The sequence below is a fragment of the Alligator mississippiensis genome, chromosome 9 (assembly GCF_030867095.1).
Source record: "Alligator mississippiensis isolate rAllMis1 chromosome 9, rAllMis1, whole genome shotgun sequence".
Lineage (NCBI taxonomy): Eukaryota > Metazoa > Chordata > Crocodylia > Alligatoridae > Alligator > Alligator mississippiensis.
In genome coordinates, this window is record NC_081832.1 from 14,059,084 (window position 1) to 14,116,636 (window position 57,553).

General features: G+C 46.7%; 1 protein-coding gene across 1 annotated transcript; it reads right to left on the reverse strand.

Annotated features, from left to right (window-relative positions):
- Positions 1–1,436: 1,436 nt before the first annotated feature.
- On the reverse strand, positions 1,437–24,579 carry LOC102559661 (somatomedin-B and thrombospondin type-1 domain-containing protein). Its single transcript, XM_019484419.2, has 5 exons — positions 24,351–24,579; positions 17,759–17,953; positions 16,761–16,839; positions 13,730–13,906; positions 1,437–6,540 (listed from the first exon to the last, which is right to left on the reverse strand). Exons 1-5 carry the CDS (start codon positions 24,562–24,564, stop codon positions 6,423–6,425), a joined length of 783 nt encoding a protein of 260 aa, XP_019339964.2. The 5' UTR covers positions 24,565–24,579; the 3' UTR covers positions 1,437–6,422.
- Between the last annotated feature and the right edge of the window lie 32,974 nt (positions 24,580–57,553).

Genomic DNA, 57,553 nt, shown 5'->3' on the forward strand with positions numbered 1-57,553 from the left:
TCCAGAAATGGATTGCAAATTCTACTGCAGAGGAAGCTTAAAAAAAATCCATATTGCGCACACAGTTAATTGCCTAATGCTACTTTTACACAGAGGGGGGGAAAAAATCCTTCTCGACTCTTACTGAGTCTTATGTTTTGAAATGTGAGATCTGCTCACCTATATCTTGGTCTCAAGCTTGCAGATGAGTCAATAAAACACAGTGAATATTGCGCACATCACAGAGATGTCACTAGAGCTCCTCAACTACCTTAACACCGAGACCTCGGCTTTCATTTTTAGTTAAGCCTAGTTCTCTCACTACATTGAGACAGAAACAGCAATGACAAATAAAGCTGGGTCCTGCATAAGTTCCGCCTCGGGTTAATGGTGAAAGCGCGGAGTCAAGGAATAAATGGAGATTGGCTTAAAAGCAGAGAAAGCAAGAGTCTATTAGCTTTGGCATCCTCCCACACCCTCCTTCCAGTAATTCAATAACACACCATTATGGTATGAAAGGCCACAAAAAACTCAAGTAAACAAGTATTCGGTACATAAACTAACAGCAAAGCCCAGTGCATGGGAAGAGTGATTTTGACCTCCGCAGGAGGAAGTCCGCATTGTGGAAATAGCTTTTCGAGTCTGTAGACTAAAGTGCACATTCAACGGCATAAAGAATGGTAAAGTTACAATATCTAATCCGTACTACTTCAGCTAAACCATAACTGACCTGTGGAATTCACTGCTTCAGGAACTCATCAGTCAAATACCGAGGCTGTATTTCAGAGAGCAGTTGCATAATACTGGGACTAGTAACAATATGCATAAGATATAGGAAGCATCACGCTTCCAATTTCCTGAGTCTCCTGTATATATTGAACATAGGAAATACTTGTGACAAGCAGCTATGCAAATCCTTCCCTAAATATGCAGATGGCTCCCACTGATGTCACTGAGAGACATGTGCAGATACAGCCGGACAAAAGTTATCCTTACCCACTTGGATTAGCAACTTGAAGCCACTGCATATCATGGTTTTTCATGGATTTAAAGAAAACTCTGAATTCCATTTAGAACAAAATCTCTGTGTAAGTGAAGGTGAAAGAGTTAATTTTCCCTTGTGATTTTTTTTTCCTTTAAATTGTAAGAGCTGTATATTTACAGGCAAGATCATCTTTGCTGGCTAGGAATCTCCTCTGTTCTGGATGCTCATTTTTTACCTTAAGTTATAATCCTTTGTTTGCAATTCCACAGCAAGTCGTTACACAGCAGGGATCGAAGAGCTTAACAACAGTACTCAGAACTGTGTGCGGTGCTTTAACATTTCCAATGCTGGCTCACTCGGAGAGCTCAGAAGATTCACAAGAGCAACCGTCACAGGGTTCGTCACCAAACTGACGGGACTGGACGCAGGAGGGAAAACTAAATCCAACAATTAAAGATCCAAAAATTGCCACTCAAAGGAAAAAAGTCGGGAGCCTTTATTTTTAGTTTTAAAAATAACAACAACAACAATAATAATATTTTTTAAAGACTAGCACTGGCCTTAAATTGTCAGGTTTCAGTTGTTCAAAATGGGAACACTTTCAGCTTTCCATTTTTGGATGAAAAGTTGAGGTTTTCTACAGGGAGGTTCAAACGCATGTTTCAAACTGAGCATGTCCCCCTCGCCCACGGCCCGCAGCCCTCTGAAACGTGGAGATGGGAACAAGGAAAAGCAGAGGAAAAGGGGGAATATGAGGGAAGGGCAGGGCTATCAAACCTCCCTAGGTGGTAGGGATTACTTATTTAACCTACAAATAAAGAATCTGAATACTTGTGGTTTTTATTTACTGGCTTTTCTTTGTACCGAAAGCCCAGCCCATGGCTGCAAAGGGGAACCCAGGGACAGGTGCTGACTGCTGCTGCCCACGGGCTGATTTGTGAGTTATTGGCCTAAGACTCGTGGCTTTATCCACTCGTGGTGGGAGCCGTTCTCTTGTTGATATCTAGTGGGGAAAGGCTCGCCGGGTTGTCATGGAAACGACTGTCATCTCTAATAAACAGCCTGTTCTCGATGCGAGGCTGGCTGGCCGGTTTGCAGGGGGAAGCCATTTTTCAACAGTAGTTAGCATGGGCTTTCCAATAGCTTTGTCTTCTTGTCAATCCAAGCCCTAAGCCATTATGGAGATTGATAAGGGTGAAGGATGACCAAGCCCCTGGGGACAGAAGCCAGGAGCAGGTATTCATTTATATCTTAAGATAGGTTTCATTGATGGGGAAGTTGGCCTGACACTTCTATTTGCCTTTCCTACTCGCCGCACCCACATCTCTCTCTCTCATTTTTAATATTTGCCATCTCCCAAATATAATTACTTCCTACCTGTGGCACATAGCAATCACAGATCCTGAAAACAATGTAACAAAGCCAACAAAGCCCATTCATCAGAGTAATAAATACTCGTCAGGGGGTACTGGGACAACCTGTTTAATGTGTATACTAATGCACCAGCCTAGTACAGTTAATGTATAGGCAATTGGCAAATGGAATCAAGTTGCTATTAAGCTGCCACATCATGTCATTAATTATAATTAAGGTTTTCTAAATGGCACCATGATCTAATGTTTGCAACAGATATACTGATACCCCTGGTTGGCATGGAGATTATACAGAGGGCAGCATTGAAAGACTTTTTTTTTTAAAAAGGAAGTTTATTAAAAGCCCCAAATTTGTATGAGCTTTAAGACTAGTTCTGCACACACTAGAGTCAAGTAGACCTGAGGGCTCCCACCACCTGGTAAAAATAGAGACGTAGTTTCTTATAGGATTGGCTCTGATCATTTGTAAGTGAAAAGTGCTTCTGATTATTGGCTTTAGCTTCCTGTTCCTGATGTTAATGGCAGAACTCCCTTTGGACTCACACTCCGTCCAGGATGGGGCCTCTCTAGGTGTAAATAATGTCTTCCCATGACTAAATGTTTCCGTGATCTCATATCCCTACAGAGAAACTTGCTTCTGGCTTGATAGAAATGCCTCACTGTAAAAAGCACACGCACTGCATTTGGTTTATCTATTCATAAGTCATTCAGGATCGCATTCCTGAGCAGACCACAAAGGCAAGTTAGTTCCAGATTACATCAGACAGCAAAGCACAAGCTATTTCCCTGCCTTGCTACCCTGAGATAATACACAATAAAAAGCAGAGCCCTGCTCTCAAATCCCTCTCAGAGCCCAAGTCCTCTCTGTGCCTTACCATGATGTCGGCTGAGCAAAGAAGTTAATCAGAGGAAGTACCTAAGGAAGGCTTGGGAAAACTTGCTTGCTCACCCAGTCTGTATGAATCTAAACAGGAGTCCTGGGAGCCGGCTGGCCGTGAACACAAGGGACGGCACTAGTTTCAGAAGCATGATGAATGTGAACAATTTCCCTGTAAACTTAAGTGTGCACGTAGATTGCTCGCTTGAGCAGTGACAGTTTTTACCTCCTTGTAGGTCCTTGAAGTAAACCACAGGAGGAAAGTATAAGGTTGACATCAGGGGGAAAAACCCCTGTGCCTTGTCTCCACTAGGGTTGTCCACTGAGAACACAAATCTCATTTGGCCCACATGATGTAAAGACACACCTTGCTCAGCAGTGAAGACAGCCAGAGATCACAGAAATGAGTGGAGCAGCACTGTGACTTTCACAACACAAGAATAGCGGATAATTTAACTGCCCCAAGGATCACTTTATCTGTTACCATTTACTGTGAGAATGGAAGGAAGCTACAAATGCACCTCAGGCTTTTGTGGCTATAGGCACTCCTTCACCCTGAACAGTTCTGCTGTATAGTGTGGCACCAGGGTGTGTAAAATGGACCTTAGCACATACAGGTGACACTAGCTGTCCTAATGAGCCATGCTATCAAGGCCAAGCTAGAAAGCTTAGCACCTCTTTCTTTAAAGTTACATTTAAGACTAGACTCCCAAATGGGAATTAGGTACTGGGTATTTCAGTCCATTATTTTAGGTGCCAGTGGAATTGTCACAGTCCCTCCCCTGTCTCCCCCTGCAACGCTTACTCTACTGTTTGCATTTCCCTTTGGCAGTTTCTGTGCTGCTTCTGCAGCATCCTCAGACAGGGATGCTCTCAAGCACATTTCACCCAATCATATGGACCAGGCCTCAAAATGCAGCAGTGAAGCCCTCAGAAAAACCTCCTTGCTGCAGCTGCCCTTGAGACCTCTGTCTTGGGCGTGCTTGACAGTGGCCATGAGAAATGACCTTGGAAAAGCTTCACCACTGCATTTGCAGCCTTGGCCTGCTTGAACAGGAGCAGAGGGCAAGAGCACCCATCCCCACAAACACTGAGGGAGTAGTATAGACGTACTCCTAGATACCTACCTTTCTACTGCTACACATAGCCACAAAAGTCCTGATAGGCTCCAAGCAGTTCCCCCAAGTCCCATGATGATGGCCAAACTAGGAGGACCTGTGAGGGCTGTTCTTATAGATGCACTGACCACCCAAGACAGACAACCTCTCCTGTCCCATAGCGCTGCGCGGAGAGCACTCCCAGGGCCCGAAGGGATTTGAACCCTAGCTGTTACCATTCAGGACCATGCACTAAGTCCTAAACTCTCAAGCATTTCCAAGCAGGTTGTGCTCAGTTCCTCCTGCTGAAAGCACTCCACTTTAATAACTGAATATGTCTTGGGCCAAAGAGAGCATCCCTCTCTTGCGTACTAGTTAGGGCACTCACCTGGGTGGGGATGGCCTGACTTGGCTTCCAGTCCTTGCTCCAATGACTATTTAAATATTTTATATTAAATGAGCCACACACCTCTCCCCAACGCTGCTTGTTGGCTACTTTAGGCAGTTCTCTACTTAGTGTGCTGGGTGTTGTGAATATTGTTCTTAATCACTTAATTCTCCCTATGCATTGCACAGGGTAGTAAAGGACTAGATCCAAGAAGATGTTTAAGAAATTGGCCCCTTACCTAGGCTCTAAGAGCACTTTTACACATGCTCTGAGGGTTGGGGGGCAGAGGGGAAGACAGCAATTTAATCAGAACAGCTCCAAGGGCTGCTCTAATTAAAGTACCACAGCATCAGTGGATCAGACCAGCCTCCGCACTGATGCACAGGCACCCTAAGATCCCTACACCATGCCTGAGACAGTCAGCTACTAAGAATAGGAATCACAACAGGCGGTACAATGAGTAGAACCAGTGGGAAAGGATGACCAGAAACGTGCATCATAAATCCTACCACTTCCTAGTGCTCCGCTGGGCCTCCAAGGAGGCAGCTCCCTAAACACTGGATGTTGTGATGCTCGGTGTTGCAATGTTCAGGTGCCCTTTGGATTTAAAATGCCTGCGTAGGCCAAAGCACTCATCTGCTTTTGGGCACCATTCATGAAAAGTGCTTAGGATGCTTTTTCAAACTGAATGGTTTGGAAACAGACTAGGTGAGTGATCTACCCTCATTCAACCTCACAGCAAGATCAGTTAGGATGAATTCTTTAGGACCAGCTGCTGAAGAGAGAAAATTAATAAAATGCTATTAGAATGTCTCTAAAGTCTCTTTTATTATAATTTATAGACCATTTTCAAAACAGAAACTCAAGGGATTGTAATGACAACTATTTCAAATAGTTGTCTGATGCAAGAGAAAAGTAGTGAGAGTTTTAGTACCTCACTACTGCACAGGAGATGACTGAACCTCAAGGAATAAGGCACTTCCAAATAAGATAACACAGTCCATGGTCCTTGCAACCTGAGGTCTAAGGACTCTGTTCTTTGCAGGATCATCAATTCTCACTGATTCAACAGCCCTGATCCTGACTGTTACCATTACCTCGATGGGATCAGGGTCCAGCAACCACCACCACCATTCAGGATCAAGCCTTTTGGGCCGATTGTTGAAGGCAATGGGAGCTTTGTCACAGGTTTCAGTGAGACCTTACATTAGACTAAGAACCCAATATAGAGACCAGCATGAGAATAAAAGGGGGAAAGATCTATAAATAAAGGGAAGGGAGAAATGTCCTCAAGGGAAGGGCACTACCACCAAAAGGAGGAACCAGTTTGCACAGATTCCTTTTATCTTTTGTTGGGTACTTAATGTGTGCTCACTTTAGTCATTTGTAAATTCTCCTCCTTGGTGGATTATCACTGGCAGGTCTGGGGGAGGAAAGCTTTGAAAGAAGAGAAGATGTCTGACTGGACAGAAAGATTGCTGAGGCAGCAGGGAGGGAGATGTGGAGACAGACTGCAGTTTCTCTCTGCCTTCTTCAGGGATACAAAAGCACAGAAGTGTATGAAGGAGGCCTTAGCTTAACCCTCTGCAGGTGGCAACCTTCTTGAAGCAGTTCAGCCCAGTCTTCAACACTGATTAATCACCAGATTGATTACGGTCATTACTTAAAAGTTTGTGCCAGAGAAGCCAGCACACGGCTCGGGCACTGGGCTAATTCGGAAGAGTTAAATGAACAAGAAGCTATGAACAGAAGGACAGGAGCAAGTGTCCAGCTGGCGAATTCTCTTCCAAGTTCCTCTGCACTGAGGATTTCCTACAGCCTGCCAGTGCAGCAGCTGGTTCCTGAAACAAAAAGAGCAGAAAAGGAAGGAGAGAGGTTAATGCACTGACTCCTTCCAAGACAACACCTGAACATGTACTGCACCATCACTGGTGGGGATTCAAGCAAGGGCACCATGAAATGAACTGGCTGCTTCAGTCAATCACATCACCAACAGGGTCCAAAACATTTGGAAAATCCTGAATTTTTTCCATCTGACATCAGTTTCAACACACCAATTTTGATCTCATGCTGAGTGACTCCACTGACCCCAGGAGGATGGTACAGAGAGAGATCAACATTTGATCAAAAGTAATCAAAATTATTGCAGAAACATTTGATGTATTGAAAATGTAGACAACATTTCTCTTTTCAACCCACTTGGTCAGTCTCTACTGAACTATGCACTTTCTCCATGCGCAGAGCTCCCATCATCATCACCGGGTATTCCAGACACTGAACAAGCATGTGCTAGGCAATACAAAGGCATGCAGTTGAGATGTATCTATAAAGCAAGGACACACAAGAGCAGGGAAATTCACCATATTTTTCTAACCTAGTTGCTCCCAGGTTCAACAAATTCCCAAAAAGTTCATGAACACATTTGTCCTGCACTGACGAGAGAGGTAGTCTATTAACAGAAGTAATATACAGTATGTACAGTTAATGTAAACCAAAAAGATGCTGGCCTAGCAGCCGCTGGACCCAAAATTTAGTCACAGGAAAGATATAATACAGACAGCAAGAGCACAAGCTTCCTCTCCCATTATACTCACTGCCCTCAATGCATCTCAGCTCTTCCCTACTGCAGAAGGGCAAGCTCCAGGGCTCATTCAGGCCTTGCTCTCTGTGTTGAGAGCTCCCAGCAAAGTCACCTGATGATAAGTCCATTGCTCCTGCTTGATTTATAGTGCTCTATAAGCCAAAATTATCAATGGCAATTGTTCAAAGATAACGTTGCTGTTGATTTAATGAGATGTCACAATCCAGGGCAGAGTTTTAAAATCACACATGGTTGGGGAAAAGCTAAATGTTCTCTCTTCTGGCTCAGGGTCATTTTAAGCCACCAGGTTTTGGAAAGGAACAAGCAAGATCCTGGATAAAGCAGGCTGCCACATGCTGCATGGTGATTTTCCAACCCCAGAGTCATAACTTTACCTTTAAAAGGCTTGAGTCCTAAAACACAAAGCATATTTGCCATTTTTGGTCCTGCTGATGGGAATTCCAAACACTGCTATTGCTATATTTAAAGAAACACCCTTCCCCCCACATGCAGAGACATAAATGTCCAGAATGAAGTTGTTTCTGCACTGTAACTGCCACATCTTGCTCAAGACAATAAAGGACAGCTAATCCTCCCAGGCACAGTTCCCTGTAGAAGCTCTTAGTGCTGGCTGATCGCTGGCATCGCTGCGTGTTACTGGTGCTGTGTGTTCTGGTACATCAAAAAAAACCCCCAAAACCTTTCTTCCAGCCTCACCACTTTGGGTCTCATACCTCTTCCCCTTCTGAAAACATGGAGGCCATGAAGTCCTGTGGAGCTGGCCCCACTTCTGTGATGGTCATTATGTTGACCAACACCTCAAGAGTTGGTCTGCAGACATCCAAAGTAAAAATCACAAGCTGCGATAGCTTGAGCTTTTTTTATAAGCAGGGCTGTAATAGAAGAGCATCCTCTGCAGATCAAGCACTAAGGGGGCCCTCACTGTCCAATGGCTATGCCTATGAGGCTTTCAAGAATCCTCTTTTAGTTTACACTAGCTATTTGAAGGCCTGCTTGACAGAGCCTTGAATTATACCATACAAGGCTGACACACAAAAAGATCATTAGGAAAAATCCTCCTCAAAATATACTCAGTGCTGCTGAGTGTATTTTAAACTCCTGATCTTTGTATATTTTAAACCTGCTCTGATTTTTCTCTTCCTGATTGGCACTTTTGGAACAATAACTCTGGGAGTTGCACGCTGATGCAAGCTACCAACCCAACAGCCTGGGCACACCGACATGCCGAGATGGAGTGGGTGTGACAGAGGCAACAGCTGTGCATGCTTCCCCCATGCTGCTCCATCTCAGCACTGCAGCCAGGAGCTGGAGTGACCTCCCTTTGGGGGTGTTGGGATGTTTCAGTCTGTATAATCATTTGTGTGAGGCTGACAGCAAAGCTATCAAAGCAGCAGCCTACCTGGGAGAGGTACGTAGGTGAGCACATAAGCGAGCACTTCAAGCACTGGGCAAAAGGGTGGGGATTGGTGTATCATTAGGACAAGCAAATCTGGCCAAGCACTCGTGTACTGCAAAACTGTATCTCCCCCTCTACCAACACGTTCTTCCTGTTGTTCCCTTTACCAAGGCAACAGTTACTTTTCCAAGTGCCCTTCACAGGTATTGCATTTGTTTTCAGAAGAACACTTCCATGTCTGGTTGGCAGATCCTGCCCTCAATGTTTCCCAAATTACTTGGCCCTAGATTAACACAATTCCTCTGGTAACAACCCCAGCCTAGGCAGATAATTCAGTGCCTCTCCAAACACAGCAACTGCTGCTCATATGCTAGCAGTTAGCATGGGCAGGACTTTCATGTGCCTTAGCTGATCCCCAATAACTGATAGCCTGGCTTTACCCATAGTGAAAGCTAAATCAGGGCAGTTTGCCACCAAATAAAACAGGGCTAAATTACTTCAATTTAGTTTTTGCCTACCCTGGGATAAGCACAGGCACACAGGCAGTTTGTGTGCTTGCAGTCAGCAGGGGCAGGATCTTCTGCACCTCAGGTACTTTTTGGTAACTGTTCATGTGTGTGCTCCCAGCCAAAACAATTGGGGCAATTGGGCCCCTTTTCATTCAGGAGTGACCTGCCCCAATTTTCACCATCAGACGAGAGTGGACACAGACAATTAACACAGAACAGCCAGGTTGGGATGCTGCATTTCCAAGTACACTGGGGAAGTAGGGGCTCGGGAGCTCACAAATCCACTCAGAGCTGCCACGAGCCCACTGGGGGTCATACCCCCTAGTTTGCAACTGCTGTTATAAGGGTATGGAAAAATGATCAAATTTTAGGAAGATGGAAGGGAGCAAGCAGCAAGGAATCACCACAGAGCAGCTGACACCCAGAACTGCCCATCTGGCTGCAATTACCCTGTGGTAAGTGAAAGCTAAACTGGAGCAGCTTAGCCCTGACCAAAAAAGGCAAAAGTTGCCCTGGTTTAGCTTTCATTTACCACAGGGTAATTGCAGGCAGATGAATCATGACATGGAACAGCTGTTCACAGGAAGAAACCGAGCCCTGTTAACACATTTTAAATTTGATTGATTGTTCATACCCCAACATAAGTCTAGCTAGTCTTTCAGAGGGTGAATGCTCCCTAACCTACATCTTTCTCCCAACCTTCTCAAGGGCACACACAGCAGCTCTCCATGCTTTTCTTTCCTCCAACCCATTTGGCCAGTCCTGAAAAGCCTATGTTTGGAAATGAAAAGAGTGCGTCATGCAGCAAAGCAGTACACAAGACATGGTCATGACAGACGCTCCAAACGTCGCTCAGCTCCCTCAACAACATGCTCAGACTGCACAGAGGACAGAAAATAGAGCAATCAATAAAAATCAGCCCCACAACTTGCAGAACACTTCTTGGTGGCTTAATAGAGAGCTAGCTGTAATCCGGTGTAAATCACAAAATACCTCTCACTATATTGCAGAGATTCATGCCCCGCTGTTTCTCAAAAAGAGATGGGCACAGTTCAAACTGAAGTGAACAAAGCAAAAAGAAAAAAAATCAACCACCCCAAATCTCTTCCTCTTAAGTCTGATCTCCTTCAAAAACCTGTTGAAAACTCTTAGCTTTCAAAAGCCAGAATAAGAGCAGCAGGGAGGATTGTAACTGAAAATGAAAACAGAGGCAGTAGGCAGCAAAGAAAGGCAATGAGTAGGAATAAAATGATTGCTCTAATCCAAGGGCAGACTGAATAAGGCCTGCGGACTGCATCCAGCCCGCCAGGCAATTTCATCCCGCCTGCAGGTTCCCACCAGCTAATTGTACCCTGCCCAGCCCGCGCACCTTGCTCCCACCCTTGTGGGCAGAAGGGCCCAGCCCAGCCAGCATGCAGCTTCCAGGCAGGGCTGCTGCTGCCATTGCTGCAGCTGCTGTGGGACCTGCTTGGCTCCCCCAGCATCCCGCTTGCTCCAGACACCAGATAGGGAAGCGGGGGGGGGGGGGTGAAGGGGAAGGGCAGCTGCAGCTGCAGCTGCAGCTGGGCGGGAGCACAGAGCATGGGGCTGGGGCTGGCAGCAGCATGGAGCCTGCACCCAGGGTGAGACAGGAACATGAAGCTCAGGTGGGCAGCGTGTGGGTGTGAGGGAGGGGAGGGGGTGTGGGGACCCCTCCACATACTCACCCCAAGTCGCACGGCCCCCACCAGCAGCAGCAGCATGCAGTGGGCGCTTGAGGTGCCCATGGCCTGTGCAGGTGCTGCTGCCCTGTGGTGCATAGCTCCAGCCAGCACTGCACATGGTGGCAAGAAGCGCAGCCAGACTGGCCTGCCTCTATTGTGTGGGGCTCCCCGTGGTGCACGTGCAGCTCCTGGCACTTGTGACAACGGGGGAAGCCCTGCATGATGGAGCTGGCTGCCTTCGCTGCCCCGTGCTGTGCAGGTCCCAGGACTCCGCCGGAAGTGGAGGGGAACCCCACCGGGGTACTTTCAGGAGTGGGGAGCGCAAGGGGAGGAACTTCTGGTAGCAAAGATCAGGGGTTAGGGGTAGGACTTCCAGTCCCAAGGTGGTGACCAGGGGGTAGGGCTGTCAAGGGCTACCCTTGTGGCCCTCGACAGCTCATCAAAACTCATTATGCGGCCCACTGGCCAAAATAATTGCCCACCCCTGCTCTAGTCACTCAGGGGTTTCAGTTTACCTGCTTTAATCCCACACCACAAAATCCACACCTCCCACCCTCCCTCACATCCACACCCTGCCCACCCAAGCTCTGCACTCCCACCACTCCCCTGGGCACGGGCTCCATGCTGCTGCCAGCCCCACGCTCCCGCTCAGCTGCAGCTCCACCCCTGCCCCCATCACTTCCTTACCTTGTGCCTGTAGCAAGTGGGACGCCAGGGAAGCAGGTTCCCCAGTGGCAGCAGCAGCCTCTCCCAGAAGCTGCGCGCTGGCTGTGCCAGGCCCTTCCACCCAGAAGGGTGGGAGTGAGGTGCATGGGCTGGGCAGGATACATTTAGTTGATGGGCGCCCATGGGCCCAAAGAAATTGCCCGGTGGGCCAGATCCAGTCTGCGGGCCATATTTTGCCCACCCCTGCTGTATAACCTCACTTTTCCTACTCAGTACTCTAAAGTGTTTGCTGGCTTTGGTCTTTTTTCTCTTTTGCTTTTACCTAGTCAGATGTTCTTATCTGGCTCCAGGGTTTCTGACAAAATAATATTATTTCCAGCCTTGACATTCATTTACATTTTTACTGCAGTTTAAAGCCTCTCCTGACAGCACCAGTTGGGTTTATTGCTCTTTATCTAAAGATCTATGTGATATTTACACTTAAAAAGCAGGGGTGAGGCAGAAGGAAAAGCATCTAACATAACTTTTTCCATGTTAAAAGCTTTGGACAGATCCTTCCTAAAAAAGGCTATTATCGGCAGAAATTCTTGTTTAATATATAGCATGCTTAAGGCCTAATAATCCTAGTTTATGGCAAGTATTTCAAAACAGACCTATTTATCTCAAACTCTAACATACCCCAGTGTATTGCCACACAGACATTTCCAGAGCAGTCCAGCCCTGAAATTCTAGAGTGCTTTTATTAAATTAAAAACAAACTAGAATTACATGTGATACAGAAATGTGATTCTAAAGGGGAATTACGATAAAAAGGCAGTGTTACCTAGTGGCTACAGCAGGAGACTCAGAGTCAGAATTCCTGGGTTCTGTTGCTGAGTAACGAGTCATTTCCCCTCTCTTTGCCTGAGTTTGTCCACCTGTAGCTCACAGGTAATGCTCACCTTGGACATTTTCACACATGCTCCGGGAGCAAGGGGACACTTTAATTAGAGCAGCTCCAAGAGCCACTCTAATTAAAGCTCCCGGAGCATCTCACGGATCAGCGTCCTCGTGCTTCAAAATGGTGGCATGGGCACTTTATCTAAAGCTTCAACGAGATTTAGATAAAAGTGTCCCTGCTGCCATTTTGAAGTGCAGGGATGCTGAAACACAAGACACGGAGGCTGGCTGGAGCAGTCATTACCACGCTCCAGCAGACTTGGTTAATTGAGTCTGCTCCAACATGCTGTAATTACAGCACATCGGAGCAGCCTCCAGGTTCCTCTACAGGCACCCCTACCTACCAAGAACAACTTGAGAGTCCTGGGTGAAATGTGCTCTAAGTTTAAAAGGGCACTTTTCCACTTGCATTGGCTACCCATTCCCAATGCCAAGATTTACCCAACTAGCAGTTAGGGTTAGGGAGGAGCATACTTTCAGAGTCACTTTAGGAAACATAGTGCAGGTCTCTGAATGAGAAACACTCAATAACATACACTTGTTCTTCAGATTGGCAACAACCTGCAAATGGATTCAGCTTTACTTGCCCTCTAGGAGGATGCTTAACCTTAGTCAAATAGCAGCCTGTAAGACTCAAATTCGAGGCAGTGAGAAGTAGGGTACATCTGCATCACACCCCCAGCACTGCTTTCGATCATGCCCTGCCCACCCACCAAACACAGGACTATCGTGGGAAGCTGCTCCAAGGCTCTCTCCATAACTACTCTTGAGACCCTGCTCTCCAGCCTAGCTGTAAGCACCCATAGAAGGATGCCCCAGAGTAGTTTCACTCTCACATTTACAGGTCTGGCTCATGCAAGCAGGATCCAGTGGACAAAGCATACTCCACAGCAGAAGCCCTGGCAGTATGAAGGATACGGAGAAAACAGATCCCTTGCAAAAATACTAGACCTGGCTCTGCCACTGATTTATCAGGTGAGCACGGCCAGGACAATTAATTTCAGATCTCATTCTAAGAGCGATCATTACTGATCTAAACCACAGTGAGCAGAGAGGTTGAGTTAACGTTTAAACAGGGCTCAGAAGATGGAAAGCACTGACAAGTGCAGTGGATGACAAAACGGAAACAAGTCTCTCCAACCAGATCAAGGTGGGGAAATGCAGAGATCCACGTGTGGTACCTGCAAAGAACAAGGCAGAATTCAAAACTCTTACTTTTTGCTTCCACTGCCGTCACCATAGCAGTGCAGACTCCTGGAATGTAAGGCCGGGTGCTGGCACTCCACACACGCTATGTGTCCTTCACTGAGATACCGCATCCACCGAGTGTAGGAACTGTTCCCATGCAAACAACCTTCGGTGATGGCTGCAAGCTGGAATTCAACGCAATACCTACAGCAAAAACGAGAGCCCCGGTTAGACCAACAACTGTGTTACAGATCTGAGAGCCACTGAGAGAGCTAGAGCAGATGTGGTGAATGCAGGTAAATTAACACAGACACACAGATCCTGTATGAGTCCATTCTGACAAACTGAAATGAGCAGTAATGCTCAGATCTAATTTAGGTGTTTGCACATCAAAGCAAAAGCTATCACTGCAACTGAGGCAGGGAGAGATTAAGTCCTTGGCCAATGCCCGAGATCAAGTAAGTGGCGGTTCCAGGAATAGAACCCAGTGTGGGGCCCTAGTTACTGGACGAGACTGCCCCAGTATTTAGTTTCAATACTTCATCAGACACTAAGTCTTACAGTAATTTGCAACAGTAACTAAGGCTTAGTTATTGGACGCTTTCCGACAGTATTGTTCCTGCTAGGAATTGGGATTGAGCTGCCTGGTTCTTGGGGAAGATTATGAGATTACCACTGAGAAAATTAGCACTATACTTGTGCCATGCTCAGATCGGGCTATGTTCCTGTTTTTAACCAAATCTCAGTTAAAAAAACCAGTCTCGCTATTTTGGAGTCTGGAAAACCGTAGAGGCAGTAAAGAGCTGGATTCATGTAACTTGTTCATCACTACAGTGTCTTGAGTACCTTCCACTAATACATTAAGCAACACGACTGACATGTATCAAGTGTTGTTTGTTTCCACATGCTTGTCTCAGAGGGATAAAAACATGCACAATATAGCTTCTTGGGAGGGGAGAAGGTTGCTATATGCATATGTTCCTAGATATTTATGAAGTGAAGTTAAAAATCAAAGAAATGCACCTTGGATACAGAAGACAGGTAGGTTTATCCCTTAACTCCTGTGGAAGCTCATTCTGCAATCTCATACTGCCCCCCAAAAAAGTCTTCCACAAAGACAAGCTTTATCCATTTTTACAGAATCGCAGTCTCCTCCATTAGAGGTTTCAAGAAGAGGTTGGTAGGCATTTGTCTGGGAAAGCTTAGGAATATGGTTAAATTAAAGGCCTCTTGAGATCCGTTATAAACTTCTGCTTCTGGCAGTTGCACTCTGCTGCAGTTCTTCACCTCAGTACTTTAGGTGGCCTGGGCTCAGACCACCGAGCGCCTTGAAAATGAGAATGGGATGAAATTCTATCAGAAGCCACTGCAGAGGGTAAAGGACAGGTCTGACATGCTTATGGTGGCCTGTATTTCTGAGAAGATGCACTGTACCGTTCTGTATTCTTTAGCTTCCTCTGTGCTAGAGCCTTCCCAAGCAGTTATATCACATAGCTGTAGTCAGCCAAGATGTGACAAGGGCACGGATAACGGAAGTCAGGTCCACCAGCCATCAAGATGGGATGGATAGAAAGTACTTCCATGAATGCTGCTATGCGGTGCTCAGTGTCAGAAAGGAATGGAAGAGAACTACCATACACGCGGAAGACACCAATTCAGGGAGCGTGCCATCAGCTAAAGGAGGCTGCACCACAACTTCACACCCTTCACAATGCTTTCCTTTGTCTTCTAGCATCACCCCTGTCCTACTCCAGTGTGGCTACAGACAGCTGTTCTTCATTCACATCTGATGTCCAAGCGTTGGGCTACCTTGGGAGTATGATTTTTCTGGTAGAGCTGTCTGCATCTGGTTGGCGGTGGAGTGCCATCAGTTCACCCAAGGGGTGGCATACAAATGTCGAAGAAGACTAGAGAGGTCCTCTTCACAACTGAGGGGTCCAGCATGAGCAGAAGCTTAAACAAAGCTGACGAATACACACACAATGTGGAAATGTGTGTGCAGGAGTCCGAGCAGAAAACCAGCAAGCCACTTCACAATGAAAGGGGAGCATTTATAACCTCTCTGGGGCATTTACAAAAATGACAGGTGCCAAAAAACTCTATGTATATGAGTTTGAATTAGGATCTACAGAGAATCAACAGCCTGCAAAACTGAGTAGGACAGGGTCTAGGAAAGCATCGTGTCATTCCCCTCAGCAACCTGCTACATTACTGCCAACAGCAGCCTCTGTTGGAGCAAGAAGCAGAATGGCAAAGCTGATGTTAGCTCCCCTGCTGACTTTATCCCTTTAAACTGAGCATAACGGAGGTACTTTTGCCACACCTATGGCCCCGATGGGCACCCCAGTTTGATGATTGATCAGCATGTGTGTGTCTCTCATGGAATTTTACATGCAAAGGAGAGCTTTCTGCAGAGCTCTGATGCTTCCCAGTACCTGCAATGTGTAATGATGCCAATGAGGGAAACATGCAGGTGGAGCCCAAGATGGCCAAATGTATTGGATGAATCTCTCACAAGTGCTTGAAGCAGTCAAGCCTGTTGGTGCAATAACTTGCTTCCCACGCTGCAGGGAAGCCTAGGTTCTGCCCAGCTGGCACCCAAAACAGCAACTTGCTAGACCCCAAACCAGATTGCATAAAACAAAGCCAACCATTGCCTGCACCTTTAACACAGATGTGCGAGTGGGCATCATGTTTGTGGGAGCCTCTTACCCCCAAAAGTCTGTAGTATGGTGATGTGGTATGGACTTCCCAGAGAGAACCAGATACAGAAAAGAACCTGAAACAACTGCTCTCTGCGTATAGCGTCCTAGACAGCATCAGCTCTCTCTCCCAGTAACTTCAGTGACATTGCTTTGAACGTATTGTGCTATCACTGAGTGGAAGATCAAGCCTCTATCACATGGAGATGCTGTTTTGTTGGAATCCAGCTTTAAAAGTCTTCAGGCTGTCAAACAAAATAGATGCTCTGTCCAGGACAGAGCCTGGCCTACATGTTATACCCATTGAAGCCATGAATAAGGTGCCATTATGCTGCAAAGCCCAGCCTTCTACTTACCCTGCTCTTTCATTTTCACTGGATGCAGCTCTCTTCCTTCGTGCTTTCCCGTAACCTCCTGTGGTTATTAATGCTGGGACTGTGAACATCAAAGAAAAGCAATATACATGAGCAAGTGATAATAGTGCACTAAGGCCACTTATGCTTGCATAACAATAAAGACTGGGGATTTTATGGCCTTTAATGTCACACAATTTCCACTTTGGCAGGAAATCAAAGATAATTCCGGCCTTGCATTTTTGGATCTTCAGTGGCAATCTAGCATTAGAAAGAGACATTCATTCTTCTTCTTTTTTTTCCCTATTAGAGTAAAACTGTTTATCAGAGCAGCAACCAAAGGAGAAGAAAAAAAAAACCCTCATTCATCTAATACCATCTCCCAACAGGCTTGAAAAAGCCAATTTAAAATAAATAGATTAGTATAGAAGCCAAAGCCAGATTCTGACCCCAAAGAGCTCTTAAACTCATTGGAAAAGTTGATACAGGCAAGTTCAGGTCATGCCTTAATTCCTGCTTTATAGCAGAATCTGGCATGCTGGCTGGAAACAGAAGGAAACTCTGAGCAGGGGAAAAGTGAGACCTTGTCTTTGGTGGGTGCCCTTCCTTCATGATGTTTACAGAGGACTCATGAGCGATGCTATGTGACACCTAAGGCCACACTTTCCTCCCACGTCCATGGGTTTCACACTGACTTTACTGACTGCACCAGAATTACTGGAGATTTATGCTCACAGAAGTGAAACCAGAGCCAGGACCCCAAACTTCACTTTTGAAACCTATCAAATACTGCAAGGGACAGGCAGTATTTAAAAATATATCCCAATGAGAATCCAGTGAGCTCAGTATAAAGGGGTCAGTTCAGTTCTTAGTAAAACCAGTGTAAATCCAGAGCAAATTATTCCACTCCAGCTAGCTCTGGGGAGAAAGATAGAAGGCCAAACCCCAGGGTCTAAGCCATTTGGGCTCAGGCCCAAACCCAGCACTTTCAGTGTGCTTACGAAGGGCATGATTGCACTCCACTCCTTGCTGGGTCCAGTACTCCACACAGCCAGCCTTCTCCTCCAGAGGAGGACACGCCTCGCCTCCATTCCTCTGCTCCTGAACGACATGCCTTCTCCGGACTCGATATGTTGCCTTGCAGGGCTCTGCACAGCCACTCCAGTCACTCCATTCAGATACAGTGCAGGGGGTCACTGGCCGGGAGAGCAAGAAACCACAGCATGGGTTACAGTGATAAAATGCAGCACCACTTCCTCCAGACGGCACATCTAATTCTAATTATAAATACTTATTTAAGTAATTTTCAGGAGATTACACTCTGCTCAGAGAGTTCCCTAGTCCAGTTATTCCCTGAGCTCTCCCTTGATACGTTAGTGGTTATATCTACTCCTTTATAGCCAATCCACCTGTACAAAGCATTTAAAAAAAAAAAGCCAGCGAGTTGGGGCACATGTTCAAAATCCAAACACACTACTGTGAGTAAAGAAAACCCCTCATCTTCTCAGACACCAAAGCAACAATGTAGAAAAAACTATAAAATCTGTCTCTGGAATGATATCATGGACTCAGTGAGCCCTGTTCTGACAACTCCAGTGTCACAGTAACATTGAAAAAGAGTGTTATGATTGGGTTTATTACATGCGCATTTACATCCTTCCTACCTCTGTTATTCTTACTACTAATATTTAGGCAGTATCACCATGAGTTTCATCTTCTGGGTGCCTCCTCCCCATTTTGGGGCACTTTCAGTCAGGCACTATGTCAAGTTTGAACTGGAATGCATGCCTGCGGCACTGGCTCTATGGTACTGAAGGACAGCAATTATCCTGGGGAACCACAAAATAAAGCAGTTGTCATCCCAAGTAGTGGGAAGAGAGGTAGGCACAATGGACAGGACTCATAAAACCGTGCCCATCAAACGGGTTGGAAACTGCTGGGTTAGTGCACTCTCCCTTTTGCTCTGCTTGCCCACTGTTAATCTTTTCAGCCCTTGTCATCTGAAATCACCTTCAGTCACCCCTTCCATTCAATCTTGTCCTCTCTGCTGAGCGTAGCAGCAGGAAGGCAAGTTACTGCCACTTATCTTGGTGGCTCCTGTGAAATATATGCATATCATTTATTTTATTCCTCAGAGAAGGCTCTGCCATGGAAGAGGGAGCTAGAGTAGAAACACACCATATCATGACCTAGCAACCATCCCACTGCATGGGGCTTTGGCCTGAAGAACAATTCCCAAACTTCAGAACATCATTTTTTCTGCTGCAGCCACAGAAAAATAAATAAGATACACCAGTGTCTATTCAAGTTGGTTCAGCAAGGCACAAAGAACCTCAGAGCCACTTGGGCTCTGAGCACTTCCAGGACTGAGCCATTACATAGGAAAACAGCAACATCAGCAACTAACTGGGATCATGCAACCAAATATGCCCAGTCTAATGCTCCAAAGATACTTCTGATGTGAACTTAGATCCTGAAGGCACAAATCAATGAAGTTACAAGTATAATTTCCACCATAGGTGACACGTAGGAGGGGCACATGCCCCCCCCCCAAGAGCGCTGATGCCCCCCCCTGAAATTGGCTCTGCTGGCAGCGGAAGTGCCGGCACTTCCACCACCGCTGTGCTGGGGTCACTGGTTGGCTGCTGGGAGACTAGACCCCTGGTTGCTGGCTGGCTGCTGGGACCCCCCCAGTCATGACCTGCTGGTGCCCGCCCCCAGTTGCCCATGATTTCCACCCAGTCCCTGATACATCCCTTCATCCCTTTGTATTTGGCTCAGCAGAAGGAAAGGAAGCCTTATGTCAGCTCAGGTCATTCTAGCATCTCTGTTTTTCGAGGCAGGATGCTAGATGTCTTCCCCAGCAGCTTCTTATGGTCAGTCCTTCTGAGCAAGAACTCTGGCCTGTCTGGGATCAGCAGGAACTCTAGCTCATATCCCTATAATTATACTTCACAGTCATCCTGTCACACAGGATGATCCTGTCACACAGTCACTTCTCATACTTCACAGTCATCCTGGCCAGACAGAGAACAATAATAGGAGTACTGGGAGCTTACTCTATTTTAGTTTCATCTCGTTTTCCCGTTTTAGAAAGTTCAGGTGACTGTGACTGGATCCTTGCCTTTTATTTTACCTGGCCAACTTTGTACATTTGTCTATGTATAGCAAAAAGTTGTACAGGGCCCTCAACTGCATGTGCTCTATTGACAGATCCTCAGTTATGGGTCTCTTCACACCAGCTGCTTCTCTCTACTGGTGAAAATCTAGACGTGCTTTCCAGACTGTCCCAAGAAGCTTCACTCCTACTGTCTGCTTATCTGTTTCACCTAACTATGCAGTAATTGAGTTTCCTTATGGCAAAAAGTACTACTGTACTTCCCATGAGCAAGGACGGCAGAACTCACCATCAAATCCTAGGCTCACATACTAAGAATTCTTGAGTCCTAGGCACAGCTGTGCCTTTAATGTGAGCTTGATCCTGAGAAATAGCAAATGTCTCTGTTCTTATTCAAATGAATGCATTGTTCAGGGAGCTTCGTGCCTAATAACACTGAGTACTTGCTGAGCAGCCCTGAAACAGTTTCAGTGTCATCATCATGCCTCAGTTTCCTCTCCAGTGAAGCACAGATAATCCTTAATTATTGAATTACCTTCATTTGAAACTTCTGGTTTTACTGTCTTCAGAATGTTTAAGGAGTTTCTCAAATACCCTGAAGCATTTTTTTCACTTTTACCTTGAAACGCTATATTTAAACAATCTGAAACATTCACTTTTGTAAACCTAATTAAGAGATTAATGATTAGAGTGGGTGACATAAATAATTGAGCTACATTTATCTGCAGAAATGTGTATGAATAAAGTCCAAGTACTGGAGTACAGTATATACTGCCCAGCAGTAATTTTCTAAAGAACCTCATCTCTGGAATCTTCTTCTCTTACTACTTAAATTTAGCTTCACAAATTAATATCACAGTTTTAATATTTGTTTTACAACTGCTGTGACAAAGTAGCTTTGTAGTAGAAAAAAATTGTGGGGGAGGAGGAAGGGAACAGTCTACAAATATTCAACATAGTGTGTGTGGATTCCTGACATCCAACACAGACTAGCTACAATAAATAATTCTGAGCAAATATTTTAGTATGCAGAAAACACCAAGGTATTTCTGGACACACCTCGGTGGGTAGCACATTGCAATGTTTTTACAATGCCACACGATGGCACTGTTTCAGAATATTATTGGGATGCATAAACCTGCACCAGAAAGCGTGCCTAGAAGGGGTTTGTTGCAAGTTTTGGCATATGTGACCTAAACAGGAGACAAAAAAAGGCAAACACAATTTTGTTTCTTTATGATGCATAATGAAGGCTCATAACATTGCTGTTCCTACTAGTTGTATGCATAAAAATTAGCTCTTATCTACTCTGTCTTTCCTGGAACAACTGAAGAGTAGCAATGTAGCCTAACACCGCTGCATTAGCCTCCAAAGGCCTTGATCTGGTATGAGTCCACTGAAAAAAAAATGCTGCATAAATATTTTGGAAGACTCCATGCTCAGTCCCTAAAAGTTCACAGTTTAATCTGAAATGAGGCAACAAATGAGTCTGACAAACAAAAGGTGGCAGGGAGGGACAGTTATGGTAATAATTCAGTTATATAGTCAATTCCTGGACAACAAAATAATACCATGTTTTGGGATTGTTTTTAATATATACATTAAATGCAGTTAGTCCAATAAGAGAGATCACTCACAATAATCCTTGCTTCTTATATGAAATCAGTCAACTGAAGCATCACTGACTAAGAAAGAAGACAGTAGGCAAATTATGGTTTTGCTAATATCTACTTTAAATGCTCAGCGAAGAGTTTGAAGGAAAGTTCTCTATTTCCAAGACTCAGAGACTCCTTTCCCCACAGCTCTCTCCATTAAGGACTGGGAAATCTTCCATTTCAGGTCCTTACTTTTCCAAACAGGGTTACATGGAAAAATATGATTTGATATTCCTAAAGGAAGAAAAATTCTAAAGTTTCAGGATTTTTTTTCTATCCAATGAAAACAGGAAAGGAGGAACCTGCTTATTTTTTTTGTTTTGTTTTGCCAACGCTGTCGCCTAGTACAGGAAATCTTTCTTAGAAGAAAGTGTCACACATGATGGGGGAATTAGACACCTGGATCTGTTATCAGCAGGAAACAGGTCTTAGGATAGTGTCCCCTCCCCCATTTAATTCATGGTGCTATTCTTGTTGTGTGTCTTTGTTCAAATTTAGATACTGAATGTTTCAGGGCAGGTAATGACTAGATGTTTGCCTACACTGTGGTCGCCTACACTCTAGCATTCTGGAGCTCAGACCTTTTAAGGCTCTAAGGCTCAGGTATCCCATTAGAGGCTTATCCAGTGTCCTGGTCAGACATCCTGTTGGGTGCTTCCCATCCTGGATCAGTACTGAGATAAACCAAGTGATTTGGGTACCTTCTCCTGATTCACAAAGACTGCTCCTTCCCCGAGGAGCCAGAAGCCTAGGACCATTTCATTTGTTGAGTGGCTAGGACAGTTGGGCTATTAGAAGCTGTTTGACCCCTGCACCCTGTGCAAGTGCTGCAAAGTGACCTCTTGGAGCTGTGGCAGACAGAGTTCTTTGGGTGAATCTGATATCTTTTATTAGACCAACGTAAATAGTTGGGAAAAAAAATTAAGCAAGCTTTCGAGTTTAAAACCCTTCATCAGGCTGAGGAAGTTTCTGCAGTTGGTGTAATGAAAAGTAACTTCTGTTACGCCTATAACCCTGTGACTCCTATAACCCTGCACATAAGCATTACTCATGGCTGGCAGCTCCTCCTCAAATGTATGACAATGAAAACAGGAGCTATTTTCCAAACATGCTTTACAAATCCCTAGAATAGCTGTTCTTGCCAGTGAGTCAAGTGCTGTCAGCATTCACTGAGGTAAGTGGTTTCCTTTCAAGGCAGTTGCTCATACACTCATGCCCCAGGCATCTGGGATGCCACCTACAGTAAATATACACCCATGACAAGGCACATCCTCTACAGATACCAAAATGAAGCTTAGTTACATGCCCATGAAACAACTACAGCAGCTAACAGTGCCAGTGCTGCCCTAGGGCATGATCTCTGGGAGTCACGGTGCATCTGCATTTCAAACACTCCCTACCATTCTCCAGAACTGCCAACCTGACCTCTTTCGCTAGCACTAAATGATGTTTAAAATTATTAAAGTCATTCCCCACAGGGATGTCTCCTTCACAAAATTGTATTCCCCCTCAACAATCATTACAGACCTGTCGGAGTAACACAAAACTGTGCTAGAGCAGAGCCAAGCTGAAGAAAGTACAGAGTTGGAGAGCAGATGGCTTAACATACGATCTGCGTGCACCTGACCTTTTGAGGGTATCTCTGATCAGAAACAGGCAGGTGACTGCACCTATAGGAAAAAGTTCCCTCCCTGATTAAACATCTGCACTTTGTCCTAATGCAATTAACTGTGACTGCTCCCACTCCATGGATGCCCGACACCGGTGTTTCTCAACCCGTGGGTTGTGACCCAAAAGTGGGTTGCAAGAATAGATGAAAGGGTTGCGATCAAATTTTAAAAAATTGATCAAAGTTTAAAAATGGATTCTCCTTGAAAGGAGAAAAGCATAGGAAACTAGCTTTTCCCTTGCAGGAGGGCTGAGTTCCAGCCTCCAAAAGGCTGCCTGAGAACCCCCGTGCCCCACACGCTGGGGGCGGAGGGCAGTGGGCTGGGAGTGAAGGGCACTGGGTCGGGACTGGCCATCGATGTTTACAAATGAGTCCTGGTACTAAAAAGGTTGAGAACCACTGCCCTACACCACATGCACATGAAACGCAGAGCTGCCCAAGAACTCAAACCCCATGCTGGACCGCACCACTAACAACATCTGGGGACTGCAGCTTAGTGGAGCTACCTGGGTTTAGCCCTGCAGAGATCACAGAGGAGGAATTCATGAATCAGAGGAGAGCTAAGCCTGTGGTTTAAGTTCAGGGCTGGTCACCAGGTGCTTTTCTGCATCTCTGTGTAAACTTATGTGACTCACTTAACTCGGTGCCTCATTTTCTCTCCCTGGAACCTGGAGATTGTACTTCAAAGGATTCTAATACTTGCGATGTGCCCGTATATGTTGGTGATTAAAGGACACACCTCTGGGGAGCAGCACCGTGTGCCCTGCGCACACTTGAACCTGAGCTGGTAGTGGAAACTCACAGGTTTGTAACAAAAAACCCCCCAAAGCATCACACTGCTGCCTGGGTGCTACCCCTACTTGTGACACGCCAGAGGAGACTGGGGAGAACAAGTCAGCGCACTGAGAGACCCGCTTTGGCTAGTGTCCTTCCCCGCCCAGCGCGGGCCTCGCACAGAAAGGGCGCCCTTAGACCAGCACATCCACGCGCGTGACACGGACAACACCGACGCGTGGCAGGGCGGCGCAGGGCCAGGAGCCCACGACCTGCTCTCGTGTCACGGGCTAGCCAAGCGGTCCTGGCTGCGGGCGCAGCGGACGGGGCAGGGGGGCAGGTGCCAGGACCAGGGGGCCCCGGGAAGCCCGGCTCACCTGGGCAGGCCCGCGGGTAGTCGTGGCAGCAGTCGAGGCTGCGCCCGCACGCCTGGTCGCAGTAGCAGGCGCCGTGGGCGCGGTCCGGTCTCCACCCGCTGCTCACGCACGACAGGTCCCGGCCCGGGCAGCAGCGCCCCAGCTCGGCGCAGCCCGCCCCGGCGCCCCGGGCCAGCGCCAGCAGCGCCAGCACCGGCAGCGCCCGCGCCCGCATGGCCCCGCGCCGCGCCGCGCCGCGCCCGGCTCCGCTCCCGGCTCCGCTCCGCTCCGCGCGGGGCTGCCGGCCGCGGCCGCGGGAGGCGGATCGGGGGAGGGCGCGGGGCGGGGGAGGCAGGTGAAGGCAAGAGGGAGCCGGAGGCTTTCCGGGAGCTTTTCTTTTGCAAATCAAACGGGCTGGCTTTGAAATATTGATGGCCCCAGATGTTGTCCTTTGTTGGAGCTTTGTACAACCTGCCCACCAACTTGTTGCAAGCGATTGTGCTGCGGTTTTTAATGGGAGGGCAGGTGTAAGTTTGCTGTTTTAGAAAGTCTGTTTCGGATTTTAGAAAGTCCGTCTTGCAAGGCTTGCCAGAGACACGGTGACGGAGCAGGCTAAACCCCGAGGGTGGAGTGTGCGGTGCCGCGAGACCCAGCCTCTTATAGGATCAGGCTGTGGTGGAAACACACGCGGCATACTTTTGGGTCAGGTCAGCAGAAGCTTTTATTCAAAAGAAACTACAGCTGTAGCGGGGATTCCAAAGTGACATGGATTTCCCAAGCGCTTGGAAGGGGTCCCCCCCCAAGAGCAAAATCAGGAGGCTTATATACTTTTTAACAGTCGCTTACAACTCACGTAATCATACAGTGAAATTAGCATGAAAAGCGGCTATAATATTACTTCATTATTTCTTTGTTGTAATCAGGATGGGAACTAATGGGGGAGGTGAGTTTAGTTCACAAACCTCCTTCTTGCACCTGGAAATCAGATTTGTACATACTTTTTGCTATCTTCAAGGCCGCGGTGAGCAAAGCAGTTGCAGAGGAGTTACAAAGAACAAACACTTCCTCTTATCTGTTCTACTGTACAGAGCCAGCAATTCTCCACAAAGCGGTTATGTCATCTTATAACTAAAATAATAAAAGTTTAAGACATATATTTTTTCTGATTCCACAAGGCTTTAAACAATAACGCCATAAGAAATAAAAGGAGCTTTAGTTTCTGTGCCGTGTCCACACATGGCTGCAACAACGGACTTCAGGTGGTAAAGTGGGAGCAGTGTATTGAAGAGGCAATGGGTCTAATGCTCAAAAATAGGGACAAGGGGGTTAGGATTCCTGCCACTAATGGCTCACTATGAGTGACCATGGGTAAGTCACTTGACCCCTCCATGCCTCACTTTACACATCTACAAGGTCCACATAGATTCATAGATTCATAGATGTTAGGGTCGGAAGGGACCTCAATAGATCATCAAGTCCGACCCCCTGCATAAGCAGGAAAGAGTGCTGGGTCTAGATGACCCCAGCTAGATACTCGTCTAACCTCCTCTTGAAGACCCCCAGGGTAGGGGAGAGCACCACCTCCCTTGGGAGCCCGTTCCAGACCTTGGCCACTCGAACTGTGAAGAAGTTCTTCCTAATGTCCAGTCTAAATCTGCTCTCTGCTAGCTTGTGGCCATTGTTTCTTGTAACCCCCGGGGGCGCCTTGGTGAATAAATCCTCACCAAATCCCTTCTGTGCCCCCATGATTAACTTAAAGGCAGCCACAAGGTCGCCTCTCAACCTTCTCTTGCGGAGGCTGAAAAGGTCCAGTTTCTCTAGTCTCTCCTCGTAGGGCTTGGTCTGCAGGCCCTTGACCATACCAGTTGCCCTTCGCTGGACCCTCTCCAGGTTATCCGCCTCCTTCTTGAAGTGTGGCGCCCAGAACTGCACGCAGTACTCCAACTGCAGTCTGACCAATGCCCTATAGAGGGGAAGTATCACCTCCCTGGACCTATTTGTCATGCATCTGCTGATGCACGATAAAGTGCCATTGGCTTTTCTGATGGCTTCGTCACACTGCCGGCTCATGTTCAACTTGGAGTCCACTAGGACTCCAAGATCCCTTTCCACCTCTGTGCCACCCAGCAGGTCATTCCCTAGGCTGTAGGTGTGCTGGACATTTTTCCTCCCTAGGTGCAGCACTTTGCATTTCTCCTTGTTGAACTGCATCCTGTTCAACAACTGCATCCTGTTGTTTTCTGCCCACTTGTCCAGGCTATCCAGGTCTGCCTGCAGCTGTTCCCTGCCCTCCGGCGTGTCCACTTCTCCCCATAGCTTTGTGTCATAGTAAGACTCATTGCTCAGCTGCAGTAATTAATCCATGTCCACAGTGTCCTGTGCATTTTAACCACAATAGCACCAATGGAAATATAACTCAGGAATTTCCTGACTCGCCCAGAAGTATCGTCAGCACCGCAGCACTCCTAGTCCCACCACACCGAGTTAAGAGGGCCACGATTCACACATTGCACTTCTGCTAAGTCACTTCTAGTCAGCCTGTCTCTTTTTGGACCTTCTGACCCTCCATGGTCATTGTTCAGCTAACAAAGGACGGAAGTAAGACAAGCTACTGGCCATTTCCAGCAAGAACAGAAACAAAGCTCAGCCTACTGAAACCATGATTCATTCAGCTGAAACTAGGTCCACAGATAAATGCTTAAAGCTTAGTTTTATACAGAATGGGAACAAACCAAACATCAGCTCTGAAAAACACCATGCCCTTCAGAAAATTCAGATTTGGCTGCAAACATACCATTAGACTTCTTGCTTCCCCAAATACACCCTAAGCTTTGTAAGAGTTAGCACCCAGAGCCAGAGCTTTGTGGCTTGGTTGTTACACTTAAATGAAATACTTTGCTCAGAATGGCTTTAGGACCTCTAGGATGACAGACTCTGAAACTGGAAAAGTGTCACATTCAAACAGACCATTTCCCCCTTGCCGCAACCCCATCTGAAAAGGAACAGGCTCCATGACCAGCCTGTACCAGAAGTGAGACTCTAGTTGGAAAATATAATGTGACTTGACCCCAGAAGGTTTTCCTGGAGAACGTATTGTAAAGTGGAAAGTGGAGGAGAGCAGCACTCTCTGGTTCAGGGGTCTCCAGCTCCTGCCTAGTTGTGTCAAAATTTATGCAACCCACTGCAGTCTCGTAAAAGAAAAGGGTCAGAAATCAAGGCAGATCTTGACTTGAAGCGGGCTTCAAGTCAAGCGCTTTGCCCACCCTCTAAGTGCTAGCTCCTATTCCCTGCGACACTGAGATCCTCATTCACTGCTTGGCTTCCTCCTCACCTTTCTACTTCTTGTTTGCAAAAAAAAAAGAAGCTGCAGATGTATTTCAGCAGAAAACAGAAAAGGCTGGGATAAAAAAAAATGCTTGATCCAAGTCCCAGGAAGGTCAATAGAGAGATTCCTATTGCTTTAGCACAGCTTGGACTGTCAAAGGCCAATGTACGACAGCAGAAAGCAGAAAATAAGAAAGTGTGTGTGTGTGTGTGTGTGTGTGTGTGTGTGTGTGTGTGTGTGTGTGTGTGTGTGTGTGTGTGTGTGAGAAAAAGAGAGAGGGTTGGAGGGGAAAGTGAGTTGAGAGTGTGGGCAAGAGCGATTCATTTTCTCTCCATACAAGACTAAAATATAAATCATTCCAAGACTTGGTCTCAGCTGTTCCTGTGCCTAGTACTTCATGGCAAAGCATAGCAGACCCAGTCCAAATAGATGTGTGCTTGCTGCAGCCTCTGCTTTATAACAAGGCAGCTGGAATAGTTCATTTGGCCGAGAGAGAGAGAGAGAGAGAGATTCAGGAGCAGAAGAGCCCACAGGGCTGTTCTTGGCAATGGTAGTGGTGCCTGCCAAGATGAGGGGAAAGAAGAGGCTGCTCACTGGGACAAGCAGACAGCTTTATCTGCTTGTTCAACATGCAGCTGTCTACTGCCAGCCACTCGGGGTTTCCTTTCCTTCTTGTTCATTTTTCCTGCCTTAATTAAGCAAGTTGCACTGTGTTGGAGCTGCCAGTGACCCAGTTCCCAGAGGTTTTCCCTCTCCGGCTCCCTTTGTTCAGCTTGTGAGCAGGAGGATGCTGGCAGATGCAATGCTCCTTATAAGTGATGGACAAAGAAACGTTTATTCTCACTTTCACTTCTGGATAATGCTTGCAATTATTAATCACTCTTACAGGCCGGAACCAGTGGCATTTGTATTACAAGAAATGCATCAATTCGTATCCTGTGTAGCCCCAATCCCTTTTTGTAACTCTGGGTACCTACAAAAGTCTTGACAGCAGCTGGCAAGGAGTATGAAGTTCATGCTGATGGGTGTTTCCTTCTGCTTCCAATCTTCCCATCTATGAATCTGGTTGTCTCTTGCCTCAGATTGGATGCTCTTTGGAGCAGCGACCATCTTTCTGCCCTGTGCTTGCACATCACAAGGCAAATAGGACCAGTAGGACCATGTAGACCAGGGTGTCTACAACTTGGACTCCTCTGCAATACTGAAAATAATCCTGATGAAAAGGCCTACCTAGGATTCAGCTTTCTGGTTTCAACTCCCTTTCTCATGTGAAGGGAGTTTACGCATGTACTGTTCTCCAGGTCCAGGAAAAGAGACATTCACCAGGAACAGCAGCAATAAAACCGAAGAGGCTGCATGTACATGGAGGGCATGTGATGTACACAGAGGTGAAAATCACTGCATCTGGCCTGTGCCCGGACTAAAAAGCCCTTTTAAACAACAGCAGAGGAGCAGAAAAAACCTTTAGGCTCCTTAAAATTAACTTGAAAAGGAAGTGTCACAACCAAATATGCAAGTGATCATTTTCCCTTTAAAAAAACCAGAACAGAGCTACCTGAAAATAACAAACATTTGGATCCATGATCTGAAGACCTTGTGGCAGGGGAAAGAATGAAGAGGTTTAGGGGTTTGGTTCTACCTTTATAAGTCCAGGGCCATTTGTATCAGCAGCTCTAGAGTCAAAACCCCACCAAGTGTGCGGCCTGCCTTCTAGTTCAGGAGAAGACCTTCAGCTCTCTCCTTTCCCATCTCGCTGTCCTATTTCTTCTAATGACCCAAGTGCCAATGTTCCCTGTCACCAGCTGAGGCTGCAATGTCCTCTTGTGTTTAATGCTTGATTAATTTTTCAGATGTAAGCCTTGGATTGTACTACCTCTCGTCTCAGAGGCGCCAGCCCAGAACTCAGGTCCTGTAACAGTTGGCTGGAGGGGAAGTGTTGCAGGGGAGTGTACACAGAGGTGATGTACACAGAGGTGAAAATCACTGCATCTGGCCTGTGCCCAGACTAAAAAGCCCTTTTAAACAGGGGCTGGCAGGAAACAAAGGAGACCATACAGTACCCCAACCACCACCACCAGGCTTCACTAACACGCCCTGTCACACAGACAATTATGTATGTGCTTCACTGACCTGGCAGAATAAGGGTGAGCTGGCTCCATGCCAAGGCCCAAAGGACTGCTTGTCTTTGTATGTGGCATTCGGCTGTCTCTGAAGTTGTCCGAATGATTTCCCCTCCCAGGTCCTTCCTCTACAACTCAGACAGAAAAAACATGTCACTCGGGGGGACCCACAGGACCCTGTGAACACCAAGCTCTCCCATCTCAGACATGCTAGGAGTAGGGGCTCCTTCAGACCCACTAGTCCAATGGGGATTTTTTATTTCTTTAAGAGTTACCCTTCTCAATGATGGTTTATGATTTCAATGGGTGTTTTTCCCACCAATTCAGGTGCAAGGGAGTCTTTGAAGGGTGCTAGCCCCTCATTCTCCCTCAGCCCTCTTGTTACAGCCCCTTCCCAAAACACTCCTTCCAGAGGCTGCCCATGTCACTCCTTATGCAAGCCAAAAAAAAGACATGCTCCTTCCTTTTCTGCCTGGAGCTGTCACTGCTTAAACAGCTCCAGAACAAAGAGCAGAGTCTGGGACTTGAGCTCCTGGGACAACTTACTATTTATTGCCTGTTGCACTGCTGTTACAATTCTGGTTTGATCAAAGAAACAAGTTTGTTAGTCCTCTGCAAGGAAAGGCACTTTTGTTTGTGCTTTGAGTTTGGAAGAAGATGGCACACACCTGCCGTTTTATTCTTAAGAGATCTGGCGTGCAGAACGTTATGCGATCGCAATATTCAGTTTTCAAAATAGCCCTGACCCGTCCCGTCTCTTTCAAGGTATTCTGTTAGTTGACTGTTGGCCTTGATGGCAGTAGAAATAAATGATTATGATATAGTCTTGCTTGCCCATGCAACCCATTCAAAATAAAAAACAAAAATCATGCACTCAGGGCTAAAATTAAAACAAATTAAACAAATTCAGAGCCGGCAGGTAACAAGGGCTTAACAGAGAAAAAGAAAGGACCTAATGTGTGAAAACATCCAAGAACAGGAACTAAGAGCCTTTTTGTATTTGACAAACTAAAAATAATTATTCTAAAGCTCACAGAGTTTGCCCAATTTACTTTCACACCTGTTTCGGCTTTTACAAAATCCCCATCCACTTTTTTCTCCTAGACCACCTGTGTGGAAAGTCATAATTAAAACCGTGAGGGGGGAGGGTGAGAAAGAAGAAAAACAAATCTTTTTTGAATCTCAGAAAAGTCTTGTTCAAGAAAGGGCTTAGACAGGTTCTTGTTTTATCCAGACTGGTTCACCAAGAATACATCTGTGGGGATTCTGACTCTGACTGCTGGGTGGTTAATCCTTGCAAAGATCTCTGATGCTTTACAATGGAAGGGAAGGGATCTTTGAATAGAATGACTATATTTCCTTTTCTGTCAGCATCTGTGAGCCTTTGGCATGGAGAGAGATGGATCAAGGGGACAGATTTAGTACAGAGCAAAAAAATCACAGGATATTTATATAAGATTTGCCATATTGCATTGAACCGGGTCCATCAGGTGGTGCTTTGGCTGCTGGATAAGAATGCTAAAGCAGCTATATCCAAGATCTGGCTGCAAACAAAATGACTTCCTAAATACCTTTGTAAATTGATAATAAATGTTGTCTCTTAATCACTCAAGGGGGCTCCTATCACTTACCCGAACCAGGTTTTTGGCCCAAAGGTCTTAGACCAACTTATCCAAAAACAAGTATCTTTTTTGTGGCCCTGCTGCTCTCCATGCTAATTCAGAGCTCTAGCTGATACTATATACATCAGTGGTTTTTAACCTTTTTTAATTTGCAGACCCCTAAAACAATTTTCATGGAGGTGCAAACCCCTTTGAATTGTAAATGTGGGTATTCACATACTTTTGATTGATCATAGTCATCTTTCACAGCCCCCTCAGACCTCGTCTGTGGACACCCAGGGGTTCACAGACCACAGGTTGAAAACCACTGCTATACATCTACCAGGAAGAACTGAGTTTTTACCATGCTGTAGGACATGGCACCTGCCTTACTGCACGGGAAGTAAGGTGATCGCATCTGCTTTCAGGACAGCTGGGCACTGGGAAGCCAAAAGAGAGCAGCTGGCTCCTGCTGCCACTGCTGTACCTATTTTCAGATCAGCCAGGTTTGATATCCTTGCATTTGTTCAGCTAGATGCACAAATCATTGGTTTTGTTCTCAGGATTTACAGCCTTCTCAAGACTCAAGGTGCCGCAAAGAATCTTCATCTGGGAGGAGAATCGCTTCTGTGACCTCTGGTTCCAGCTCGTGCCACTCAGCTCTGGGAACACTAAGCCTTTGCTAAACAAGCACATGCCGGGCTCATCTCCCCTGTCTCCAGCAAGGAGAACTAAAACATTGACATTTAAAAGTTGTGTCCCTACCTTTCCCTCTTCCAGGTACAGCACTGCTTCAGTGACACCCCAGGTGAGGGCTGGAGCTGGCTGAGATACAGCTGTAAATTGTTCAGTTCAGTTAGGTTCATGAATAGAAAGAGATGTGGAAGGTGGGATTCAACTATGACCTTGGACACAAAAATTTCACACCTGCTGCCATTAAACTCAATGACAACCTCCCATTATCTTTAGTGGGAGCAAGAGCAGGGCCAAAGTGGTCAGGCCATTTACTTCCTAGCAGAAGACAGGCAGAAAAATAAGCAACTGAAATACTTGATTGAAAGCTTTTACCGCTTCTCTCATGCTCTTTTGGTCCCCAAGAGGAATAAAAGAAACAGCCTGCTGGTTCCAAAGCAGCACATTTGTGCCCAGACGAGTTTTTGCTCTCTGCTCTTTGTTTTCTAAGGAGTTCATTGAACTCCCTTTGAGAAAGTGACCTTTAAAAAGCATGCTGGTCTGGTAGCTACTTTCTTTTCACCAGAGGGTAAAATAAGAGCATGGCCACTTTCAAGTCAAAGGACACTGGAATAGTACTGAGTCTGCCTGAATTTGTGATGCAGTAGCGGGGAATTTTTCTGCTCTGGAACAACTGTACAGAACAGATCAGGTCACACTAACAACACTCTCTGTCAATCCCACCAGCCCCTATTCATCTCCCAAGCTAATTCAAAACCACTCTCTCGTTTTTCTGAACTCTCTACAGACCAGCTGCACACTGTCCTTTCAGTCCTATAAAATCCTCCCCCTTACCCACTGCTCTGCAATTCCTGCTCTGCATTTACAGCTTCCCATCCACCCACTTGATTGCTCCTGCTCCAGTCCACACCAGACCTCTCCAATCCTGTACCTCCACGCGACTGCCAATGCAGCAGATAGAGTCCTTTCACTTGATGTGTTCCCTCAATTGACTCAGACTTCGAATCAAGTTTAGAAAGGTAAGACAAGAAGTAGCATCCTGGGTCATTGGGTCCAGTCCCCTACATTCGCAAGCAAACACATCACCCCTTCAAACCCTCGCATACAGCTGCAAGGCAGAAAACCAAAACCAGGTTTAATCGCACAGCAGGTCTTGCCATTATGGATTCATAGATTTTTAGTTGGGAAGGGATCATTGTAACCATCGAGTCTGACCTCTTACACAGCACAGAGAGCTTCTCCCAGTGACTCACCCATCTGTTCTTGCGATCTGTGTCTGAACTTTCTGTTCCCTGGAGGAGTCTATTTTATTTCTTCTCTTCAACAAATTTCCAGGGGAGAGGTAAGACAAAAACGCCAACACATCAGACCACAAAAATAGCAAATAACCTACTAACTACACTCAGCTCCAACCTGCTGTCCTCCTGGCTAATGTTGCATCATCCTTTCTGACATACTTTAAGAAATGAAAACACATTGGCATGGTGTTGTGTACAGCGTGGCCTGAGAGACTCACAAAGCCATTTCTTTTTCATTTTTCCTTTATTTATGGAAATTCTTGCAAGTTGGCTCTGGCTAAAATCCAGCTCCCCTTTTCTGCTGTTTGAAAAATGAGTATTCATAAGATTCAAAAGCAAAGGGTAATATCTCCCTCTTCCATGACAGATGAATCTAAGCAAAACTTCAGGATTTTCTTACAATGAATTTTCTGAACAAAACAATGAAAAATGACTTCTCGCCTGGAATAAAGCACAGGCTTTATTTGGGATTTATAGTTTTACCTTTGTCTGTGTTTCAAGATAAATTAGTCTGCACAGAGCTAATGCAACAACTCATTTATTTACTTGGTGATTTGTGAGGGCCAGCTGAGTCAGTTTATCTAAAGGTAGCAAGTGCAGGGGACCTGTCATACACAAACTCTCATCTCAGCTGTCAGGCATAAAGTGCCCTAAATATTGAGGCTTCCTGGCCTCTTGTCCAGTTTGGGAGTAGGAAGCACCAATCTAAGGGCATTGCTATATGTTCCAACTTTTATGTTTCCTCCTGGCTCTTTTGTAGGATCATGGCCTTTGAATTTCCTGGATTTTCAATCGCAGGTTAGGGAAGATGAAAACAACAGAAACTGTGCCTAAGCAAAGCACTTAAGCACATGCCTAAACTTTAAGAAGGTGCTTAAGTGGCTAACAAGTTTGAAGACAGGCTCTATGTATGTCCTTTCATAGCATCTAAGAAGTGATCTCAGGCTCATGAAAGCTCATGCTATACCTCTCTGATTTAGTTAATTTACAAAATCCAGATCTGCCCTGCCCTCTGCCTGACTTCAGACTAACACAACTAACTACTTCCCTCTGATAATGAACCTGAGCCATAATGTATAACCTTATTAGGTAACCATCCAAACTGTAACAATTACATTTAAAATATTTTAATTAATTATATTTAATGATTATAATGTAATAGTATACTTATCTTATTAAATAATATGACTGTTTTTTAAGTTGCCGGGGAAGTATTTGTATAGAGCAAGAAAGGCCTGCTTTAAATAAGACTCTTCTGTTACTGAAGATGCAATGCATGAACATTTGATTGATCTAAGCAAACTTTAGAAAACAGTTTAGGAAATGGACTGGAAAATGCCATTTAAAAATAGGCAGGGTAATTTCAGGAGGAAGTGATCTTTCCATTAAAACTTGTAAATAGGTAAAAGAGGAAAAAGTAGCAGAGGCTTTATGCTCACGTCCAAGTTCCCTGCTGTGCAGGCGTTGGCCTGTTATTGTTATGCCCATATTGTAAAGCCATATTTGCTTTAGCCACGTGACAATGCAACTCATTTAAAGAAACAGAGAGGTTAGAGGAGAGCACCCAGTTTAGTTTTTGATCTACTGTATGCCTGTGGCCTTATTGTTGTGTGTCTCCCCTAAAGGAGCCATGCATATCTCATACATGCAGCAAGTCAGACAGGAGGGCCGAGTCCTGCAAAATCTTAACCTTGCAAATAGCCTTAATTTGCACAAGCAGTGTCAGTGACTTCACTGGATCTCATCCTTTGACCAAGCGCTTGCAGGACTGGGCACAAATCACAGACGTTTTCTGCTGGGAAGGAAGCAGGATTAGGATTAGCCAGGAGTCCTTGTTCCCAGCCAAACATATTCACTCCAAGCCATGCTGCCTCCTGAAACTATCCAGTACTAAAGTGGAGGATGTGAGAATAGGTGCCAGACTGATAGCACACTCACACATCACATGATGGAAATCCTCAGGGTCTGCTCCCACATAGTCCCTCTCTGCATCTATAATGCAGCCATCCTAATAAGATAATTCACTATGAACCACAGCTGACCTTTCTCAGCATTCCCCTCTTTTTAGCCATTGTATGCTCTTAGTGAGCTGACTGCTGTAAATTAATATAATGATAGCAGGCATACAAAAGACCCGGCTGGTTACTTGTCATCCTGGACATTCCCTGCACAAAGATCAATGAGGCATGTGTCACCAAATCAGTTAAATCAAAGGTCTCGTCTATGTGGAATTTACCTTTCCACAGAGAAGTCCAAGTGCAGCTGTCTGGGGACATTCAGTCTTTGGACATGCCATCTATGAAATCTGCAGAGCCCTGAGTAGCAGCAAAAACTATACCAAAGAGAAGTGAAAATACCTTGCCTGTTCCAGAGCCCAGTTAAATCAAGGAGCTCTGTGTTAGTCATTGTTCTTTGCTCTCAGGAATAATTTTTGCTGCTAATCAAATTGGCCAGTAAAGGGTCCTTGTACACTCCAATGATTGCTGTGTTGGGGGTGCTAATAAGAGATCACATCTTTCAGCACAACAGGATGCATTTCCTGAAGACGCCTTGGGGTCCCTTTGCAATACAAACAGCAAGTAACAGTAATGTAGATGAGAGCAAAGAGAGCCACCCATCCACATCTTCTATAGACTAGCATTTCTTAGTTGACACAGCTCGCTACGTAGCCATGTTTATTTTCTGATTTAAGAGAAATGACATGAAATGCCAAGATTGTTAGTATGGGAGTGTGTGTGTGGTGGTGGTGGTGGTGGGGGGGTGTTGATCCTTTATCAGAGTTGGATTACCATGTCTACGATGAGGATGTGGGACTTCTGTGCTCTTCAATTTAGCAAATGCTAGGAAACAAAGCGCTTCACTATTTTCATAGTTTCATAGTTGTTAGGGGCTGGAAGGGACCTTACAGATCATCGGGTCCAGCTCCCCTGCACTTGGGCAGGAAAGACCGCTGGGATCAGATGACCCCAGCAAGATGGGCATCAAGACACTTTTTGAAGATCGCCAGGGTGGGTGATTGTATCACTTCTGGGGGAAGCCTGTTCCAAACCTTCGGTACTCGACTTGTAAAGCTTTTCCTTATGTCTAGTTTGAAGCAATCTTCAATCAGTTTGTGCTCATAATTCCTTGTCTTCACCTGGGGGGCCTTGGTGAACAGATGCCCCACCAGGCCCTAATGTACTTCCCTGATATACCACCAAGTCCCCTCTGAGTCTTTTCTTCTCCAGGCTGAACAGTCCCAAGTGTTTTGGCCTCTTCTCATATGACCTCTAGATCTCTAATCATGCACATGGCCATCCTTTGGGCTCTCTTGAGCTTCTCCACATCCTTCCTGAAGTGTGGCACCCAGAACTGGACACACAGCTCCAGCTGTGGTCTCACCAAGGCTGAGTAGAGCAGGAGGATGACATCCTTAGCCTTGCTCAAGATGCCTTGGTAAAATGCATGCCAGTGTTCAATTAACTCTGCCATCTACGGCATCAAATTGGTGGCTCATGTTCATTCTGTGGTCTATCACAACACCCAGGTCTCATTCAGTTGTGGTGCTGGCAAGCGTAGCACTGCCAAGCCTGTAAATGTATTGCAGGTTATTTCTTCACAGATGGAGCACTTTACATTTCTCCATATTAAATGACATCAGGTTGAGGTCGAGGTTGAGGTCAAGTTTGAGGTTTTATTTGTGGTTTGGAGAGCTGAAGGTTTTCCCTACTCAAAAATTAGATTAAATGTTTCCTATTACAATACTATCCAGCTGGCTTCAGGTTTGAATTACAAGATGGAATCAAAAATTTATTTATTTATTTATTTGATTTTTTTTTTTAGCCTCCTGATTGAATGCCAGGCTCCATCTCAGACCCATGAAAAATGAAGCTGTAAGTGACATTTAGGAAAATCTTGTAAACAAGAAAATACACAATTAAATGGGCATGGAAAGGGATTCCCCTTTCCCTAAAACACTCCTGCAGATGAAGCTGCCCCAAGGAGGGGGGACATGGGGAGTCTTTTGTTTTTGATTATTAAGGATAATTGTATGGAAACACATTTCTTCTGTTTATTCGTACAACCTTCTGCCAGTGACAATCACCATTAGTTGGTGGAGAAGACAACAGCAGCAATAAGGCTATGCTAAAATTTGGGGAGCAAGGGGACATCTGAAAGGGCTTGAGACAACCTCTCCACTTGACATGCCAGAACAATACAGATGTCAAGCCATTGTGTCTGCTGTTATAGCTTCCTAATTTTGCAACTAGCTCTGCACAAATTACCCAACCTCATTCATGACAGGTCCCCTAGCACAAAGCTGATCAAAAGATCTGGCCCCTGAATTGCAAGATCAAGTTTTCTACTGTGCCACACTCACAGATGGCATTTGACGACTTCTAATTATTATGCTATTGAATGACTGAGTTGAAGTATCATGAGAAAATTGAATATAAACTATTGCAACACAGTCAACATCCCAGATCTTACAGTTAGGATAGGTTGTGTGAGTTTCTCAGCTTCTAGTGAGCGTTGTCCCCATCATGTTGCAAGTCCCTCACCTCCAAGTTGCTCTGATATCAAAGGTTTGGCACCATATAGGGAGCTACATATTCCAGCATCTGACTCTTCATTCAAGCATCTAAATTCATATGCGTCCACTGAGCCCACACCCCTTCTGTGCTTACTTTCCAAGAATCTCCAAGTAATTGGCTTATGCCAGTACAATTATTAATGGAAAACAGACATCAGACACATAAGAGAACCTGAAAAAATCAATTATAAATCCACTCATGATTATTCTCTTGGCAAGTGCTCACACAGACTTCCAGTTAGGGAACAGGAAACACCCTCACATTACTTACCTTATCAATCACAAAACACAGCTTAAACACAGAATGCTTTTTGGGGGGAGGCACTATTCACAGTCAATAACTAGAGTTCGAAAAGCAAAAGTGGAGAGAAACTGTATGCAAGTGTTTCTAGATTTCTAATAAGAACATTAGAACTGCCACTCGCTGGGTCCAGCCATGGTTCAGTCTAGCTCAATATCCTGTCTCACACAGTGACAGAAAGTGGATGCTGATGGGGAGGATGAACAGGACGTGTCCTGAATTTCCACCTCCTGCTTTCTCCCACTGCAGCTTCCAGCATTCAGAGGAGTAGGAAGTTCTGATTTAGAGGCTGGATCCCTACCTATCATGCTCAATACGTACTGATGGACCAGAAAAATCATGAAGCAGGCGCTCAAGGAATCCATTTCTAAGCACTTGGAGAAGAAAGTGATCAGAAACAGGATTCACCAAGGGCAAGCCAGGCCTGACCAACCTGATTGCCTTCTATGATGACATGACTGGCTCTGTGGATGTGGGGAAAGTAGTGGACATTAGGGGCGTGTGAAGCAGGCCCTATTCAATTTGGATTCGGATTCAGCCCAAATCAAAGACAGTGATTCGATTTGTTGGTTCGGATCACTGTACCTGATTCAATTTGGCTGAATCCGAATATGAAGATTTGATGCTGATTCAGAGAATCAGAGATTCGGACATAGATGCAGCTTTAAAAGTTTTTTCTACATACCTCGAGGTACCAGCACGGCTTGTGAATGCTGCGATGCTGGGACAGATGGAGCATCCCACAGGAGCACAGGGGACCCCTCCACATGCTTGGCAGTGAACCCTGAAGTAGACCAGAAGTATGACTTGGCAACTGGTGCCTCCTGGGTCTGGGGGGACACCCGGGTCTCCCTGAGGCCAATCGCCGATCAAAGGGTTCCGATTCGATTCAGAGAGATTAAAGGGTCCTCTGATTTGATTCAGATTTGGAGATTAGGCCACTGAATCAGGCTGAATCTCTGCCGAATCGAATCAGGGACCAAAGTTTTGCACAACCCTAGTGGACATGATATTGCTTGACTTTAGCAAGGCTTTTGATATGGTCTCCCACAGTATTCTTGCACGCAAACTGAGGAAGTATGGGTTGAACAAATGGACTGTAAGGTAGATAAAAAAGCTGGCTGGATCATCAGGCTCAATGGGTAGTGATTAATGGCTCAATGTCTAGTCAGCAGCCAGTATCAAGTGGAGTGCCCCAGGGGTCAGTCCTGGGGCCAGCTTTGTTCAATATCTTCACTAGCAATCTGGAGGACGGGATGCATTGAATGCTCAGCAAGTTCATGGATAACACCAAGCTGGAGGGAGCAGTAGATACACTAGAGAGTTGGACTAGGATTCAGAGTGACCTAAATAAATTGGAGGATTGGGCCAAAAGAAACCTCATGACGTTCAACAAGGACAAGTGCAAAGTCTTGCACAGAAGACAGAAGAATCGCATGCACTGGTACAGACTTGGGACCAACTAGCTGAGCAGCAGCTCTGCAGAAAAGGACCTGGGGGCAGGGTTTGAAACATAGGGAGTTCGGGGGGAGGGGGGGCTGAGCTCCCCCATAAGAGATGACAGCCCTCCAAGAACCCCCCTATAAAAGACTAGAGCCCCTGGCCCAACTCACACTTTTCTAAGCAGCTCAGGTGGTATCTCCTTCCAGCTTCCGGCTACCACTGCTGCAGACCCTCCGCAAGACTCAGAGTGTAATTCCAACCCTGCCTGAGGGTTACAGTGGACAATAAGCTGAATATGAGTTAGGAGTGTGCCCTTGTTGCCAAGAAGGCTAGCTGCATTAGGAGGAGCATTGCCAGCACATAGAGGGAAGTAATTATTCCACTCTATTCTGCATTGGTGAGGCCACATTCTCAAGTACTGTGTCCAATTTTGGGGGCCCCACTACAGAAAGGATGTGGACAAGTTGGAGGTTGGAGGGAATCTATCAGAAGGCAACAAAAATGGTTAGGGGACTGGGGCACATGACTTCTGAGAAGAGGCTGAGGGAACTGTGTTTATTTAGTCTGCAGAAGAGAAGACTGAGGCTGAGATTTAATAGCAACCTTTAACTATCTGAAAGGGAACTCCAAAGAGGATGGAGTTGGGCTGTCCTCACTGGTGACAGAACAAGGAGCAATGGTCTCAAGTTGCAGCAAGGGAAGTTTAGGTTGGATATTAGGAAAAACTTTCTCGCTAAGGGTGGTGAAGCACTGGAACGGGTTACCAAGAGGGGTGGTAGAATCTCTATCCTTGGAAGTTTTTAAGGCCCGGCTTGACAAAGCCCTGGCTGCAGTGCTGGATTTAGGCCTAAACTACTTAACTACAGTTAACTACTTAAACTACAGTTAGGGCCTCACAATATGAGGGGCCTCTAAATAAGAAAATAAACCTGATTCAGTATCAAGTTCTATAATAAGCAATTGATAAATAAAGGAAATAAAGGAGATATGGGAAAATGACTCTCTAAATATGGACAATTTCATTCTAATGTGACAAAAATATACATACATTGAATTATTTCTATCCTATGGGGCCTCTTAAAATGGACATATTTTAGGGCCTCAGCATGTCATAATCCGGCGCTGCCTGGCTGGGATGATCTAGCTGGGGCTGGTCCTGCTTTGAGCAGGGGTTGGATTAGATGACCTCCTGAGGTCCTCCCAACCCTAACTTTCTATGAGTCCTCCATGAATTTGTCTAATAAATGTGAGAAAACCTCCATGTGCTTAGACTGGACACACAAACACACACATACACACGCTCAAGTCACGTAGGTGGTTTGGAAACCGCAGTTATCTTGTGCAAAAGGGCTGGACCCAATGATCTATTAGGTCCCTTCCAGCCCCTAATGTCTATGAAACTATGAAACCGATGAAAGCACAAGGAGGACTCTTACCCATAACTCCAGTGGGATTCTGTGTGAATATGAGATCAACCAGAGTAGATCTAATTCTAGGATTTGGACCTACATTTATCATACTGTAAACTCGTTAAGTACAGGGACCATCTCTTATATAATGGCATCCTGACCGATGATTGGAGGTCCTCCAGTACAAATAACTAATAATAAACTTATTCACCAGGAGTCATCTACTCACTCATCTGAGGTCCTACCCACAGGAGACTTCAGTGATATCTGTCCTGTGCTGAATTAAGAGCTATTGCTCAGTGATTAGTGCAATGGTTTAAAACCAGAGCACCTTTGCAAACAAAATTCATATATTACCTTTTTGTCTCTCTTTTTTCAGATGTAGATTTCTAGGTCCCCACCCCAAGTCCTCCTCTCCCTTTTTATTTTTTAAACAAGTACTGTATATTTCTATTGCTAGTTCCAGCATAATGTTAGTCTAACACTGTCTGGGTTGGAGAGCCTTAAAGAAAACAGTCAGAGGAGAGATTTGAATGACAAAAGGGGTCACTAGACTTTAAATAATTACATTCGAAAAGAACTAAGAACTTTTAATAACATGCTAAATGAGTCCGAGAAATTGGCATTATAACCCAAAATCACATTAACAGTATCACTGAATGGCTGTAATTCTCTCTTCTAATCTCTGCTGATAAGGGAAATAATGCTGAATAGCATCTCAATGCGGGGGGAGGGGGGGGTGTGCAGAAAAATGGTTCAGAAGCACCACATTGAATTTTAACAAATGTTAATAATTTGGAATTGTACTTTAAACCCTGAATGAAACAAAGAACAAACCAGTGCTAGCAAGGTTGGGGGGAGTGAGGGGGGATTAGATGACAAAATGACTTAAGGCTTTTCCAGTGCTCGTTTCCACAAGACTATGAAGACTGCAGCCCTTGGACTTCATTCAGTCGTTGTTTGAGGGGTTGGTTCTGGACGGTGACAGGCCAAGACCCACAGCGTACATTTTGATGAGCAGTCAAGATGCTGAAGAGTTCAGGTACAGATAATGATGGAAAACCTGACAGCCATTTACCAGCCTGTGTGAAACAAGTTGATGGCTTCAGCCCAGTGTTTGCACTGGACATGTGCCCACATCACAAAAATTACCATCACAATAAACACTAATTGCCAAAGGCGGCATAGATCTGGAAGCTAAAGGACCGTAAAGGTGATCCAAAACTTTGCTGAAGCACATTGGAAGAGCCCTGCAGGGCCTGGATAGTTCTGCTCCTGTTCATACTTGACAAGTGGAGGACTTCAGTCTCCTGAACCATCACTTCAGTATGTCTCACAAGCATTAAGATTCACTAGCCCTCCTATCCCATCCCTACCCCAATGAGTTTGGAACAAGGTTTTGGAGATGATTTGTAATTTTGTTCTTATTCTGTAGCATCTACTTGGACCTCAGCTTTCCAACGAGGAAGAGAACATTAACAAGTGTTTCATTCATAGGGACCAGGTGCTGTTACTGATATATGTGCTCCCTACAGCTAATCACCTTCTTCCCCACTTCCAAAACACTCCTTAACTTAAAGATCTGCTACCTACCAAGTACAAAACTCAACCTAGTTTCAACACTGCATGCGAACGTGCATCTTTTGTTGTTCATGTAAAGTACAACTGAAAACATGACCGTGAAAGAATCCCTTAGTTGCATGGACGACTGAGTTATTTGTCAATGTAAAATAAGTGCCCAGTTGGGCACTCCTCTTTCCACTCGGAATATTTTAGACAATCTAGTATACAGTTGCTTGAAGGTCAGTCCTTTAGCTGGGATTGTGCATCAGAACCTCCTGGGTGGTATCCAAAGTCAGTGATCCCTGCTCAAATCATCTTAACACTTCTGTGGTGGCAGGTATTTGCTATGATCAGAGGCTGAAGAGGGGAGCTTGAGGACAGAAAGCATAAACCCTCAAGAACCAGACACTGGGATGGAGAGCTGTGGCTCGGGTACGGAGGAAGACACCTAGCCCACGCTGACCGGTGGGTTACATGTGCACAGCTGCACACATGCAGGCACTGCTCAGCATGTAACCATCCTCCGCTTTTTCCTGCTCTTGACTGACTTTAACCAAGCTTTATACGCAGGCTTTTACGCTGGGAAATCCTGCGGCGGGTGTTTAGTTAAAAACAACAACTGCCAAGACAAAAACAAAGAGAGGAAAGTTTGCCCCCCAGGATCTTTCCTCCTCCACATGCTCAGTGCTCTGATAATAACAGGGCTCTGAGCAAGATGACATGAAGATTATAAGGCTGCTGCTAAGAGGCCAGACTCACTATTGTACCAAGAAAAATTGTACCGAATCCCACCTCTTCTCTGGAATGTTCTTTACATAGCGACCGAGCTTCCTGTAGACCCCGCTTGCCCGGTTTCTTTTCGGGCTCTGCTCTCCAGGACACCAGCATCACCAGAGCCAGCCTTAGGGAAAATGGTGTCCTGGGTGAACTTGTATTTTGGTGCTCCCCACCACCCACCCGCAGCCACTGCCCAGCCCCACTCCACCCCAGGGGTCACTCCAGTCCAGTCCGGTCGGGGTCATCACGTCCCCTTTCCTCCCCCTGCCACTTCTCACAGCCCCACAGGGCAGAGGCACCGCCATGGTCCCCCCACTACTTCCCACCTCCATGACTCAGAGATGGGGCCAGGCCTCCTGGAGCCCAAGCTGCAGAGAGACACGGCTGAAGGGGAAACAATGTAGAGGGCAGGGCTACAAGGCCTCGTCCGGATGCCAGAGCGGTGGTAGAGGCAGCCCGAGGCAGGGACTCCTGGCACTAGCCCCCACCCTGCCCCTGCCCTCACCTGCTGTGCCCACCAGCATCAGCCCCACGACCCCGTGGTGACCTCCCTGTGGCAAGCAGGGTCCAGGACCAGGCTGGGCTGCAGGGACCTGGCAGGAGAGAGGGTTCCCAGATTCGCAGTTGTTCCCTTCCCAGCCACCAGCCCATGCCAAGCTCCTCCTGAGCAGCGGCTGGAGGCATGGGTGGGGTGGCGCCCCCGACCATGGCGCTCTGGGTGGTAGCCCATGTTGCCCACCCCCAAGGCCAGCTCTGAGCATAAGTCGGGACATGTACTGGATACACAATGGCAAAAGAAAACAGTTTTCCATTGCGGCACTGTTGTGCCTGTTTTTTTCTGGCCAGGAGGCTGCTCAAGCACCTCAGCAAGAGACATATTGCAGGCCATTAACTCTTAAGTCCAACTACATAACATGCTTCAAAGGCAGCACCTGCGAGGAGCAGGGTTGAGAGCTGTGGCACCATGCAGGCATGAGCAGGTCAAACAGCATCAAGTGGTTCCAGCCCCAGAGACCCTGACTCCAGATAAGAGGCAGAAACCAAAGAAGAGGAAACCAAAGAGGAGGAAACCTCCAGAAGACCTTCCTTATGGAGACTGTCCACCAGTCCTACTGTCCAGCACCCTTCTCTGTGGGGGCAGCCCCCAGACCCACAATCCCTCAGAAACCTCACAGGTCCCAGGGGCAGAGGGGTCTACAGGAAGCTATGACTGTGCAGGGTGGTTGCATAGTTTGGAACAAAGTTTTGGAAATGATTTGTAATCTTGTTCTTATCCTGTAGCACCTACTTGGACCTCAGCTTTCCAATGATGTAGAAAAAATTATCAAGTGACTCATTCATACGGACCAGGTGCTGTTATTGATATATGTGCCCCATACACCACCTTCTAATCACCTTCTTCCCTACCTCCAAATCACTCCTTAACTTAAAGATCTGTTACCTATCAAGTACCAAACTCAACCTAGTTTCAACACTACATGCAAACATGCAAAACTTTGGCTCTGGTGACCCAGCCCAGTACTGTATCCCCAGTGGAACGGTGCTGACAAGGCTCCTACCTCTGTCTTTTCCCTGGGGGACTTGCAGAAGGCTAGTTTCACAGGGTGAAGAGGACAGTCCACATCCCTGTCAGCCTCCCAGGCCTTCCTCACAGAGCAGGGTTTGAGGAAGAGGGGAGAGAAAATTGCAGTGAAGATCAAGGAATTTCCCCAGGGAACGGAGAGATCCCCTTAGCAGCAACCTCCCTATATCTTCCACAGCAGCTTCAGTGGGAGGGTATGGGCACCCAGGGCAGTGGGAAGGTATAGGCACCCAGGGCAGCGGGAGGGTATAGGCACCCAGGGCAGCGGGAGGGTATAGGCACCCAGGGCAGTCAGGACACATAGGACACCAGCCTCTCCCATTGTGCTGATTGAAATGGCAGCTGCTTTTGCACCTCCTCCTCCCAATCCCCACAAAAGCACAGCTGCTCACCTGGTTGTCATCCTCCTCCACACACACACACACATCTGTGACACTACTGCCTCCACCTCTGTTTCTGACTTACCTGCTTGGAACGTCGCATGCAGGCTACGCATGCACTACGCTGGCACCAAACAGACTATCCAGGGTCAGTGAGAAGACCAGCACAGCCTACTTCATGGGGGTGGGGGGCATGTCAAAGACAGCAGCACAAAGAAACACATCTGAAGTCATTGCTACCAAGTTTGCTCAAAGCAACTCCTGTGCGCCACATGCCTGTTTTCATGGCGGAACAAGCAAGTTAGAAACCAGTGAGAGGTGGCCATTACTCTTGGCCCGTCTGGCCACCCTTGTCTCTATCCTCCCTCAGTTTTATCTTACTAGAAGAGAAATTGTTTCCACAGCAACATAAACTGTTGACTAACCAAACTGCTCAGGAACTCTGATTCTTCCTTAGATATCCAAGAAAATTACAGCTATAAATATATTGCTATAAAAACCAACAGGGGAAGCTTAAAAAACCCATTTGCTCTGAACTGTTGGTGCAGTTGGTTGCTTCATGCCTGCCTAAAGTAGGTGTCAGCCCCAGGGCGGGCTCTGCAGAACACGAGCTTTCCCTTCAGAAAGCAGAAGACATTTCCAGATCCTCTCCATAGACAAAAACCTTCCAGACATGAACTGTTTAAAATCAAGTGTAACCAAGGCAGCGTTGCTTTCTTGAGCCCGCAAGCTGAGAGATGTCAGCTGTTTCTTTCTGATCAACAGGGCGTTGATCCTTAAATCTAATAACAGCACTTAAAAAAGGCAGATTTTCAAATCATTTAGGTGTGCAATGGATGGAGCCTTCATTGCAGTTGTGCACACAAGCCAAGCAGACAAAGGGCAGAGACCGTTTTGATCGTGGTAATGTCTGATAGGGTTTTTTTTCTCTTGGAGATACTGACCTAAATTTTAGTACCTGCTTAAGGGCTTGGCCTACGTGCAAACCTTCATTATCCCAGGACCAAAATAACAAGCCTCCACCATTTAGTTAAATAGCAACTCTTAACCGTAAATACACAACAGGCTGCTAAATCATTGTGGCCAGCTATTAAAGGAGGCCAGCCGCCTGCAAACATGATCCCATGCATGCAGATTCCCCAGAGCAGACCAGCTTTAGTTAGCAAATTGCATCATCTATTCTGCAGAGCAGCTGTCAGGAAAGGGGCATCAGAAACTCCAGTCTGTCAATCAGGTCTGTGCAGGCTGCAAGAAAAAAAAAAAAAATTAAAAATCATAGAGATCATCACCCCCTTGGACAGCAGTGAGACTAGTTCTGGAGTTCAGCACTAGATCTCCAACACCATTAATTAAGCACCCCCAGCCCTCCAGGAAAGTATTCCCATCCTTATTTACAGAGTGACAATGTGACTGCTCTCACATGTAGCTGTGCAGAGACTACAGCTAAAGAGCTCCCTCTGGCTCCCGTCTCTTCTGCATAGAAAGGTTAGTCACGATAGGGGAGTGTGTGCTAAGCAGGCAAACAAGGACAACTCCCAGCTTTAATCACATTTGTTTTGAGGAAAGGCTAGAGAGGTCTGGCTTGCTCTCAGCGCTGGAGGGAAGACTTCAAAGTGACCCAGGAGAAGAGCATCCAAATGATGCAGCACAGAACAAATGACAAGTGCCAGTGAAAATCCCAGGCTCCCCAGTGGGCACATTTTAAATATAACGGGAAAGACATCAGACAGATTTACTGCATAAACAACACACAGAGCCAGAGCTTCATCTTGCTTACACCAAGCTCCAGGGCAAAGTGCCCTTGGTGACACTCATGGAGTTACCCCTCATATACAGTGAAGTGATCAACCTAGCTCATTAGGCACGGGGTATTTTTCCTCCTCTCCAAAGCTGAGAAAGTAAAGCTGAGTGCTGTCACAAGGGTGGACTCAGTCCAGTTCTCAGTGTCTACCCCACAATGGACATATTGGGCCCACTCTGATCTATATAAAAGACTCCAGTAGAAGTCAAATCAGGCCCTAACTGGTCCCTGGTTGACACAGGCTTGGCAGAGACACAGGTGCAGAACAGCTTTCCATTCTTCTGCCCTGGTATTAATCTGTTGTCTGAAACAAGAAGACAACTGTCCCCAGGGCATCAAGCTGCTGCCTTCCACCAAGGTTTAAATCACTGTAAATCATGCTGAGAGGCCCTGGCACTACATACCCTGCGATACAGAGATTTCTCTTGCTGCCACACCCTGGGTGTGACCCTCCAGCCAAAAATCAAGAAAAACTCAGGCTTCCCCCATCCCTGTCTGCTGTGATTGCATCACCACCACCAACTACTGCCTTGGCAGAGCAAATCTGGGCAGCTGCCATCAGGTGTCAGCAAGAGACTTGGCAGCACACAGTGGGGAGAGCTGAGCTAGGATTTTCTAGAGGCAAGTCGTGACAAACTAGTGCAGGGTTCATAAAGCATGCTCATCCACATGAGCACAGTGCCATCCCTTTTAGACCTAGCCTAGCCCCCCGACAAGACACCTCAGTGGGTACAACTGATGCTGAGCGCTCAGCTCCCCCCTCACCTCCCAGCACACCTGCACTTTTTTGCACCAGGAGTTGAAAGGGGCCAACATTTGAAAAGCAATTTGAGATGCCGTAAGAGGCACGCTAGAAAAAAAAAAGGCTCCCCACACTGCATATTTGCAGTGCAAGCTCTAAATTTGATACCTAGATATCCAGGTATCAAAAAACCCCCAAAAACATGGGGGGGAAAAAATGGGGCAAACTATGGTTCTGTAGTGTGCCCTGAAGCAGCCGGAGGCAGGCTCCTCCAAAGAGACACTGTGGTAGGCAGCCAGAGCATCTCCATGGCTCTCCCTTGCTCCAGTGCTTCAGCACACTGCCTCAGCATGCATGGCAAAGTGGAGCAGTGCAGGCTGCAGCGTGACCTGGACCGGGCTCTGACCCAGGTAAGTCGGGACTGGGGATGGGGCGGACTGGATGGGGGGGCTGTGAGGGTGCGAGGACTGTGGGAGGGTGATGGACTGCTCGGGAGGGGTGGGTCCCACACCGGGTGAGTCCCCCACGTAGCCCACAGCCCCCCGCCAGCAGCAGCAGCTGCTGGGGAGCTCAGGGCCTCCTGCATCACGGCACAGCCCTGGCCTCCTGGCACCCGGCACCGCCTGCACCACATTGCGTGGGCCTGGCTCAGCCCAGCCTAGGGCCATGCGCCTTCAGGCAGCCCCCCAACACCCACAGTCCCCCCACACCCACAAAACCATCCACAATCTACCCACAAACCCCACACCTACACCCACAAACCCTCCACCCGTCCACACCCCTTGCCCCTCAAAACCCCACACCCACCCAACAAATATCACACCCTGCGTGCCCAGCTGGCCACATGGGATGGGACCTGCTGGCGGGAGCTGCAGCTGCAGGGGGCAACTGCCACACCACAGCCCTGCCCCATGCCCACACCGGTGCTGGGACATGTGGCCCCAGCCTGGGGGGGGCTCCTGGTCTCAGGAATCACTTGGGAGTCATGATGGGTGGGGGGGGAGGTGGCAGCAGGGGCATGTGGGAGAGAGATGAGGGCTGGAGGTGGGGAATGCTGCGGGTAGAAGAGGTGGCCAGAGCCAGGCTTAGAGCCCCCTGCCCACCTAGAGCAGCCTGTGCAGGAGAGGCCAGCCTGAGAGGAAAGGGCCCAGCTCAGTCCCTGATCCCCCGTTGAAGGCTTCCCAGGGACACCATGGGGCAGGGAGCAGAACAGCAAGGGCTGGCACTGCTCCGAGCCACAAAGCAGCGGGTGGGACAGCTGCAGCTGGACTCATGTCCTGGTGCTGGGACAGAGCTGTGGCTGGGAGAGAGCTAGTGGGGGCAGGCAGGGGCTGCAGGTCAGGAGTGAGGGGACTGGGGTGGGCTGCAGACTGTGGGTTGAGTGAGGGGCTAGGGCAGGGGTAGGGCACTGGTGTATCAGTGCTGCTCAATGCCACACATCCTGGTGAGCAAAGGAGGTAGGGGCAGCTCTGATTTTTCTATGACAAAAACCCCAAAAGTAAATGCCAAAGTGTATAGATTTTAGAATCCATTTGATGATGATGACAGAGGCACTGGTAGGCTTCCAAATTGCATTAGCTTGCAAATATATCAATAAAACTTTGCCCAAATGATCTCTCTCTATATAGTGGCATTTCATTTTAATAGCAGAAGAACACGGATTTAGGGTATTTTAATGAGAGAATTTGGGCTTATCAGAGAATTTGCAATTTTTAAACAGGGAACACCAGGATCTCAGCTGGTGAGACAAGTGGCGAGACTCAGGCAGAGGAGCCTGTCCAGGGCCAGCACTGGGGACCCAGCTGGAGGGCAGACAAGGTGTCTGACCTCCTGGCCATTTGGGGTCAAGAGGACACACTTTAACAGTTCAAAGTGGGCCACTACACGGAGCACCTCTTCTGGGCGATAGCTGCCCAGATGGCAGAGCGGGGGCACCAAAAGACATGACAGCAGTGCTGCCCAACTGCCAACTGTGCAGCCACAGCCCAGTGGCAGCTGGCCCAGAGGTGCAGGGGGCTCTGCTGTAGTGCCCATACCACAGCCTAGGTGGCTGTACAGTCCCCAGCCAGGTCTGGCAGGCACACAGCCATAGGGCCACAGGTCCAAGAGGGGATGCTGTCACAAGTGGCAGCAGGTACCAGCCAGGCAGTAGCCCCCACTGCCAGACTGCTGCAGTGGGTAGAGGGGGCAGGGAACTCTCAGGGCTGCTTCAGCAGTCCAGCTGGCACAAGGGGTAGTGCCCCCAGATACCAAGTGGCTGGGCCTCAGAAGCTCCTGAGGGCAAGTAACCCTGAGCTGCTTGCCAGGGCAGGTTTTTATACTGCTGAAGCCAGCACAAGCGCCGATCCCAGGCTCTAGTTCCCCTTGGCTGAAGATCCAGGAGGAGCTGGGCAGGGTCAGTTTGCCCAAGTGGCACAACTTGCCCCACACCAAAGTGCACGTTCAGGCATGTGTGCCGAGGCAAAAATCTCCGGCCCAAAGTTGTGCCGCTCCTATTTGAGCTGCTGCAAGCGCATGTGCCTGCATACGTGGACGTGCCCACAGAGGTCACAACACAGACCCTGGGGAGGAAAGGAGAGATCGATCACGTGTGTGCCAGCTGCCTGCAAACCTGGGGCAGAAGACAGTAAAATGGGAAGTGAAAAGGACTCACATGCTTCGCATATAGTGCCAGCATGTGGGGGGCACAGTTCTAATTTTGGAGCCTTTGAGTGCCATCTTAATCAGCCAGATCCTATTCTACATGTTAGGCACATAAGTGGATGTAGGACTGTACATGTGAAGTCCCTGTAAAAACAGTAATGGGCCTGCTTTTGCAACACGCCTTCACCTCAGCCTTAGGACTAAATTATGAGTAGCAAGCAAGAAGAGGATCCAGCCAGGTGGAATAGGTTCTGGCCTGATGTCTTTACTAGTGGCAGTACTCAGTTTCCCAAGATGCATTTTGAGAAGATACCCAACCCTATAGTCCACAATGCATATTTCCAGTTAATAGCATGGGTAAATAGCTGAACATTAGAACATATTTTCCAAGGCAAAGAGGAAAACAAGATGTATCATGAATAGCCATGAATAGGCAAGCTGTCTGCTGTGGGCTTGGGACTCTGCCTGTTAACAGTTTTCCAGCTTTACATAGTCAGGTGAGCAGCAGCAGCCAAGAAAGCAGCAGCAAATCATCATCACCACATAATTAATCAGTTGATCAACATAAAACAGCCAAGATGTTGTAAAGCTCAAATGTGCTTGCTGATTGTATTGGGCTGCCTGGATGGATCAAGTGTGAGACTTAAATTTCTCCTAGAGCAGTCACAAAAAACAAGATCCACTTCATTACTGCATATGATATAGAGTCTGGCCTGTCAAGACAATTGATGTGTCAGAAGCTGATAACAATTTAATCTATCACACTCTCTGAATAGAATTGGAGTCAAGGGGGAAATAAAATAAAATTAAAACATGCTGCAATGAATAAATGGATCATGCTAGCCCATCAGCTTGTGCAGCTGCACAACAGACCTAGGGAAAGTCTAAAAATAATATAATAATCAGCATGTGGCCAGAAAGATTACTGGGTCTTTGGGAATATAAATGTTAAACCACTCACTGTGCATGGAAAAAAATAAATCTATTAAAAGAAACATCAGCCAGAGAAATAATCTGTGCTATTTTCCTCCCAGCCCCTCATGGCACCAAGAAACAGATCTGTGGGAGAAAAGTAAACATTTGTTTAAACAGTGCAGCCAAGTGACAGAATCCAGATTTTCTTTTTAAAAAAAGTTATATAAATATGTGCAGTATTGTCTGTTTCTGCCATAAATGATAAGACAAGGCAGGGACAAAATCCACTATTCCCAGCACTTATTCAACACCTATTTCAAATAGCAGGGGCAGAGGGCCAGCAGCAGCACTAACACATTGGAGCTTTCCTGCTAACTGCACTTCCCAGCTCCGATTTGAACAAGGCCTGGGTCTGTTTTATTCCAAGACAATGTTCTCAGTCACCCAGGAGCTGACTGGTATCTACTGGAAGCCGACGGTCTTTTGAACACCGCTCAGGACAGTCCAACCAGACTGGCTAAGGATTAGCCTCAGTGCAATGTTTCCCCTCCTCTTATTAAAGGCAAGAATTTCATACATGGCTGCTTCTACCTCCTTACTTACCCTGCACCGGAAAGCTGCACAGGTCCAATGGTTCAGGTGCACGTCTGAAGTTTTGGGGAGACCTGGATTCAATTCTTTGCTCTATTACAAATTCCTTGTGGGAACTGAACTCCTGCATCCCTGGGGAATGCTCCACTCCCCACTATTTAGCTATCCTCTTTGAGAACACCTGGAGGTCTGGTGAGGTCCCAGATGAGTGGAAAAGGGCAAATATCATGCCCATCTTTAAGAAATAGAAGAAGGAGGATCTGGGGAATTACAGATCACTAAGCCTGACCTCAACACCTTTAAAGATCATGGAGCAGATCCTCAAGGAATCTGTGGTAAAGTACCTAGAGGAGAACAAAGTGATCAGGAGCAGTGAACGTGGATTCACCAAGAGCAAGTCATGCCCAACCAATCTGACTTCCATCTGAAAAGATAACAGGCTCTGTGGATGTGGGGAGAGCTGAAGATGTGACATTCCTTGACTTTAGCAAGGCTTTTGACACCATCTCTGACAACATTTGCATCAACAAGCTAAGGAAATACAAACTAGACAAAAGTACTGCAACATGGATACATAACTGGTTAGATTATTGCGCTCAGTTAGTAGTCATCGATTGCTCGATGTCCAGTTAGGAGGAAGGATCTGTCCTGGGTCCCCTACTGTTCAACATCTTCATTAATGATTTGGATGATGGGATTGAATGCACACTTAGCAAGTTTGCAGATGACACCAAGCTGGGTGGAGGTGCAGACACTCTGGAAGGCAGGGCTTAGATCCAGAATGATCTGGATAGACTAGAAAAAATGGTAGATAAGCAGCCAGATGAGATTCAACAAGGACGAATGCAAAGTCTTGCATTTGGGACATAATAATTGCATGCACAAATTCAGACTGGGTGATGACTGACAAGGCTGCTGTACTGCAGAGAAGGGCATGGGGTTACAGTGGACTACAAGCTGAATATGAGCTAGCAGTCTGCTCTTGTTGCAAAAAAAGGGATATGGACAGATTGGAAAGAGTCCCATGGTCAGTGACAAAAATGATCTGATTAGGGGGCTGGGAAGCAAAGCTTGTGAAGAAAGGCTGAAAGAACTAGGGTTATTTTGCCTGGAGAAAAGAAGACTGGGGGATTTGATAACCATCTTCAAATACCTGAAGGGTTCCTATGGAAAATACCCAACAGCCTTGTGCTGAGCCCAATGCAGATGTGGGTTCAAGTCCCTGTTTTCAGCCAAACAGAGCAAGGAAATGAATGCAACGAGTCTCACAGGTGAGTGCCACAAGCAATGTACTAGCTCATTTAGCATCTCTCATTTGTTCATGCACAGGACAGGAAACGTGGTTATTGGCTACCCAGGCAAAGCCCATCCATCTGCTAATACCAAGGTGTGGCTTGGGTGGGCACCTGGCTCAGAGCAGGCTTGTCTGATTAGACATCTATGTCCTTCCCCATTTAGGCGATTAACGAGGATCTCTTCTTCAGATCAAGTCTAAGAAGAATTCCTATTCGACCAGCAAAATGGAGCACATCTAAACTCAGAGCCGTCTCCCTGGGGCTAGAGGATCTTTCTCTCTGTCAGGAGAGTAACTAACTCCCCCCAGACCAAGAGAAGACATCTGTTGGCACCTGGCAGAAAGCACATATAGGCCATGCCTGGGCCTTTGGCCAGCTGGTGCCTTCCCAGATTGTACTTCACCCCTGCCAGTTACTGTAGTGGAGCCTGGTGAAACCATGCAGTTGTGAACAGCCTCAGGTGGCTTCCCTGTGGTGTCTTCTCTTGGCTGACAGAAGGTCTGGCAGGATAAGCAGCCTGGTATAGACAAGACCTTAGGCACTTAACTCCCCACAAACTGGGGAAGTGAGGACATAACTTGGGACTGAGGATCCCCCTAGGCAGAAAGGCACCTAGGGGTTAGGTGCTCCAGCACTGAGCAGAGCAATCAAGGACTTGTACCAACCCAGATCTCTATGCTGTAGTAGGGTTGGACTGATGATGGTTCAGAAAATATTCTAAAGATACGGGGTGTTCACGCCAAAAATCTTGTCCGCCATCACCCCTAATTACACAGTTGGTCCAATAAAAGACACAACAAAAGCACATGTGGCCAGTGGCATCTGTTCCCCAGCTCTAAAAATGGGATAATACTCCCTTGCTTCCCAACGGCATGGCAAAAACAAATACCTGAGCACTTCAGCCTTTTAAGACATCACCATGTTTTTATACGAATACTTAACATTGTTATTTAGCAGCCAGATTTTCAAATGCTGGTAATTTAGCAGTTCCCAAGTAATTAGAAGCCCAATATTTATGCCTCCATTTTCAAACATCTTGTCCTCAGTCTTTTTGTTTGAAGTGCCAGGATCTCCAGCAGAAGCAAACCTCAAGAAACAGGCAGAAACTTGACTAACACTATATGCCTGCTAAACCAGGCCTTTGCAATAGGGTCCAGTAAAGAAAGATTATCCTATAGCCATGCTTTGTGCGTAGCAGCTGCAACAATGCAGGGGGAAAAAAGAGAAAGAAACCAAACAGACACAAACCCAGACTTCTAAAGCATCACCATTTATCTTTACTTTATCCCTCAGAGTAAAAACGTCCTGACAAGTGCAAATATACTTGCATGTACTTCTAGGACTGTGTCTAATCTGTTTTACTTTTGCATTGCAGACAAAGTCAACGATTCCTTTAATCTACAGCCCAAGGTTTATTTATTATAGTACACAGATCTAGTGACAAAGAGAAACCACAAGTACAAGAGCATGAAGTAGTGAGGGACAGAAAAACTACACTCTGTCATTACTGTTTGAAAGAGCTCCTATCTGGCTTTGCAAAGCTCTAGCAAACATATGCACACAGCACCACCTGCAGATCGGTAATTAAATACAAATCTCTAGATTTAATTCTCAATAACCTGTATGCAAGCCACATCTTTTCCCCTCAGTATTTGCAGCAAGAACCGCGTCCACATGAGTGTGGATGTTTGGTTCCCTGGGGACTAGCGGTGGGACACCTTGGGCTGCTGCTAGTTGTCCCCAAGGAAGCACGCACCCTCTGGGGTGCTGCAGGTTACCCCGGGTGGGGTAGGGGAGGCTGAGGAGAGCACTGGGCTGGTCCCAGCAGCCTTACCTTGGGTCCGGGGGGCCACCTGGGGATGCAGCAGTGGTGATCCAGCTGCTCAGAGCCTAGCTGGCAGCCAGAGTGTGACTCTGGCTGGCCAGGCTCTGGGTTTGAGTGACATGCACTGTCCCTGCATGTGCCACTCTGCTTTTTTTGTGCAAGTTTTTTTGACCCCTGGATATCCAGAAGTCAATCCCCTCCCCCCTGCTCCCTTGCAGCATGGAGAAGAGCTGAATGTGCATTATGTGACACTGTATATGCGTCTGTGGTGCCACATACTGCACAGCTGCACTTGTCTGGACACAGCTTTAGTATTCACCGATGTCCAACCACTGCAAGCAAAGCAGAAGTGTGTGTATATGGGGGGGAGGGAGGGTGCAGTATTCCTATACAAATATAGTGTAACCCCCATGATATAAAGCAGAAGTCCTGGCCTCTTAATTCCTTCTGAGTGTGAAGCTATAACATGCCAAGAGCTAAATTTCACTTACCCAAGCCAGTCTTCCCTACTAAATTCCCAAGAGCCTTCAAACCCTATTAAAAGGGATGCTTCTTATTAGATACACTTGTTAACTTAAATAACCTATGTAGCAGCATCGCTCCTCCCATCAATATGCTATAGGTCAAGAGATTATCTTGCTTAGAATAGCAAAGAGAGAGAAATATCTACGCAGATTAATGCAGATAAATCAATTTTCTACTACGACTGCCTTGCAACCAAGTATATATGCCAGAGGCAGCTTAGCTACCTCCTCCTCTCCCTTAACCACTGTCATATCGAATTCATGAGCATCGAGCATATGGGGGTCCAGGAGGGTTGGCGGTTTCTCAAGGGAGTAATCCTTGGGGCACAAAAGGAGACTATTCCATTATGCTGGAAAGGGAGCAAGGGGACTAAAAAGCCCTCTTGACTGAACAGGGAACTCCAGAAAAGACTGGGAGCAAAGAAAGAGATTTATAGGCAGTGGAAGCGGGGGGCAGCCACCAAGGAGGAATACACCTCCCTGGCACACTGTTGGAGGGAGTCAGTTAGGCAAGCCAAGGCAGGACTGGAGCTTAGGCTGACTACTACAATCAAGGACAATAAAAAGTCCTTCTACAGAGACACAGCGAGCAAAAGGAAGGCGCAGAGTAACATAGGGCCCCTGCAGGACAAATCAGGACAGTTGGTGGTCGACACAGGGAAAAAGGCAGAGCTGTTCAATGAGTTCTTCATTTCAGTATTCTCTGGTACTGGCTAAGACAATTCCCCCAATTTGAACATACATAGATGTTCGGGAGGCTCTAGACCGCCAATGGTTAGTGCTGATGTAGGTAAGGAGCACTTGGAAGGGCTGGATGGGCAAAAGTCAGCTGGCCTGGATGACCTCCATCCAGGACCCTCCATCCACGGGTGCTGAAGGAATTGGCCAGTGTCATAGCTAAGCCACTGGCATGGCTGTTTGAGCACTCACGGTGCTCCAGCCAGGTCCCTGAGGACCGGAAAAGGGCCAACATGATGCCCATTTTTAAGAAGGGGAGAAGGGATGAGCCGCGTAACTTTAGGCCAATCAGTCTTACCCCTATCCTTGGGAAAACACTGGAAAAAATCATTAAAGAGTGCATTTGTGAAGGCCCAGCAGGGGAAATGATGCTGAAAGGAAACCAGCACAGGTTTGTCACAGGTAGATCCTGCCTGACAAACCTTATAGCCTTTTACGACCAGGTCACACACTGCCTTGACACTGGAGCTGAGACAGATGTCATCTAGCTGGACTTTAAGAAGGCCTTCAACACAGTTTTGCATCCTATTCTCATAGGAAAGCTAATGGGCTGTGGAGTGGATGCCTACATAGTCGGGTGGGTAGCAAACTGGCTTTGGGACCGCACCCAGAGAGTGGTGGTGGACGGGTCATTCTCAGCCTGGAAGGAGGTGGGCAGTGGGGTCCTGCAGGGGTTGGTCCTTGGGCCGGTGTTTTTTAATATCTTCATCAGTGATTTGGACAAGGGTGTGGAGAGCACCCTGTCCAAGTTCACAGATGACACCAAGTTATGGGGCAAAGTTAACACACCAGAGGGCAGGGAGTGGATACAGGCTGATCTGGACAGGTTGGATTAATGGGCAGAACGAAACAGGATGCAGTTCAAAAAAGACAAATGTAAGGTGCTCCACCTAGGGAGGAGGAATCCCCAGCACATCTACAGGTTGGGGGATGACCTCCTCAGCAGTTCAGTGGCTGAAAAGGATCTTGGAGTCATAGTGTACTCCAAGATGAACATGAGCCGGCAGCGTAACGAGGCCATCAACAAGGCCAATCGCACCTTATCGTGCATTAGCAGATGCATGACCAACAGATCGAGGGAGGCG

What these genes read in the sequence shown, in the direction of transcription:
- LOC102559661 (XM_019484419.2), bottom strand. Translation starts at nt 24,564, where the DNA reads ATGCGGGCGCGGGCGCTGCCGGTGCTGGCGCTGCTGGCGCTGGCCCGG. An exon ending in CTACCCGCGGGCCTGCCCAG is followed by an intron (nt 17,954 to 24,350) that starts GTGAGCCGGGCT and finishes TCTCCCGGCCAG; the next exon opens with TGACCCCCTGCACTGTATCT. An exon ending in GGAGTGCAATCATGCCCTTC is followed by an intron (nt 16,840 to 17,758) that starts GTAAGCACACTG and finishes TGATGTTCACAG; the next exon opens with TCCCAGCATTAATAACCACA.